General features: G+C 45.9%; 1 protein-coding gene across 1 annotated transcript; it reads right to left on the reverse strand.

The window, feature by feature from the left end:
• Window positions 1–12,693: 12,693 nt before the first annotated feature.
• On the reverse strand, window positions 12,694–38,619 carry LOC119459045 (uncharacterized). The gene is made up of 3 exons (XM_037720891.2): window positions 38,216–38,619; window positions 35,747–35,858; window positions 12,694–13,804 (listed from the first exon to the last, which is right to left on the reverse strand). The coding sequence occupies exons 1-3, from the start codon at window positions 38,322–38,324 to the stop codon at window positions 13,705–13,707; spliced, it is 321 nt and encodes a 106-aa protein (XP_037576819.1). The 5' UTR covers window positions 38,325–38,619; the 3' UTR covers window positions 12,694–13,704.
• Window positions 38,620–72,089: the final 33,470 nt, after the last annotated feature.

Genomic DNA, 72,089 nt, shown 5'->3' on the forward strand with positions numbered 1-72,089 from the left:
GGCAGCACGTAGGTGACGCGTGGGCGCGATTCGCAGCAGCCGTCGCAGACACACCTCTGCTCATGCAGCGCTTTGTTTCCATATATGGTATCGTGGACGCGCTCGCCGCATGCCATCGGTGAACAGACGACGACGCACTACTCTGGCGCCATCTCGTAGCGGTCGTCGCCCGTTATGCGGGGCACTACGCTTTGCTTCTCACGCTTTCGCCATACCCTCCTTCCTCCTCTTCTTCCTTCGTCGCGCTCTCTTCGCTATCGCTGTCTTTCATCGCTCGTTGCGCTCCGCGTGCGCTCTTTTATTCTTCGCTGGCTCTTTCGCTCAGTTACGCCGACGCTCAACGCAGGAACGGGCGCCGAAGAGCTGCGCTCTAAAAACTGTAATCGATGAATTACAAAACTACTAAGAAATGTAATTGATTACAAGTAAATAATTACATGCAATTTGTTACGTACAAGACTGAAGTATCTTTCGCTTTAGCAGGATTTGTTTGGCTCCGTCCCTTATCCGTTGGATACATCCGCCCGATGCGGCTGTGGACACTTAGGGCTAAGGTTTTACAATTTCGCAAAGAATTAGTGCAGGTAAAAAATAGAATTGCTGAACTGAACAGCAGGCAAGACTAAGCGTGGAATTTTGTCTCGGTTGACAGTTTTGAAACAAACGAACCAGGGGTCCAATGAAAGCATTTTCGGCCATTCCATCTCAGACATGAGATGTATGTTGTAAGTCATCTCCAATTCTATTCGAACATGTGTTAAATAACTTTAAAAGCGTTCGCGCTAAATTTTATCTTTGATAAAGCAATGGAAGTATTTGTGATTTTACGACTGTTGTTGAAGTTTTGAACTTCTTAGAGGCACTAAGCAGGATACAAAAATTTCTAACAATATATATTATTCACGCAGTCTTCGGAACATTTTTCCTTTGCAATGTAGAGACTGTTTTCATAAATGTTGTGCTGATCTAAAGTTTGTTAATTCGTGATATGTTTTTATAGAGTTATAAAGTGGTATGTTGGTGTTCTTCGATAAGCTCCTTTTTGTACTCGCAGTATAACAAGCTTTAGTGCAGCATTGGAGCACAGTATAAACTTGAAAAACATATGGACGCGACCTAAACTAAATTGTGTTAATAAAAACCTTAAAGTTTCAAAATATGCTTTTCCCATGCGTATTAAAACACGAACTCATAATCTTCCGGTAAATCGTCTGAAACATAATATGGCTGATAGAGCATTTCAAATACTGCTTTCTTGAAATGCAGTTGAATGAATTCCATTGATATAATTTCTCTGTGGTTAGAAGCATCATGTTTGTCATTTTATGTGTAATAACGTAGCACATTACATGAGCTTACATACCAAGAAGAGGTGCCGTAGTTAAAACACTTTAATGAGACCTCTCGATATACGTATAAGAAGGGTTTGTTGTTGGCATATATATATATATATATATATATATATATATATATATATAACAACAAATGAATGAGAAGGAGGAAATCAGAAAAACTAAGCTGAAAAAAAGTAGGGAACACCGTTCTTTTTCTTTCTTTTTTTCGTTTTTCTATATCGTGATGACAGCGTTGTTTGTTATTTCTATTTTAATTTTATTATATGGTGCTTAGGAGATGTTGGAGACTTTAACTGGCACCGCTGACTCCTTTTCGCCTAGAGATCCGCTAATAATGAAGGCTACAGAAATGAAACAGAAATCACATAAAACCACATTAAAACTGAAAGTCAACGCATATAAATAAGTCGAACATTCACCCTTAAAGTCCTGTCACATGAACTGAAAAACAAAAACAAAACAAAATAGCAAAGAAACACAAATACACAAAGTCCAATTGACCTGCACTTCGCTTTCCACGCACAGCGCGCCGGTTTCCATGCGAGTTGATCCCCATTTTATTGGTCGTTTCGTTCCAATAGTGTCGCTTTATTTCGAGTCTAACCTTATAGGCTCGTTTTTCCTACTCTTAGGGCGTATCTCACAAATGTTTTCGTTCCTCGCTGTTCGGCGCTGGTACCGAGAAGCCGCGCGGGGCCCTGTGGGAATTCGTGGATGTGATGCGCGCAGTAACATATCGACCCGCGTGAGCGTTTGTCGTTTCCGCTTGAAGAGTATATGTGAACAGCGCATGCCCTCGCATTTCGCACAAGTGAATCGTTGTGCTCTCAGGAAAGGCAAAAGAAGAATAGACTGGCACGGATCTTGAAGGTTACACAAGAGAAGCGGGTTCTAAGAAGACATGGACGCCGGCATCGGAAGCACTTCCCGGACACCGTGGGGCCGCGTCGTGTGCTCTGTGTGGTGCGCTTTTGCGGCACATTATGGCTGAAAACGGATGTGCAGCGAGTTGCAAAACCTGGAATACATAGGGCGTCGAAAACCCTTGATACATGTCTTTGTAACGTGCGTCTATGCAAATTCAAAAGTATTAACGATATTAAAGTCGTACGATACCCGTGTTGTATGACTCGTATTTGCATCGCATCACGTATCGTGCATCAGTTGCCACTAACCTGTGAGAAGTCCTAATAGTAAAGATTGGTGGATGCATCTATGTGTGATTAGAGGAACACGATGAGTCTTTGAAAATTTCACTACGTCCCATCTTGCGCAGTACTGCCGCGATTGCGGTCATGCACCCTTGCGTGATGACATCGATGCAGTGTCTAGGCATCAGGAATAAACAACCTGCGACATTCAAATCAAAGTGTGTGGTTTAACGTCCTGAAACTGCGCCGTGGTTTATGAGAGACGTCGTAGGTGGGCGGTTACGGATTCATTTTGACCAACGGGGGGGGGGTCTTTGACATGCACCTAAAGCATAGTATAGGAGTGTTTTTGCATTCCATACCCATATGTATGCTACCGACCGGGCCGGCCGGGAATCGAACTGTCGACCAGTTGCTGAGCAGCGCAACGCTATAGCAGCTCAGCTATCGCGGCTGGCAACCTGTGAGATTATAGAAGTCTTCCACACGAAAAGAATAGGAGACTCATTTCTTAGTCAAGCATCTATCGTGATATGGGCGTTAAGGGCCCTGTGTCGCAGAAAATCCGTTGTAGGCGTCGGCGCCGTAGCCGTGGTTGGCGTCCCGTGAGCGAAATTTGCCGTATAAAATCTATAGGGCAATAAAGTTATTCTTATAACTATAGTTGCTTATTACTTTGTCCTACATTCTTTACAAAGTTATTTATCAGAATTTTCCGAATGACAGCCCACAAACAAATGCCGCGAAACGAAACACCGACAGCGCATGTCTTTTCGGTTAAATCTTCTCAGACTGAAACATTAAAAGTGCGAAAAATTAACAGAAGATCGGCCCGCGCAAGAGGCCGCGTTTCTACCAGAAAGCTCGCCTTCGTGCATAGCGCTCGCTGCCAGCGTTTCCCGGTGGTTACATAAGCTGCAGTTGCCGGGAAGCGTGAGAAGTAGTCAGGGATCTTTGAATGTTATCGCGTTCCGCTCTTAAAGGCGAAGCTTAAGCGTCCTACCGTTTTTAACAGCGGAGCGGTTTGAGCTCTTGGTTAGGCCGCGTAGTGCTAACAAAAAACTGCGCCTGGCGATGACGTCACCAGGCGTTGCCTAGCAACCACCTCGCGGAGCGGCGTGCGCTTCCCTTCCTCTCTGTGCTCTGCACATGTTGCCTTGACATGTGACGTTAAGGATAGGGAAGGAGAGTATGCGCGCGGCGCGCGCTATGCTCAGGAGAGAGAAAGAGAAAATAAAAGTGTGAGAGAGAGAGAGAGAGAGAAAGAAATTGTAGCAGCACCAACGAGGCAACGCGCAGAGCTGCTGCCGACGCCGACCGCGTTTCCCCGCATTCGCGCTGAACGCGCGCTGTGTCCGTGACAACAGCCGCTGCCGCTGGCGGCGGCTCGGCAGGTTTCGACCAGCCACGCCCCGGAAGTGTAAAGGCGAAGCTTGGCCGTGACGTCACCGGGGAAATAAAGCTCGGAGCCGCTGCGATGGCGGCAGAACTCTTGTTGACTCTGTGGCGAGTGCATGTAGCCTTGACATGGGACGACCAAAGAAGATCCGGACACCCGTAGAAAAAGCCGCTCATCTTGAAGCGCGTCGCGCGCCCAAGCGAGAATCTACGCGTCGGGGGCCAGCCGATTCGGAATACCATGCCTAGCAGCATCTAGCATTTCCTAGCAAAACTTAGCCAAGCCTAGTAAAACCTGGAAGAAGCTAGGTCGATCACCAGCTACACTGTTTACTCCAGACTTGCACCACTAGTGCAAGCTGCCCACATTTTTTTTTTTTTTTCATTTGTTAAGGACATGCACTCATCCTGCATGAAGTGTTCATTTTTCAAATGTCCGTTCTGGCCTTTCCCGACCATGACCACCTGTTAATTTTTTGTGTTGTTCTTGTAACAATGAGCTATATATGTAAAACAAATAAAACCTTCATTCGACACTCAGCGCTGCGTTTGTCTACGTACTCGGCTCATATTTGCTGCTGCAAAATATCGCACCGTAACAATGTGCCAAACTTTGAATTTTGCTTCTTGGCAGACTGTACAGAACAGTGGATCAAAGACCAGCGGAGCTCTTAAGCGATTTAAGCGTTCAGGAATCCCGCTAATTCTTGCGACTTCCCCTAAATTAATGCCAGCATTGGTTCGCCGGAAGATTCAACTATACCCTGTGAAAAGTTCAACTTAAAATCGTTCTTCCCCCGCGCATAGCAAAATGTTCTAAATAAACGTCACCCCTTTGGATTACATTTTAGCGAGCCCCGCAGTAATTGGCCCCGCAGTGGTCCACACACTAGAACATTTCTGTATAGATGCTGTGCATTGCCTCCCTATATTCTTACAAAGTTTAATTCCGATACGCGACGTTTAGTTCTTATACGGCTATTGCTTTAGCCTCGCGCGACCTGTGCGGTGTTGTATATCTAATGTAATGCTAGTATATTAATACTCTAACGTGTAATTCTGAGCCCACTTGCCCAGCACATCGTGACCTAGCCTATGGCGACAGCAAAGGGTACATGGCCGCTTCTTGGTTTACAGGTGGTCTCATGAGCGATGGGTCTTTGGTTTGGCCTTAGCTACCAGAGCGTCCCTTTTTGAAACCTATGGACGTGTGCATGTTCAGGTTGGTACATAAACATGTTTTAGGGCGTGTGTTGTGTGCGGGAATATGCGTGTGAACGCACGTGGAGTGCATGCAGATGATTATATGATTATATATCATTATCGTTAAGCAGCGTAGTGTCACTTTCTTTCTTCTTTACCATTGTGATGTGAGGCTGTATTTTGTTCCACCAGAATTGTTGCCCGTTCCCCTGTCAGGTACAGAGGAGGCGCAGTGTTCACAAACCGCCATGTCTTTGAACTTAAGGGCTTTATGTGTAAGCTTTACTAGCACACATACATATATACATTGCGGATGGCATGCAAATTTCTGCTCTACATGTAAATTTCTGAAAAGACTTTGTCAGGTTTTCAGAGATACGCTTTTCGCACACGTGTCGGGGTTAAGCGGGCACGTTGCACAGTGGAATATTACACGCTGCAGGCATGGCTGTGATGCCGTTCCTGCGGGGATGACACTTCCGTGTATGAAACGTGAGCCATATACTCGAAGCGTTGGCATTTCTCTTGTTCTCTCTGATAAGGCACGTGCTGAGGACGTGTTGGGTGTCGCGCTTTATCCAAGTGGCTCGACTCGTTTCCGGAAGCCCGACAATTCTGCCGCCTTGCGCGTTGATAGCGCACCTCGTTAATCGCCTTTATCTGCGAAGGTCGGAGGCCAACGCTCCTTCGTAAGATGAGTCCCTGCTGTCGAGAAGAACGTGAGATGTGGACGGCGATTGCGTGGCGCTTGGCAATGGAATTGCACCACGAGAATGTGCTGCTTGCTTTGATTGGGCGGGGTGAATAAAATACTAAGAAGCTATGAAAAAATTAAGAGAGAGAAAGAAACAGATATGGCGTTACCTTGGTGGCTTGACTGCATACTGGCTTGTTCAAACTCCGGGGGTTTTCACTTGCCTGCTGCTCGAACACGCAGTGTAGAAGTTATCTTCATTAATTTTGATAATATGCGACGACGTCAAAATATCTGCCTTCATATAGCGTTTTGATTATCTTTGTGCTTTTGATTTAAAATTGAAACGAGCGTGTAATTTAAAGCTTCATATAGTTCGCGCATCACACATATGAATTTTTTCACAATGTGCATGGTTAGAATAAGTGAAAAAAAAGGTAATTGTGATTATGAACAGATAAAGTTTTTCTTGTAACGCGTTGAAGAGTGAGTGGGTAGTTGCTGGTGATGAAAACTGTCGAAGACGCTACTAAAAGACTGGGAGGACATGGACGCCACAAGATATGCCGTTATCCCTAAACACAAAAGCGCGAGCAATATTTTCTGAAAATTTCAATGGAAAACCATTCCATTTTCTTAGTAGTATTTAAAGCTGTGACATCCTGCCATGACTTCATTATTTATGCCACGATGAAGGGGTAGCAAGGCCTTCAGGCGAACGCGAAACACTCCCGAAGGCGTTTTGCAGAAGCGTTTCACGCTTCACAGTAATTTACGGACTAAGCTTAATCCATGGTGCGTTCTGTGTTGCGCAGGAAGGTATTTTAGCCAAATAATCCAGCAATGCTGGCAAGAGTTTTGTATTGCTCGGCTGAAATAACATTGTTTTCTTTGCATCGACAGGTACACAGCAGCACAAACGCTACACTCTAAAAAAAAAGTTTACACCCTTTGGGTCGTATCTTGTCCCCAAACAATAATCTGCCTTGCTTGCGTTTCCTTTCTTGAAAACTCAGCGCTCGGTATACTTTCCTGCCGAGAATGCTGTGTCACGCTGATAACGGGCAAGCCTTTCGTGACTATAGGAAGTACGGGGCTCGCAGCGTTAAAGAAAGGAAATGCGGACAAGACAGAGGACGGTTATTGTTTGGGAACAAGACACGCCCTTAAGGGTGTAAACATTTTTTTAGAGTTTATGTAAATGAAAGCCCGTGTGCCTAAGATATATGCCACAGAAAAAACATAGACATCCTGTGCAGGGAACAACCTTAATGCCGCCTAAAAGCGACATTTAACTGGCACAGCCGTGCGCAATTTACTGTATAAGCTGCAACCTAACAGTCGTAAAATTTCATTTATTGAACACGTCCTTTATTCACATCACCTCAGTAAGACTTACTGGTTTCTACGGAATCCACTCGTGAATAAAAAGTCAGATTCACTGGGCACCATGCTGGCTCAGCCTCGCATGTAATCTGGTGGACTCAAAACCACATGCAATCACATGTGATTCAGACTTACTTGAACTAACCCACCGGCATGAGACCTCTGATTCACAGGGACTGACTCAGATTCAGGCAAACGCCGGCTCACTCAGATTCTCGGGTGGCGTTGAGTCGTAGTGCCGACCTATGGTCGTTTCAGAAATATCGGGGTTATCAAAGTGAAGCTCAGTAGGAATAACATATGTCTTGGGAGAAACACGTGTGGGGAACACACCTGTGCCGAAATTTTGTTTTCCCGTTCACTAACTTAGACTTAAAATCTCCCACCATGACTTTGACTTGTTCAAGGAATGTGAAATACAGTAAAACACAAGTATTCAGTTGGTTTAGCCTTAGCACAGAGTGTTTGGGTTTAAATTCGGCGCTTTGCATATATTTGTGATCAGTAAAGTGGCAATGCAGTTCTCTTTTTTGATTATTTGAATTCACTTGTAATATCAGACGCCGTTTTGACATTACACTTCGTACGCTAAAGTAGTTCGATAGAACAGGCACCTCCCAATGAAAAGAAGTTTTCACATAAGTAAAGTTTTGTGTATTCGGCCCGAGTACTCTTGACTTCCTTCTTGCCGCACATATTAGCAACGCGAAAATGAAGAACAACTTAAAACAGGAATGCGTCTTTCGCGTGGCGCAGACGTATTTCCTCTTCTAGACTGGCTTCCCTCCGCGTTAAAAAAAAAAAAAAAATCAAATTGCGAAACTTGAACAAAGCTGAGTTCTCTACGCGACGTTGGGAGAATTACACAAACCCGCTATTGTGTGTCTCTCACGCTTATTCTTCCTTTCTTCAAAGCTACGCTACAGCGCCTTTTTTTTTATATTTCACCGCCTGCTTCAGGCACTTTCTCGTAAAGCGGCAGCGCAGCTAAGGTTTCGCCAAAACTCGTTCCAGTTTTCTTCTAGGCCAGCTTTTGCTCAGAGTCGGAGGCAAATCCCGGCCTAGTCAGGCCCGTTCTACGATGCTAAAGAATGCGTCTCGGCGCGAAACTTATGTTCGCGGCAAAGAAAGCGCGGCAAACCACGCCAGCTAGTCTTTATGGAGCGCGAGGAACGGAGGGGCGAGGTGGCACCGCTGGGCGGCTCTCGATGAGCGGGGCGCATTATGCCGACCCGAGAAGAAGAAGCCGACGCCCGGCGTCTCTCTGACGTGTGGGCGGAGTGCACCAAAGTTTGCTTGCGCCACAGTCGAAAAAAAAAAAAAAAAAAAAAAAACCGGACGGCGTCGCGAGAGCGCCAAAAACAGAACACGTCCCGGAGATGAGCGCTGCGCCGAGAACGCTGTAGACAAGAAGACAAATGACGCCGCAAACGGCAGTCACAACGGCGTTTCCTTGCGCTTACGCATCTGCACGCGGATCTGCGTGAAACGACTTGTACACGCGAGCAGCATTCAAAACGCTCCGCGCGTTCCGCTGAAGGATGCCACATTACATAGTTGATCGAAGCGAGGTTATTGCGAGAGCAATTTGCTTTCTTCTTTAAGACAAAGAACAACCGCACGCTAGCGCGAAAAGAGCTGCTGCGAAGAAAGCGGCCGTTGGTTGTACAAGTCAACCTGCATGTGTCTTCCGAGAAACATAAAGTCATCCTAGAGGGAGCGCGCATGAATGCGGGAAATAACACTGTGAGATTTTCAGGGTATTTTTTGTTTCTTCCCTAATCCTGTCTTGCTTGGTAACTACACTTCCGAAAAACGTATAACTTATTTTTTTCTTCGTTTTACAACAAAATGACTCTTGCCAGACCTTGGGAAGCTGCTGTGAGCGTTTGTCTCTTCCTTATCGTCATTCACGAAGGTAAAGAAGTGTCTACATGATTTATCAATTTTCGCTCTATATCATCCTTCAAAAAAATCAAACAAAATCAAACACAGATTGCAACCGGACCCGTCGTGGTGGCTCAGTGGCTATGACTTCGCGCTGCTCAACACGATGTTGAAGTAGCGGACTCGATCGCCGGCTGTGGCTGCGCGCTTGAGAACCTCAGGTAATCTAGTTCAATCAGGAGCCCACTCACCACGGACTTCTATAGCCCCTGTGCTGCTTTGGGACGTTACGCTTTTTGCAATGCCTGTCTTTGCGAGGAGACGCTAGAACATATTCTATGCGACTGTCCTGAATATAATGTTCCGAGACACTCCCTGGCGTCCGTTCTAGCACACCTGGACAATCGACCACTGTCAATTGAAACCATTCTCACGTGTCGTCGACAGAAGACATCGCAGCTGAAAGCGACGAAGGGACTGCTTAGGTTTTTAAAGGAAACGGGCTTGGACAAGCGGCTATGACAGTGATGTCACGTACCACGCAAGAGTGACGGACTGTGACTGGCGATGTGTGTGCTGTGTACGTTATGTGCTCTCTCTCTCTCCTCCCCATCTTTCATTCCCCCTCATCCCGCTCCCATGTGTAGGGTAGCAAACCGGTTGTGCTGAACTGGTTAACCTCCCTGCCTTTCCTTCTCCACTCTTTCCTTCCTTCCTTCCTTGGGACGTTAAACCCTATAAATCAATTATGCTACAGCAGGTAGGTGTTCGTGACTGTCTCAGTGTAACCGAGGCCCCCTCAGTACGCGTAATAGCGTTCTTTACACTGGATCGCTACTGCGTGCAAGTTCATTGGCCGTACTTGAAAGAGAGAGAGATAAAACTTTATTGTGTCCATGATGGGGTCTGGGGGCGGCGGGGGTTGGGAGACTAACCCCCAGTCCTCCCCTTCCTCAGACGTTGGCCAGTCCTTGCTTTCTGGCGGCGTCTTCGGCCATCCGGACGCCCCAGAGCTGCTCTTATGGGTCCAAGCTGAGCAGCAAAGTCTCCCATTGTTCGGTCGTAGTTATGATGCGTGTAGTGTTAGTGCGGTGGGTGTTGGTGGGTGAAGCATGCGGGCATGCCCAGATGATGTGATCGAGGTCAGCGCGGGCCTCGCAGGCTTTGCAGAATGGGGAGTATACATAGGAGTAAATGCGGTGGTATAGCACGGGGTTTGCGAAAGTTCGCGTCTGAAGTAGTCGCCAAGGTGGGCCGAGCCCTATCATAGAGCAAGTGGGTTCAGCGTCCCCCAGTCAACCTCGAGTCCTCTGGTCATCGCTGAAGCTCGTCATTCGCCTTTCTAGTTTTAAGAACTGTTGAAACTTGTCGACACGCTAAAGGGCATGTTAATGAGCAACATGAGCAGCATTCACTAAACCATGCCCTTAGGGAAAGGGACAAAAGCAGAATTGACAAAACTGTTCAAAAACACAAAGCATTATTACCGAGCTTGGAGTTATGAGAAGTGAATATTAGCTACCCTCCTTAGATGTTCACAACACGCAAAGTAGAGCTATCAGTCGAGGAAATAGTAGCTAAGAGAGACATGTTCATGATAGTTGCGCAGATTTACAGCTAATATACATAGTATATTCATGAGTGTAGAGACAAACAATACCATAATAAGTCCTCTGCTTCAGCATTCGTCATACCACATTTGGCGTTAGAGCAAACATTTGAATTATCTCGAGTTACATCTTATCGCTAAAAATAACCCATTTTTGTTCATTCTCTACTGATGCTATGAAGCGCATCGCAGATAGAATAGCAAAAGGTTTAGCGATGGTAGCTTCATCGCGTCAGTAGAGAATGAACAAAAATGGGTTATTTTTAGCGATTCGCAAGCCGCTCACACATCACTAAAAATCATAGACAAAACATTCTTCGAGTACGTTTTTTTTTCTTTTTTTGTATGAAATGCTCGACGAGCACACAAAAGCAAACGCGATGAATCACGTTATAGCGTTTCCATGAATATCAGGACACTGCAATATTCCTGGAAACGCTGTAGCGAATGCGCCTGCGAATCGGAAACAAAATAATAAAGAAACATAAAACCTTCCTATGTCACGTAGTGAAGTTTGCCTACTCCTGAGACAGATGTCCTGTCGTCTCAGCCAAAAATACCTGGTTTGTTCAGCAGTCTAAGAGTTATGAGTTATTCTTTATAGACCCATGCGTAAAATTGTAAATTCCGTAAAGTCTGAGCGATAAAATAAAATTGATACATTACTGCACCGCCTGCGGCTTGGTACAGCATATACGCGGCACTTTTTGTACAGCATAAAAAGTGCGCCCAGTCTTCACAGTGTTCTTGTGGCCAGCAAGAAAAAGATGCACACCACCTCCTTCTAGAGTGCTCGAGATACTATTCTGCGAGGCAAACATTGAAAAGAGATTTATTAGATCAACGGCAACTCATCCTGAAAAAAAAATATTTGGACCATGGCCAACAGCAGGTATTCCGAGAAAAGCGCTCGCCGCTTTAAAAGTTTTAAAAAATTGTTTAGAGAATACCAATATCTTAGGTTTATATTAAATTTATTGCACTCTGTTATGCACGTGTGATGTAAGTCTCAGCTTGTTATGCTGTCAAGTAGTTATGCCTTACGTTATGTATGTGTACTTACGTTTCGTGCATCCGTCTGCAAAACTGTGCTTTTGTGTGTGTTCTCAGACAATTATATATACTTGTATTTCCCTATGCAACTATATATGCTCATTTTCTGTGGTTTCCTCGACTCATGTGCAGAACTTTATGTTCGTGCTGTATGACTTTATTTCGTGTTTTTCGCCGCATTTCGTGACTTCATTTTGTTTGTCAAGCGCCGAGGAGTACTGTCGGGGCGACCTAAAGGCGCCAACCTCTCCTATTATATTATGTCAACGATAATAATAATAAAAAAAAGAAAGAGACGAAGGAAAAGGTAAAAGCTCGTGATGTTTTTTTTTTTTTTTTTGCATTGCATCGTCTACCTCCTCTCAACGCGTTGCAGTTTTCAAGCATGACTGCATGTCATTACTCCAGGTATTAACTCCGTGAACCGTTTGCTAAGAGATGCAAGTGCTCCACATGTACCTTTCAGCTTCAAGCACCGATTTCTGCCAGTCCCTGCATGCACTCGATTGGGCTGTCCGTGACAATAAGTATTTCGCCCCGCCTTTATAAGATGTAGCGTGAAGTCCTTGTTCTAGGATCTTATAGGTGCACCATATAACTGTGTGCAAGAGCTTCCCTGTTGTGTTTTGTGTGCGCTCCCTAAGGTAGCTATTGTTCAGTTTACTCGAGACAATATATGTAACACACAGAGTGTACAGAAACGCAAGCGTTGGGAAACTCAACGTTAGAATGCCCCGTACGCGCGTCTTATCGGGATCCTATGTTTTTCCTTGCGCTGTGTTCTGGGAGTCAGTCTGGAAAAAAAAATAATGTGCAGGCAGTTTTGGTCGTTGCTGGAGGCTGCTGCGTCGATGGATGCTCGCCCTTGGGACACACTTCACGGGCACGCGTGGCGTGCCACAGAGGCACTAGCGTTCTACATTGAACATTGCGTGTGGGCGGTGCGGGACCTTCAGCACTCGGCATGTACACGAACCTTGTTTATTGCGAGCGTTGGTTTTGCGGACGAACAGGAAAGCACAAAAAGATGCCGCGGTGAGACTGATCGATACAAAAAAAAAAAAAAAGGCTATACCGATCGCGCGGAAGAAAGAAAATATATAAATGACCAGAGCGTCCGTAAAAGCATGAGCCAGGTCGATGCGAACGCAGCGTTTTGTGGAGCCGAATTTTTCGCGAAAGTCAGGGACGTAAAAACAAAGCTAAATTCTTTTGTGTACTCGCACTGCTTAGCTCGGCATCGATCGCGTCGATGGCGCTGCGGCGAGAAAAAGGGTTCTGCGTTCTCACGAGGCTCTGACAGTGTGCAGCCCGCTGTGCGCGATTATATAAGTGCTTTTACGGTGGCGACCATAGTGAAGTGTGGAAGATAAGGCACGTTATTTGAGAGCTGCTAGATAATAATTAATTCGCGTTGTTAAAAGCAGTTTTTCGAATAAGGAGCGGTCCCTGCTGCGTGAGAAGTTCAGCTTACAGCAGAAAAAGAAAAAAAAGAAAAAGAACGTTCGTCTTTATAAGATAGCTTTTCATTTATTTTCTATCAACGTTGAACATAGACTGGAGTACTAATAATATTTAGAAAATGAAGTTTTTAATAGGCCACAAATGAATATTTGGAACAAGCACCGTCATCATTTGATTTCAGACGGGTTTAACTAGAAACATCAAATCAGGAAAGGAAAAGAAAAACCCGAAAAAAAAGCAACATGACATCAGATCTGTGCCCCTTTTGCTGGTGATACGCTTAACCCGTTTTTATGTGAAACTGAACGTTGGCGTAGGGCACTAACAGATACTGTATGCATTAACTGAGAAAAAAAAATGATGAAAGCGACATCGGGAAGATCAATGGCAACTGCCGTTTGCGATTACTGTCACGAGAGATGAATAACGTGCTGCTCCTGTAGCTGCATTGCTGTATTGTGACGCCAATGTCGATGACTTTCGCACCAGTACTGAAGTAGGCACTCAGTTTTCGACATAAACAGGCATTGGGCAGCAGGTGGGATAGAGCCCCTCCTTGGACTCCATGCGGCAGTTCGCTGACGGGCAGTAATACGTTGTGCACCTGGGGGAGAGAGAGCGTTAACATTAAATGGAGCAAACTTGAATATTGTCGTATACTGTCTTCATTTAACCATATCAGGATGAACACTACAAACTTATAACGCGGGCTCATAGAACAAACGCTTATATTTTACGCTAACCGCTTATAAAGAGAAGTTTAATGCGATTTAGTTGTCTAACGTGACGCATATCATAGAAATATCGTCTTAGAACACGAGTGCAACTATGAGGAATGTACCAACAAAACCTTGCAAAGAATGATTTTTTAATGAACGGAAAAAAAAAAGGGGGGGGGGGGTGAATTCAACCATTCGCCGATTTGCCACAAGCACAGATTCGTTCACTCGAAGACGCTACACATCCCCTTTCTGGTTAAAACAGCGCAAAGCAAGAACACGGTAAGACAGCTAAGGATGTTTATTATGATTTTCCTTTGGCAATACTCAAGTGGCCGCTTCCTTTTCATTTGTGCTCGCTCTCATTTTAACGCGATAGCCACGATGTCGCACGATGTCGTGTCGGCATCGGCGCCGTAGCCGGTGTTGGCGTCCCGTGAGCGAAAATTGTCGTATATATATATATATATATATATATATATATATATATATATATATATATTCTATATGGCACTAAGGGTCTTCTATCACTAAAGTTGATCATACCTTTTCTTGCATTCTTTACAAAGTTATTGCTTGGAATTTTGATAATGACAGCCCACAAACAAATGTCATCAAACAAAACACCGACAGCGCATAATACCGTTTATGTTAAACCTCCTCAGAGCCACCGTGGGTGCTCTGTGGCTATGGATTTGGGCTGCTGAGCACGAGGTCGCGGGATCGAATCCCAGCCCCGGCGGCCACACTTCGATGGGGGCGAAATGCGAAAACACCCGTGTAATTAGATTTAGGTGCACGTTAAAGAACCCCAGGTGGCCGAAATTTCCGGAGTCCCCCACGCCGTAGTGCCAACTCCGGAAAGGGTTATACACATTTTCATGTATATAACCCTCGTTTCTTCAAATAAAATTTTAGTTGGAAGTTAGCGCCTGTCTGTTGTACCTGTCTTCTTTTCGTCCTCGTCTCTATTGCGCTGTTTTTTTCTTCAAGTATCTCCGCCGTGCCTTCGCTCTCCGTGAAAGCCTGCGTCCCTCGTGGGCTTTCACTCGCACATACAGCCTAGGGCGCGCGGCGACGATTTTATCGCCCTTGGACTTTATATGGAACCTCACGGTGACGGCGATGACCGCGGCGACGCCGACGGCAGAAATCCGCTTTGAGTGTCCATATAATTGATATCGCAGTAAAAAAAAATGATGTTTGATAGGACTGCAATGAAAAAATGATACGACTGCACTTGTCGCATTTTTTTTTTCAGTTTTGGTGAAGCAGTCTTCAAATGACTCGAAGTTGGCTCGGTATCGAGGTCATGTCCATAGCACCAGCTTTCGCAATCCATTTGATCTCCGAAAAAAGGTCTGGGTCAATTTGGATGTGATTTTTTAAATCCTGGCACAAAATAAAACAAATTATCTTTGTTCGTTTCTGGTTCTTTGTGAGCAGGCGGGGAACAAACATCGCGGCAACCTGTCTGAAGCCTAATTTCCACATTACAAATCCCCTCACAAGAGCTTCAACGCATGACAGCGGTTTCTGAAATCTTGTTGGCTGTTTAGTGATGACTGTCGCTTTCTTTTTTGTTGTATGTTTTGTTGAACCTTTTAGTCAATCTCGTAGGTACGACCGGTTCAAGATCCTCCGAAATGAGTATGTTCTTAGAGCTCATTTCTGCTCTTGGAACAGCTGAAACCACTCAAAATCTCGTGTACGACTCAGTGCCTCCTCCACAAATGTCGTTTGAAACATTTCAAGTGTTTATTTGCTTGTTTTTCCAAGAAGGAACCAAAAGAACGGGGAGTTTCACTGTCTGGTACCAACAAACGTCACGATTTCACAAGAGTAGCGCGATAACAGTGGGGGAAACTGTCACCACAAACCCGCAAGACACCTTACGGTGAGGTCGGCTTGGGTGCTGACTTGTGAAGGGCCCACCTACACGGTGTTCTCCCACTTAGCGGGAGAACACCGCAATACAATTACGAAAAGCCCCATGAAGCCAGTCCGTTTTTTTTTTCGGCTCCCCCGTATAGTAGTAACAGGGCGACAGCACTGGTATCACTGATTTTTTGTTCTCCGGTGATAAACGTTACTACCTGTTCCATTACAACCTGGGTCAATCGAAGGCGGTACATAGGGTCGCAAAGCGCTGTCTGCCCCAGCGAGACAGAAAGAAAGAAAGAAAGAAAGAAAGAAAGAAAGAAAGAAAGAAAGAAAGAAAGAAGAAAGAAAGAAAGAAAGAAAGAAAGAAAGAGCTGTGTTCTTGTCATTTGTTTAGAGCATGGCGCCCCTGGTCTAGGGATAATGATGACCGTGGCGATGTCACAGGTCGCCTGCTGAACCTGCGAAGCATGTGTGACACTGGCACATTGCCGTTTTTATAATCTACAGGTTGCTATGCGACGTGATGCACGCCAAGGACAGTTGTAAGGTTGACAGTTATTCGCGTGTTCCATTCCTGCGTATGTGGCTTAATGGAAACTGGCGCGTAAGCACTTGATTTCCCTTTTTAAGCAAATCGTGGATATGCGACGTGACGCATGCACCAATCGTTTCAAGGCGTTATTAGGCGTTGGCACAAGGAAAGTATGCGTGCGTCTGTGGTCTAATGGATGGAGCGGGGCCGTCCAGATTGCAACGGGCGGTTGTGCTGGGAGACCCTGGTTCGAAGACCAAACGATTTTCTTTTTTATTGAAGAACGCTCGAAACAAGACGAGACGACAACGTACTATCTCTAGGGTACGGCAATACCGCTAGATGGCAGCACAGCATCCACAGCTATATAAGGGCTCAATAAATAGTGTTGGGCACTTGCCCGCCCGGGAGAGTTCGCTGCTGCGTCATTCGCTCGCTCGACACGGTGTCAGAAGTCGACCAAAAAAGTTTACAGACCACGGGATCTCAGAAAACGCTAAATATCCGAGCAGCCTTTAAAAGTATCGAGTAAGACCGTACATCACAATGCTGTTCGCATATACCAGTAGAGGATAGAAATGGGAACACCAGGCTGCGTTTTGGGGCTGCGTAGATATTCAGGTTTCTGTCAGATCCCTTGGTCCGTAAACTTTTTGCTCGGTAGTACATACCGCAAAGGGCCTGGTATGAGGCGAGGAATGCCTCGCATTAGGAGAAAGTAAACTTGTAAAAGCGCGTTACAGACTGGGCCCTTATATAGGGGACGAAATAGGTAAAACGAACACCGCTCTACTTCCAACAGGCGTTTCTTGAAAGGTTAACAAGGATATATACCGGGAAGAAAACAAGATTGTATGCAGGCACAATTGATCGTTTTGTAGTGAACATGGTCAGTGCGCTTGCGCAAGGGATCAGAGTTGTTCGTTCTTTGTGGTGCCGCAGTCTTCTACCTCGGAATAGCGCCGTGTTTGTTTTACCCGTTTCCTCGCTTATGTCCTTTCTGTAACTTCGTTTTGCAAGTTTACTTTGAATTACCAACTCACCCACGTTCCCACCTTATATACATATATGGGAATGGGGAAATAGTTTTTCTCAGCAACCACTGCACTGATCTTGATAAGGTTTGGTTGCATTTAAAAGCCAGCGCTAGAAACTAGAAACTCTAGGATGCAGGTTATTTATTTAGAATGTCAACTGTTTAGGACAGTCTCGCCAGGGCCTCTCAGCTAAAGAATCTTAATGACATACAGATACTCGAAAATTTATGTTCGTGTTTATTTCATAACTATGTTCACACCCGCACTTCATTTTTGCCTCTGGAATCACCTCCTCGATCTTCACGGCGCTTACATAATCATCTGTGATTCAACCGCATATACGGCAAAACTCAGTCATTCAATTCATCTGCATTACCTAAAGCCCTTAAACTCGGGTATGATCTTCCTAACAACTTAACCTCTTTTTCTCGCCCTGGAGAGTTCAAAGAACACCTCTGCCAGCATTTATCGCTTTAGTTTTGCCCTATATAATTGCTGTTTTCAGTTGTTCTAAATGTTGTATTCTGTACTATTGTTTCACTTGTACTTGGTTATCACTTTTTGCGATTTTCGCGTTTGTTTTGTTTTTTATTCTCCGTGTTAATATGTTGTTTTTCTCAACTTTGTATTCCTTTTGTGTATTTGCTTTGTACCGCGTCTGTTGTACTGTTACTCTAGCTTATTATTTCTGTACTGTATTTCTATAGATATGCACCCTCACCCAATGCTCTTCGGGGCCTGTGAGGTATAAATGAACGAATAAATAAATAAATAAATAAATAAATAAATAAATAAATAAATAAATAAATAAATAAATAAATAAATAAATAAATAAATAAATAAATACCTTCTGGAATAATGCGGAATTTCTGACCGCTCTGAATTATACCTCTAATTTGTTATTAAGACTGTCCCAAACCTTTCTTAAACATTCCAACAATGTCGAGTAATGTGTAGATTAATTTATTGCATCAGTTCATATGAAATGCTCTAACAGATTGAGTTTACAGAACTGCGATATCTTTTTTGGCGCACTGTTACGGGTTGGTAAACTTCGTGCTTCTTTCTCTCTCTCTCTCTCTCTCTCTCTCTCTCTATATATATATATATATATATATATATATATATGTGTGTGTGTGTGTGTGTGTGTTTGTTTGTTTGTTTGTGTGTGTGTGTGTGTGTGTGTGTGTGTGTGTTTGTTTGTTTGTGTGTGTGTGTGTGTGTGTGTGTTTGTTTGTTTGTTTGTTTGTTTGCTTGTGTGTGTGTGTGTGTGTGTGTGTGTGTGTGTGTGTGTGTGTGTGTGTGTGTGTGTGTGTGTGTGTGTGTGTGTATAAACTGCGCTTTTTGAGACCCACCGGCCTGTGTGAACTCCTCTGTTCTTTCTTTTCCCTATTTCCAACTCCTATTTCTTCCACCCAATTACAGAGTAGCAAACCGGAATCTCGCATCTGGTTAACCTCTGTGCCTTTCCCCTTTCTCTCTCTCTCTCTGATGGTTGTAATTTTTTGGTAATTTTTTCAAAACATGTTGAGGTCTTAAATCAAGATTCTGTATCATAAGGTTGCTGGAGTTTACGTTTCGCACTAGAATGCAACAGATTTCATTTAAATCACATCAGCGGTTGTTTTATAAATGCATTTCGCAATTTTACGTATACTTGAATAAAGAAATCGGAGTTTAGCTTGAGATAAAGCTTCCTGTTAATTTTCATCACAGATGGCGCCTAAAAGTCCCTGCGGCATAATCAGTACGTTGTTTCGACAAGACCAAGGAGGTTTAAAAATATTTAACAAATTAGCAATTAGTAGTATAAATTTTAAATTTATAAATTTTAAGCAATAAATATTTTATAAATGGTTGCCCTCCCATGCCCCTAAATTGCAATCACCAGGGCTTTCAAATCGCTACTCCTTTGCAGTGGGACGACACGCTGCTCAGCTCGGATCCTGACGTGCAAGTCTGAATCACGCAGCGGGCAGAGACCGCCGCCAGGATCCCAGGACTTCTGGCCGCCGGACCACCAGTGGCCCCCCACCAAGGGACGCTTTCGTTCCATCTTCATATGCTTCTAAATAAAAGCTTTTCTTACTCCTTGGGCAAGACCAACGTAAAAGTAGTGTTTTTATAGAGTGCAAAGGCACACCAGGCAGAGGAACGGCCGTCGCCCTAGCCATTATAAGCACGGAAGCGGACACGATGTTTAGTGACTTTAGACAGCCGTTCGAAACTTTGCAAAAGGAAGAGTTCACAAACACGCTAAACAAATCCTAAAACGACAAAATTTGAACGCCAGACCCATTCAAATCATATGGGTTCCAGCCCACACGTCGCATCCTGTGAACGAGGCGGCCCACAACTTAGCCTGAGGTTTCGTCCACCGGAGTATATGCGAGCCGGTGCTGAGGTCGGCCAGAGAGACCTTGACCAGCTACCACGAAATTGCATTATATTATAGAAACAACAGAAGGACGCTCCCACCGCCGGACAAGAGCCTTAATAAACTTGAAGAAGTAGCCTGGCGGAAGCTACAAACTAACACGTTCCCAAACCCTATATATAATCCACGGCCGACCCAGGGGTTTACACCCCCGAATGTAAGCTCTGCGGGGCCGCAAAGGCAGACCTAAAGCACATTTTATTCGAATGCAACGGTCTAAAACCGAAGAGAGAATGGCAACTCTCCAACGAGGAAGAGTGGGAGGATGCGGTGTCCAGCTCGTGTACCCGGTGGTTCAACTGCAGGCCGTCAGCTGGGCATTGGAAATCGCCGAAAAACAGGACCTCACGACCATAACATACGGCACCGGAGCGCCTGATCAGACGGCCACCTCAGGCACCCTGGAACCGCACTAGAGAGATAATTTATTTGAAGGAAGGCAGAGAGGTTGGCCTGAGCGAGCGTGCTCTATAGCCTAAATAAATTGATGAAATCCTTTCTCTTGACGAAATAAAGTTGTTACCACCACCACCAGAGGAAGCACCTTAACGGCTGTAAGCGCGCGTGTCAAGCACGTGCCTCGCTCGATGATCGGCGGCCTCACTGCACGTGCTCTCGCGAGAAAAAGTTAACTTCGTCGCAACTTCTTCACTACGTTGCAGCACAGAAAAGACACCATCAAAACATGCGTCTGTACATCTGCATAAAGCAGAGCTTGGGCCCCTCTCTCTGCATGCATTCTATGGGGATGCTCACTGAGCTCGCTATGCAGCGATCAAATCTCACTGAGCTCGCTATGCAGCGATCAAATCTCACTGAGCTCACTATGCAGCAGCCAATCGAGCATCCTCTGCAGCTGGCTGTTACGGAATGGGTCTTTTCCTTACCCTTTCTGACGTGCGGCGGAGTGCTTGAAGCTTCTTGCTTCACCTCCGCCGCGGATTCGTCCGGAGTACCACTTGCTCCTGGATAAACCCAGTCCTTTTCTGCACCGCCCCCCCCCCCCCCCCCCTTGAAAAATAAAAAATCAGGCCAGCATAGCAGACCAAGGGACAGGAAGTGGAGTCACAGCGTCAGGCCGAATAACGCGGCGAAGAAGACTTCCTTCCGTCCTCGGACGCGTGGTGGTGCTAGTGGGACACATTGTTGCTAGTACCGCAGTGGACTAGCAAGAAGCACGTGAACGGCCAAGAAGACTCAATGCCGTACGCCGGTTAAGCTCTTTACTTCTCTTCTGAAATAACCTCCTATACATGTGCAAGCTTGTGTATTGGAACCTTTTGCGAAGCGTCGAATGACGGAAGTGTCGAGGTTCAGTGTTATTATATAGCATCCAGAAAGAAAACGAAACTGGCACATTGCCGTTTTTATAATCTACAGGTTGCTATGCGACATGATGCACGCCAAGGACAGTTGTAAGGTTGACAGTTATTCGCGTGTTCCATTCCTGCGTATGTGGCTTAATGGAAACTGGCGCGTAAGCACTTGCTTTCCCTTTTTTAAGCAAATCGTGGATATGCGACGTGACGCATGCACCAATCGTTTCAAGGCGTTAGTTGGCGTTGGCACAAGGAAAGTATGCGTGCGTCTGTGGTCTAATGGATGGAGCGGGGCCGTCCAGATTGCAACGGGCGGTTGTGCTGGGAGACCCTGGTTCGAAGACCAAACGATTTTCTTTTTTATTGAAGAACGCTCGAAACAAGACGAGACGACAACGTACTATCTCTAGGGTACGGCAATACCGCTAGATGGCAGCACAGCATCCACAGCTATATAAGGGCTCAATAAATAGTGTTGGGCACTTGCCCGCCCGGGAGAGTTCGCTGCTGCGTCATTCGCTCGCTCGACACGGTGTCAGAAGTCGACCAAAAAAGTTTACAGACCACGGGATCTCAGAAAACGCTAAATATCCGAGCAGCCTTTAAAAGTATCGAGTAAGACCGTACATCACAATGCTGTTCGCATATACCAGTAGAGGATAGAAATGGGAACACCAGGCTGCGTTTTGGGGCTGCGTAGATATTCAGGTTTCTGTCAGATCCCTTGGTCCGTAAACTTTTTGCTCGGTAGTACATACCGCAAAGGGCCTGGCATGAGGTGAGGAATGCCTCGCATTAGGAGAAAGTAAACTTGTAAAAGCGCGTTACAGACTGGGCCCTTATATAGGGGACGAAATAGGTAAAACGAACACCGCTCTACTTCCAACAGGCGTTTCTTGAAAGGTTAACAAGGATATATACCGGGAAGAAAACAAGATTGTATGCAGGCACAATTGATCGTTTTGTAGTGAACATGGTCAGTGCGCTTGCGCAAGGGATCAGAGTTGTTCGTTCTTTGTGGTGCCGCAGTCTTCTACCTCGGAATAGCGCCGTGTTTGTTTTACCCGTTTCCTCGCTTATGTCCTTTCTGTAACTTCGTTTTGCAAGTTTACTTTGAATTACCAACTCACCCACGTTCCCACCTTATATACATATATGGGAATGGGGAAATAGTTTTTCTCAGCAACCACTGCACTGATCTTGATAAGGTTTGGTTGCATTTAAAAGCCAGCGCTAGAAACTAGAAACTCTAGGATGCAGGTTATTTATTTAGAATGTCAACTGTTTAGGACAGTCTCGCAAGGGCCTCTCAGCTAAAGAATCTTAATGACATACAGATACTCGAAAATTTATTTTCGTGGTTATTTCATAACTATGTTCACACCCGCACTTCATTTTTGCCTCTGGAATCTCCTCCTCGATCTTCACGGCGCTTACATAATCATCTGTGATTTAACCGCATATACCGCAAAACTCAGTCATTCAATTCATCTGCATTACCTAAAGCCCTTAAACTCGGGTATGATCTTCCTAACAACTTAACCTCTTTTTCTCGCCCTGGAGAGCTCAAAGAACACCTCTGCCAGCATTTATCGCTTTAGTTTTGACCTAATTGCTGTTTTCAGTTGTTCTAAATGTTGTATTCTGTACTATTGTTTCACTTGTACTTGGTTATCACTTTTTGCGATTTTCGCGTTTGTTTTGTTTTTTATTCTCCGTGTTAATATGTTGTTTTTCTCAACTTTGTATTCCTTTTGTGTATTTGCTTTTTACCGCGTCTGTTGTACTGTTACTCTAGCTTATTATTTCTGTACTGTATTTCTATAGATACGCACCCTCACGAAATGCTCTTCGGGGCCTGTGAGGTATAAATGAACGAATAAATAAATAAATAAATAAATAAATAAATAAATAAATAAATAAATAAATAAATAAATAAATAAATAAATAAATAAATAAATAAATAAATACCTTCTGGAATAATGCGGAATTTCTCACCGCTCTGAATTATACCTCTAATTTGTTAATAAGACTGTCCCAAACCTTTCTTAAACATTCTAACAATGTCACGTAATGTGTAGATTAATTTATTACATCAGTCCATATGACATGCTCTAACAGATTGAGTGTACAGAACTGCGATATCTGTTTTTGGCGCACTGTTATGGGTTGGTAAACTTCGTGCTTCTTTCTCTCTCTCTCTCTCTCTCTCTCTCTATATATATATATATATATATATATATATATATATATATGTGTGAGTGTGTGTGTATGTGTGTAAGCGCGCGTGTGTGTGTGCGCGCGCACTGCGCTTTTTGAGACCCACCGGCCTGTGTGAACGCCTCTGTTCTTTTTTTTCCTCTCTTTCTTTTCCCTATTTCCAACTCCTATTTCTTCCACCCAATTACAGAGTAGCAAACCGGAATCTCGCATCTGGTTAACCTCTGTGCCTTTCCCCTTTCTCTCTCTCTGATAGTTGTAATTTTTTGGAAATTTTTTCAAAACATGTTGAGGTCTTAAATCAAGATTCTGTATCATAAGGTTGCTGGAGTTTACGTTTCGCACTAGAATGCAACAGATTTCATTTAAATCGCATCAGCGGTAGTTTCATCAAAGCATTTCGCAATTTTGCGCATACTTGAATAAAGAAATCGGAGTTTAGCCTGAGATAAAGCTTCCTGTTAATTTTCATCACAGATGGCGCCTAAAAGTCCCTGCGGCATAATCAGTACGTTGTTTCGACAAGACCAAGGAGGTTTAAAAATATTTAACAAATTAGCAATTAGTAGTATAAATTTTAAATTTATAAATTTTAAGCAATAAATATTTTATAAATGGTTGCCCTCCCATGCCCCTAAATTGCAATCACCAGGGCTTTCAAATCGCTACTCCTTTGCAGTGGGACGACACGCTGCTCAGCTCGGATCCTGACGTGCAAGTCTGAATCACGCAGGGGGCACAGACCGCAGCCAGGATCCCAGGACTTCTGGCCGCCGGACCACCAGTGGCCCCCACCAAGGGACGCTTTCGTTCCATCTTCATATGCTTCTAAATAAAAGCTTTTCTTACTCCTTGGGCAAGACCAACGTAAAAGTAGGGTTTTTATAGAGTGCAAAGGCACACCAGGCAGAGGAACGGCCGTCGCCCTAGCCATTATAAGCACGGAAGCGGACACGATGTTTAGTGACTTTAGACAGCCGTTCGAAACTTTGCAAAAGGAAGAGTTCACAAACACGCTAAACAAAATCCTAAAACGACAAAATTTGAACGCCAGACCCATTCAAATCATATGGGTTCCAGCCCACACGTCGCATCCTGTGAACGAGGCGGCCCACAACTTAGCCTGAGGTTTCGTCCACCGGAGTATATGCGAGCCGGTGCTGAGGTCGGCCAGAGAGACCTTGACCAGCTACCACGAAATTGCATTATATTATAGAAACAACAGAAGGACGCTCCCACCGCCGGACAAGAGCCTTAATAAACTTGAAGAAGTAGCCTGGCGGAAGCTACAAACTAACACGTTCCCAAACCCTATATATAATCCACGGCCGACCCAGGGGTTTACACCCCCGAATGTAAGCTCTGCGGGGCCGCAAAGGCAGACCTAAAGCACATTTTATTCGAATGCAACGGTCTAAAACCGAAGAGAGAATGGCAACTCTCCAACGAGGAAGAGTGGGAGGATGCGGTGTCCAGCTCGTGTACCCGGTGGTTCAACTGCAGGCCGTCAGCTGGGCATTGGAAATCGCCGAAAAACAGGACCTCACGACCATAACATACGGCACCGGAGCGCCTGATCAGACGGCCACCTCAGGCACCCTGGAACCGCACTAGAGAGATAATTTATTTGAAGGAAGGCAGAGAGGTTGGCCTGAGCGAGCGTGCTCTATAGCCTAAATAAATTGATGAAATCCTTTCTCTTGACGAAATAAAGTTGTTACCACCACCACCAGAGGAAGCACCTTAACGGCCGTAAGCGCGCGTGTCAAGCACGTGCCTCGCTCGATGATCGGCGGCCTCACTGCACGTGCTCTCGCGAGAAAAAGTTAACTTCGTCGCAACTTCTTCACTACGTTGCAGCACAGAAAAGACACCATCAAAACATGCGTCTGTACATCTGCATAAAGCAGAGCTTGGGCCCCTCTCTCTGCATGCATTCTATGGGGATGCTCACTGAGCTCGCTATGCAGCGATCAAATCTCACTGAGCTTACTATGCAGCAGCCAATCGAGCATCCTCTGCAGCTGGCTGTTACGGAATGGGTCTTTTCCTTACCCTTTCTGACGTGCGGCGGAGTGCTTGAAGCTTCTTGCTTCACCTCCGCCGCGGATTCGTCCGGAGTACCACTTGCTCCTGGATAAACCCAGTCCTTTTCTGCACCGCACCCCCCCCCCCCCCCCCCCCTTGACAAATAAAAAATCAGGCCAGCACAGCAGACCAAGGGACAGGAAGTGGAGTCACAGCGTCAGGCCGAATAACGCGGCCAAGACTTCCTTCCGTCCTCGGACGCGTGGTGGTGCTAGTGGGACACATTGTTGCTAGTACCGCAGTGGACTAGCAAGAAGCACGTGAACGGCCAAGAAGACTCAATGCCGTACGCCGGTTAAGCTCTTTACTTCTCTTCTGAAATAACCTCCTATACATGTGCAAGCTTGTGTATTGGAACCTTTTGCGAAGCGTCGAATGACGGCAGTGTCGTGGTTCAGTGTTATTATATAGCATCCAGAAAGTTGTTTCAGGGCATAACTTAGTAATGGCCTTTCTCTTCAAGCGTTAAGGGAGCGGATTTTTTTTTTTTTTTTTTTTGTGAATGTTACTGCAATCGTTTTTCTCACCGGGAAAAAGCCTGCACGCAAAACACGTGCGCTGAAGAAAGCGTTTGCACCGATATTATGAGACCTAGAAGTCTGAAAACATTGCTGCACAAATTCAGGAGACGTTGTGTGTCATCAAGTAGGCAAATTATATATACGCGCGTTAATTGAGGGATTCACAAAATATGTTGATCTCGCCAATTGCTAAAAGCCCTCACCGAGATGTTTGAGACGACTGGTAGCTCTACCAGTTTCAAGATATTAATTTTCAATGTGTCCGACGAAATGCACTGGCGTTCCAGTTACTTTTTGCTTCCTGCCTGAAATCGCGTTTTCTGTAAGAAGTGGAACAACAGTGCATTTTTACCGCAACTTTGACGGCGCATATCTCGAACTCAGTGCCATCCTCAGAATTCGTTCCAAGTCGATATGCCTTGCAAACTTACCAGCTACAATTCGTAGATTGAAATATATGTCGCAGTTAATTTAATTAAAATATTAATTAGCATAGCTGTGTTAATTATTCATTTAAGAAATTTGATTTCTCATTGAAGTTTTGGCCGCATCAACGATTAATTTAGATGAAGAGTTAGAATTGTGCTATTTGCTGCAGGCAATTTTGAAAATGTTGGTGCAGTTAAAGAAGACAACCTATACGTGCTACCGTTCTACACTATGTGGACCACAACACCAACTATAGTGCTCTAATTAAGAGAGCAATATCATTAACTTGCGGAGAAAGGACACAACGTCATTTGCTAGTGGCTTCAAGACCATTGTGGCCTCGCGGGCAACGAACATGCCAATGACGCTGTTGAGAGTTCTCACGAAGATGGCATGCATGGAGCCGATTCCGCTGTCAAGAACAGGTGCAAAAACAAAGCTTTGCATGCTGCCGGATCTTGTCACACGATCCATGAGGAATACGCCAGGTTTCATCCCATCTGTCTGCATCACCTGAACCCTTCTTTCAGATTCATGTTTCAAGTTTATTTGAGTTTATCAAAATATTATTACATGACTACAATATGCAGAAAAGGGTCCCAAGGTCGGGCGAGCGTGCCGTGACCCTGTATACATAACTGATAGAAGAAAATTAAGAAGGAGCCGAAAAAAAAGCAAGAAAATGGACAACTAATCGAACGTAGAAATAGGTAAAAAATATAAGGACAGGCAAAACAATCAATTCAAGCAAAATACAAAGTGAGCCGAAGTAACAGTGCAAGTATAGAAAAATGTCTTATCTACAAAGTCAGAAATATAATCAAGAAATGGAAACTCCGATTAACAGTCAAAGTATGCAAGTCAAGTTACATAAACAACAATTAAACCGTATGTATTGTACGCACAGTACCCGGTATCTAGGCTGCCTCGACACGAGACAACTGTTCATTGCCGACTCCTGTTTGCTGCATCAGGTCATGTACGGATATTTTTGCTTGCGCATCGGAATGGCTGACAGTGCTGCCTGTGGCGATTGCGGCAGCCAGGAAACCATGGAACACGTACTCTGTCATTGTCCTCGCTACCGCATCCAGAGAGTCGCTCGCCTCGACGACCTGTCGCTTTCTGAGCAGGCGGCGATCTTGAAATGCCCGCTTATGCGGTCCTCACACCAGAAGGCGACGAAAGCGGTACCGAAGTTCCTCCGGTAAAGCGACCAAATTTAAATATTTTGACACCGTCGCGTTCTTTATTATGTATCTATGCGTGCGTGCGTGCGTGTGTTTTTCTTTTCTCGGCTTTTCTTTTAAATCATTCTGCTTCGACATTGCAAGGTAGCAAACTAGATGTTCCGGTGAACCTCGATGCCTTTCGCATCTCATTCACCCTTTCTCTTTTCACAATGTTTATGTTTTTTGTATATTTGTATAACAATAGATTTGACAGTAAAGCTCGTTATGCTCCCCTGCTCGTCCTACTTCAGTGGTTCTCGCTGTAATGCCGCGATTATGGCGATAAGAACGCGTGCAAGAGCGTGCCTTGTGCCAACCATCTAGAGGATTTTTGTCGACAAATATAGGCCCTTTTTTGATATCTTGCATGGGAAGCCATGCCGCAATACCACAATCCACAATTTATTTTTTAAAACTAACAAATACACGCATTCTCTTATTTTGTGCTAAAAATAAACATCGCTTTATTGGAAGCCTATGCAAAACACAGAGAAATGGTGTATCCGACATAATCACGGATAAGCGGGATAGAAAGGACTGACGGTTGGAGCACAGCGGGAGGCCCTGAATTCGGTACCAAAATTAGTAGCGTTAGTTTTGGTACCGATCCTAAATCGTCGCCCAGTGACAAACCGAAATCGACGTGTGTTAGTGCATATAGTATAATCTAGCCACTGGATAGAGAGTCACCATGGAAAAAATGAAGCCGAGCTAATAATAACCACAAAACTTCACACCTTAAATTACAGAATGCCATGTTCCCTACTCGCTACAGGGTCGACTGTCCGTGGTGCGGCGGCATACCAACACTACAACACATTACATGGGATTGTGAATCACACCCGTTTGATAAAACACACCACACAATGGAGCAATGGGAGGCACAGCTAACCAGCTCAGACCTGATGGGACAACAGTCCTTCATAGAACAGGTCAAGCGGGCGGCCGAGGCCAGTGGGGCCCTGGACTAAAGGGGCTCCGATCATTCCACCAAAATGCTTTTGATCAATAAACGTTTACTTGTTCTTCTTCTTCACATCTCTATGTGGATTTTGCAATAGCGATCTATATATGTATAGTCTTTTTTCATAGAGTGTGTGCTGTTGCTATGATCAACCCCTAAATTGTAAGGTGCCTCGGTGGCCTCATTAAGATTTAGAGGCTTAAGTGTTGTATGTTCTTTTTATTAATAAATGCTCATGGTACTCACTTTTGCTAACTTTATTCAAGACTTCGTGGTGTAAATGTGATGCGTGTTGTCGAAGAATATCGCGTAGGCTATCGGCAGTTGGAACCATTCCATTCCTCCTTAAACTCCCGTAGATCAGCGAAAGATTGTTGCCACAGGCTGGAAAAGAATATGAGGAAATATGATGTTCCGCTAATTGTAAACAAGCAGTATTAATGCCTTCATAAAATCGCTCACGAGCGTATACCTTTATATTAATGTTCCTTAATATCCTCGTAGGTTTCGTCTGCCACGCGCACATCAAAGCGCTTTCTTGGAATGAAGCCTGAACCTGCCTTGACCTTAACGATGTTATTTTCATGGAGGCGCGGTCGCCTTGCGATTACTTCAGCTTCGTCTTGCTCATTTGGCCGGGTCTCACCACTGCGACGCGCGAAACCCGGCGGCGACCAGCTCAAACTGCTAACGATTTTCTCGGGCGTGGGACGACTGCGTGTGCGAGCAGCTTTCTGTGACCGAGACGCTATGATAGCCCCATAGTTAATAAGTCTACCGAAACTTTTCCTCCGTGCGGAAGGTCCGGGGCTTCGCTTCGCGAATGTCGGGGCTTCGCGCGAAGCCACCCTTTCGCACCGTAATGACTTCCGTCGCGCGCAGTTTGCGTTATGCTCGTTGCGACAGCGGGAACCGCCCGCATTTTTTATCAGGCTGTGCCAGGGAACATGAGTGGTTTTCGAAATGGATTCAAGAGTAACAGAGCAAAACGATGGAGACTTTATAGCGCAAGATAAAAGAACGCTTGCCCATTTAGCAGAACACGATAAAAGTGGGGTAGAATAAAGCATTTAATTTCAGTGGCTGTTTCACGCTGTCAATATGTTTTGCACGATGCCAGTCATGTCTCGTAAAGGTAACTTAATTATTTATTTCGTCGATCAATCTCCGTTGCTCTAACTGCACTTACTTTATTCTTTACGTGCCCGGGAACTCTTTAATTGTTACTTCAAAGCTGAACTAGAATATGTGAAAATGGCGTCATTAAAGAGCCCTGTTTGGCATCCTGCCTAGCGAAAACGTTGGATCACTACCACGACTGCAAATTTCACGCCCCGATTCAGTGTCACTAAAAATAAAGAGAAAAACCTCCTGGCTAATTTCACACCAAGCCATCTATGGCATGTTTTAACACAAAAGTGTTGGGCTTGGCGCTGCGGATGACCTTTCTGTCGATGACCTTGTACAGGCAAAAAACGTGGATACGAAACTCGAGCCATCACTGCCGTCTGCCGAGCAAGAAAAGTAGGAGATTCGGTTGCACCGCGTGCTTGAGCTTGAAATGCGAGCTCGAGGACCGCGACTATGGATTGCGCAGTCTGCTCCATCTCTTCTAGAGAAAGGTTTCGAAACAGAAGCTTCACTCGTGAGAGTTAAGAGATTCAGTGAGAAAAAAAAATTATGCCACGAATTTAGAATAACCGGAGCATAGAGCAGCTCGATCCATGCGAAATAAGCAAGTAAGATTGTATTACATCACACCAGAAAAAAAAAAGAGATTTATTTCACTAAACAGGAGGAGCATTTACATGTCCCATATAATCACGGTGCGGTGCGGTGACAAAAAAAAAAAAAAAAAAAAAGAAGAAAAAGGAAAAAGAAACGGTGAAAAAAAAAAAGAATGAAAAAAAAAAAAAAAAAAAAAAACGTTGTGGCGCTTTAACCTTACAAATGCCCCACACAATTATGCTATACGATGTCGTACTCATATTTGAAGACTGCATCAATCCCACATAACTTCTTTCGTGTTTTCTGCTTTCCAATTTCTTGTACTTGCGAACAAATGCTAATTGATAGCACTGAATTCCCAGCCGTCAATTCGGTGTAGGAACTTTGCCCGCAACTCTACATTAAGCGATTACATATACAATCATGACACTATAAATGTCGATGGAAAAATGAACAACTTCATTTTTTTTCATTAAACGCGTGGACGCAGATATCCATGACCTCGCTCCCTGGTCCGGCAGATTTCCAGCATTTCTCTTTCATGCACGCTTTTTTCGTTGCCTACGACGGCCGATTTATTAAAGATCGGGCGAGTGGCATCCAAGTTACATGCGGTGCAGTGCGTCTCAAGGAAGTCGAGTGCTCATGAGCCTATCTGTGAGACAATGGCCCGTTTGCACATTGTACACATGACCACAGTTTAAGCGGAATCTTGTGTACTCCTTGGGTGGTATTTGTCTGGATATCGATTTCCACACACCAAATGTTTCTTTTCTAACGAACAACTGTAAATGCCCTTTCTCGTTAGGCATAAAAAATGTTCACCAACAGGCTGTCATGACGTCTCTCGAAGAAGGTCGTCATTTACGAACAGCTATTAATGCCGCACTCACCGCTAATGTTGCCCAGCTGTCTCCCATCCGAATTATTATTCATGTCGTCACGATGATTATAAAAGGAAATGTAAAAAGCAGAAGAAAAGAAGGCACTCCAACTGGTATCGAGTCTCGAGACCATCTCCTGCGAAGAAAGTTGCGCAGAACTCCCTTAATATTTTGTGGCTGCTCACTTACGGCTAACGATCTCGAAATCTTGGAAGCAGCTGCTAAAATGATCTTTACACGACGTCGTGTCTACGACAGATCCATATGAGGTTGTGGGTAGTCACATGAATATAGCGCATTAAAACTTCTTCGTCTGGCGTCTACTTCCATGTCCGTCGTGTTTTTACCTACTTGATCTTCAGTATATTCCGTCCGACCTTCCACGACGTGACTGCACCCCTCTAGTCCGTCAATGGCTTTTAGTAACATTTTCAAATGTGTACGCAGAATGGCTAATTGCCCACTTTGTGACTTCTGCGGGTGCAATGAAACAATCGCGCACCTTCTTTGTGAGTGCTCTCGTTTCAACCCACAAAGAGCAGCCCTCCCAGCCAGCGCTAGACGAACTGGACGAGCGCCCAATAACGGAGAACAACATCCTTGGAAACTGACCTACAGGAACGTCAGCGCGAGCCGCTATGAAGGCACTGCTGCGTTTTTTAAAAGATACCGGACTTTGTGACAAATTGTGACCGTACACTGTATAACATAGGATTAGGACGTTGACACTGTGTAAAACTAGGAACGCCTTCGCAGACTGCGTGACAGTGCCCACATTGACAGCGCCCACAATTTGTTACATTGTTTACAAGGGGTTTGCAAAAGTCCTACTCACATGTGAGTGGTATACTTGAGAGCCATAGTCTAATACATAAATTTTGTCCGCCTTAGACGTACTATTAGATGTAATTAACAGAATTGTGATTCCATTTTTCATTGCTGAGTTACACTGACGAGATAGCTTCGTTTTATGAATTTGTGATTTTCAACAATATTTATTAAAATATTGACGGCCTAAATCGAAAATTCGCTACCAGAGTTCACTAGATTTTAACTTTTTCTGTTAAATGCAATAAACCTAATCAAATTTGGTGCAGTGGTTGCCGAGAAAAACGATTTCTCCTTTCCCTTGTATTGAGATAGGAACCACCGAGCTAAAGCTTCCTTTTTAACCCAACCCTATACCGACCTACTTCGCCAGGATGCACACTGCCACTTGAGCAGAAAACAAATGACGCGTGTCAAAAGGCGGCAGATCCTTTCGGAGCGCTGCTGCCGGTCGAACTCGGAACTGGAATTGCTTCAGTGCCGACGCAAATCGACAGCCGGTGCTGCACGCACGCTGCACCGTGCAAGAAACCGCAGGTTTGTCTGGCCGCGCACATACTGCAGGATGTTATTACCCCGGCTCCCTTTCGTGCCCGATCGCGTTTGCGTATTCGCGAGAAACAATGTCATGCGCGAGTAGACGCCGTCGTGAGCCCCTTACTTTATCTATATTTTCTTTTTTATTTTTACGCTTAGAAAAGATTACGATTGCGCAAAGCCCGTGTTTGACGGGAAATCGAATAATACAATGAAACGTCTGGGCGCGTCACGCACAAAAAAACGATGACGAAACAGGAATCTCCCTAAATATCGGCTCTGTCGTTCCGTGTTTGTAGGTGATAGAAACGATTAGGTGGAGAAAGCGAGGGAGTTGTTGGAAGCAGTAAACCTCCACCCTAAATGATAGTACAAAGAAAGAAAGAAGGAAGGAAAGAGGAAAATTCGGGGAGACCTAAGCAACGTTAAACAGCTATACATCATTGACAAATAAAAGCTCTTTATAGAATTTGTTGATACGTCATGATTTTATATATATATATATATATATATATATATATGAAATGATAAAGTATTCAATAGATTGGATATGCCTCTATGAAACTTCACTCAAAAAATTTCTATCGCCGACGGACCCAATGTGGTTGGGTGAAGTAATTACTCCGGCCCTTACAGGGTGCGTTTACGGTGACATGTCCTCCTCTACGATAACGAGACATTCAGCCGCCGGCCTGTCTGAATAGGGGCTACGCAGCTGTTATTTTGTCGCGTTTCTTCTTTCACCGCGTAGCTTTTTAAAATCTGTTCAGCGCACTGAACAATCCACTGCACCAGTGCACTGCAGCCTCTATTGCATTTAGTGCATCTTTGGTTCATGTATTGTGGTCGTAAAATGGATACATTAGATTGCGTTCGTTTGCGTCACGTGGTCTATAATCAGATTTTGTTCTTCGCCTAGATGCCATGAGAGGGAGCTCACGGCATCTTGGTGGGAGCCACCCATCTGCTGGTTGTAAAGTGGTTGTTGCAAAAACAGACAGACCAGGCACGTCCTTAACCGAACTCACTACTCGCTAAGAAAAAAAAAAAAAAAATAGGGCATACAAAAGCGGGGGGGGGGGGGGGGATACCTAAACTGCGGTGTCAAAACCCCGAAATGCTTCGAAAGCGGCATCTGTACATTATAAAATTAAGCACAAGCAGTGCAAACTTGGTATTCTATAGCCATACTTATTGCGCCGTGCGGGGCTTATGCGCGGTGGCACCACCGCATTAGCTCCGGGCTACTATATAAAAAGCAAAAAAAAAAAAAAAAAACATTACAAGTGGTTTCTAAAGCCCATTCGCAGGCCACCCGCGAATTCACGGCTTACGATGTCGAAAGTCGTGGTATTTTGGTATGGTCTACGAACAGCCCGCGGACAATGCGCAGAACATCTGCAGATTGGCAGTAAACCGATCGCAAACTATCTTCAGATGCACCGCCAATGAAGTTCGGTAGCAATTCTCCGTAAACGTCTTGACAAGGGCTCACTGTGCTCGTATCCAGTACGTGCCCTCAACAGTGTACGTTCATTCAACGGTCATTGGATCCAGCCAGGTCAAGATTTGTCGAGCTGACATCTTCGTAAATCTTAGACACAAAGGTCACAGACAGATGCATGGAGGTATAGGCAATGGAACGTGTCAGAGACAACTCCTGTGGTCGAAGAGTTGGCTCCGTGCTGAGGTTTCCCTTATTCGCCAACATTTAAGAAATAAAAGCCTGCTTGCACTCAATAGCCAGCACTTTCTGCCACAGTCCGCTATCTGCTGTAATGCGATGACTATAGTTTTAGTGATGACGGTTTAGATATACTACCCCTGTGCTTTGGGCACAACGACTGTCTCTCTCGAGGCCGACACTTGAACTCGAGCGAAATAGTTATAGCGTCTGCCATAACTGTCTTCCGGCGTTCATCCAAGCTTTTAATTTCTTCATGTTGATATTTCATACCCGTCAGAAATGACAACATTGCGTCGGCACCAGTCAACAGCCCTCGCAATGCTATGTTCTCATTAGACATTTTGATTTTCCAGTACATTCCTCTGGTAAGACAGAGGGACTCCAGCCCGTAAGGCTAAGCTGTTATTGCCAAATATTTTTGTCAAGGTGACTGGATGCGCCATCATTAGTTACTTGAACTAGATTGTTTATTATTGGCTGATCAGCTGTGAGACCCGCTATGGATGTAGGCAGACTGGCACGCTAATTACACTCCCTCTCTCGGGCTGTCAAGACCCTCAGAGGCGCGCCGAACAATATTGTAAATAAGTACGGTATAGGGACCTCACGCGAGAGTAGCACTGCTTTACAAAGTCACTGTCCCTATCTTGGGCTGAGCCCATGCCAAGGATTCTCCTTACAGGGGAAAAAATTAAAAGTTCTTGCCAGGGATCCCATCAGCGTCCGAAAGCTGAATTGCACTGCTTCCGCCCCCCACCAATCTTAACTATTCACGCGACTTATATGAAAATGATTCATATGGGTTTCGGAGTGTCACCAAGGCGAAGACGGCGATACGTTCCGTAGCACCACGTGGAAAATATAATTCCATCTCGTTAGCCTCTCCCTGATGGTCATAAAACGAGTGCGATTTCTAGGTAGATAGGTTTAAAACTGGCGCTGTTATGTGAAACCATTGGAAGCAACACGCTTCTGCTACACCATTCCACTTTTATTAAAAAGTGAAGTCTCACATCGGCACTATAACACCATGAAAAACTACAAGTTCCTTAACAAACAAACAATATTCACTAATCATTTGAACCCAGGATTATCCGAGATCACCAAAAGGTTGCCCATGGCAATAAACGCCTTCTATTCAAGCCCTGAAAAGAAACAGCGATCCAAATGCGAACGGACAACGGGTGCATGCCAGATATTCTCAATATGTCCCGTAGCTTATTCCTTTGTTGGACATACAGTGAATAGTCCGACAGCACCGTGTATTACGTTTTCATCCTCTCCGCCACATGCGTAAGACGGCGAACTTTCATTGAGTCGTTTAAAAGTATAAAATGCTTTGCGTAAGCGACATCGCGGCGAAGACGATGCAACAAAGGGATTTCTCCGTGCCATTGGATGAGACATGGTGAGTGAGAAGGAGCGAGGGGGCAGGTGGGAGAGCAGAGGACGAGAACACGGGCCTCGCACGCTCCACCGGCTCCCATCGTGGACGCTTACTCTTGAATGAAGACTGCCTTGTGGTGCTCGATACAGGTGACCCTCCGGCAGGGAGATTCCTGGCGTAGGCTCTCGCCGGCTGGAATGGTGATGTTCTCGAAAAGGCACGAACCTGTTCGCGTCGCGGGCGTGGGAAGACGCAATCAATGCGGAGCCGGAGAGAAACGCCCCAGCTTGAAACCTGAGCGCCGTCTATTCGACGTGATGTACGAGCGAGATCCGGATAAGTGCTTGTGTGTAGGCGTGGAAAATGGTGCGATTCGGTGTTTGCACAACCGCAGCCTTTGGAATTTAATGGGTGCTCCCAAGACGTGCTCGGCACGCACTGAAAGAGTCTCGCACAACTCCAGGCAACATTGAAAAGAACGTAGAAAAGCTTTCTTGCGCTATGAATTCTAAAGTCGCGTGTCTATACTACCAACGCGTAATATTTAGAGGTAGTGTGCGAAAAGAAAAGGAAACGTATTAGCGTGTTCGGAGTTCCTGAACGGCATTAAAATAGCACGTATAGCTGGGCACAAAGTACCGTAAATGGTTCTATTACCATTTCAGCGTCTCAAATGTGGCAGTGCCTGTGCAGCGTAAATAAAAAGGTTCACAAAGAAGGCCCTTTTGTTGATGTTTTATTCTCTGTACACACATGGAGCAGACGACATGACGTTGCTGCTCAGAAATGCACATTAACATCAAACTCTTTTAAACAACTGAATATATGAAAGCTTCTGTCTGCTTAGTTTCAAAGATTAAGAAATGCTCGGTAACATACTCAACGTTTATGTTAGCGGGACCCGCTACGAATAACTTCAAGTGGTCCTTTCTTAAGCATACTGAAATTGCGGATAAACATATATAGCTTAAGGCGCACTACGAGTAAGAAGCAACAGTATTATATAAATGGCAGCCACAATGCGGAAACTTCATTGAGGTTCTGTTGGGACTGGCCGCTTGAACTGGCGTGCTAAATTCAGAATTTTCTTAATAGCATAGGAACACAGCGCATACTTTAGCTTTGCGTTCGCAAAATTGAATTAATTTCAACATTGTCAAAAAAGCCCCTTCAGTTTCACCAAGGCGAGGAATTAAACAGCGCGGAATACAGGTGTCATCTGCTCTGTCTGCTTCATACTAGCTTTTGAACCGCTCTCAACAATCCCTCAACACTACCATGGCTTGTTCTTTGTAAAGCAGCGTCCTCACTTTTGCGTTTGTTTTTTCACCACACATCGAATTAAAGCTCAGCGTAACACCAGGAGCAAGTTTGCGGTTAAAACTCTTGTACCAACTATTTAATAACAAAACTGGAATTGAAAGCAAAAGTAACTTAAAATAGCCAAATTATATATCTGGACGGACTGACCACAGATACAAAATTAGGGAATACAGGGCCAGGACGAACCGGTACGCAAATTCGTTTTTTTTTTTTGTAAAATCTATCGCTCAGTGTAATCGACTGACGTCTGAGCAAGTGTGCAGTGAGAATAAAGATGTATTTTTTGCAAGCTTGTAACCTCCCTGCTGTAACGCCTTCGGGCTAAGCGGAGAAATGTATGAATAAAGAACACTACTTGCTGCCGCAATACTCCGCAACGCTCCGTGCTTATAACTATACACAAGAAAATAAAGGAGTTGTTTAAACGGCTGTTCTTCACCTTGACTCTATGATGTCCAATGATACTCAACAGCAAAAACTCAATGATATTTTTTTTTTCGCGCCCCTATACATACCACAAAATATACGCTGTCATTTGATGGCTAAGAGAAATAGTAACGCATTTCAAATACTTAGCATGGGTGACGGCATAATCTGTGTTTTACGGACTGTTTGCGATCACGTCTAAAACTCGGGACCCACGTATACGAGCGTGCGTGCCTGTCTCGAGACTTGGTAGGCAAGGAGCACGTTGCCACCGATGTAGAGGAAAGGATAGTAATGAATTTTAAGGAAAGAGTTGATTGCATTGGGGAACGCTAAAAAGACAGACAAACTCCTTTCTGAGAATTTCACTCGCGCAAAATAAAGTATGGCTGCTCGAAAGAAAGAACTGTATGACCTCTCTAAAAGGAAGGAAAATTTTGTTTGTCTGATAGAATTGTGATATTTTACGGCAGATCAAGATGTAAAACAAAAAGGATTTGGGCCTAAAGGATTAATTACCACGACGACGCAGCACTTAGGAGAAAAAGGTAGGCTGCAAGGAAAGTAAGAAGTAAAGTATAAACAATGCACATTTTCTTGAGTAAAACTCAAGAAAAAGTACAAACAAAGGCCGCGCGCGCATAAATCAAACGCGTCTCGTTTCCTGTCTCGTTATCAATTCGGTCAGAGGGCCAACAATATCGCCGGCGCCGTGGCGAAAAGCGCGCGACTACTCCGATTCAAGGACGCCAGACGGCGTGGTGTGGCGCGTATATTGGGAAAAGTCTCGGTCGCGCACGCCGGCCGGACGGCGTGCTCGGCCGATCTCTTACCGTTGACAAGCTGCATCCCCATATCGGCGCGATAGCCCGTCCCGACGCTCCAGCAGTGGCCCACGGCCAACATTGCGGCCAGGGCGAGGGCTGGCACCGACTTTGGCATCGCGCGTGGACACCGGCTCACTGTGCACGCCGCCAGCAACCGCGACGGATCACGACTCCGAAGGTGCTCACAAGCGGAGCGCAGAGCGAGGGCGCGGCCTTATCACGAGGGATGCCGAGCTCTCCAAAGTGGCGTCAAGGGGCTGCCTTCCGCTCTCCTCAAGGCCGCCTGTGTCACCCGGCTGAGGACGCGCTTCGGGTGGCTCCGTTCCAGCGGCCGAGACACGCGCTCGGCTACTTTATGGGTATCGCGCGGCGGCACGCTCGACGTCGCATGCGACAGCTCATCGCGCGACCGTCGGCTCATTGCCATGCATCTGGTGCGCCGCGCCGGACGTTTCTTCGTTAGCGTATATAGGCGCCGCAATGGCCGACCAATTAACGTGTTCCGCATGGCACTGTTTTCCACGTCAGGCTGAGGGTGCACTTTCCATTGTGCCTGCATTGGAAAGGAGACGGAAAAGGCGGTACGAAAGGGAAATCGTGCGGATGCTTGACTGGATGCGTGGCGCAAACTTGACTCGAATGTGTGAGGGCGCGAGACGCGGCGGGAGGAATACCAATGCCCGTCGCCTGGCCGCGTGCGCGTGTCTGTGCATCATTCCGGTCTATTTACAAGCGTGAACGGAGCGAAATGACTCACGTCTCTCTCTCTCTCTCTCTCTCTCTCTCTCTTTAAATGCTAGGCTAGAACAGAACATTTTTGCTGAGTATGTTCTGGTTCTTATAACTCTCTAACCTTGGTGCCAGTCGTTGGCTTTAGTTGTGTTCGGAGGCAAACGTATTATGATGAGGTTGGAAAGGGATTTTTTCATGTACAGTGGGTGATAAAAGAACTTTGACAGAAGGAGTATTAGTGACAGGACGAAGATAAAAACAACAGGCTGTAGGTTTCATCGAGTAAGCAATGCAAGTCTATATTGTGCAACTTCTCATCGACATATCACTTTCGGGCAGCAATCTGGATAGTAAGATCTTCCCTGCTTGAGCTCGCATCCTGGCCGAAGTTCAGGCAGTGGCCCGCACCTGGGAGAAGACAACAACATTGTATAAATATATTTTCGTTCAGGAAGATATGGTAACTCTTTACTGATTTATACTGCGGCACACAGCTTTATCTAATAAATTGTGAGCTCTTGAGCCGTTATAATAAAAATAGCTCCAAAAGCAAGGCACTGGTTAGCAGCGGTAAAAGTAAGTTCAAAGGGTACATTTCAGACATGGGCTTTAACTTTGTTTAAAATTTATGCAACAGGGGAACGTTTTGCTGCAGCCGTATTCGTGGCACATTTCGTTATAAATAAATGGAAGCCTTGCAGTAATTGGTTAAAGGCATTTTTTCGTTTGATTAGCGGCGTATAGTGGTCGCAGTGCGACTTTAATGTTTACGGTATTGTATACCCGCCGTGGTGGCTCAGTGGCTGGGGCGCTGTGCTTCTGAAGAGGTGGTCGCGGGTTCGACTTTTGGCTGCGGCAGCCGCGTTCTGATGGGGGTGGAATGCCAAACCGCTTGTGTGCCAAGCTATGGATGCCGGTTAAAGAAGCTCAGGTATTAAAAATTAGTCCGGAACTCTCCACTACGGCATCTCTGATAACCAACAGTGCATTTTCTGCGTCGTTAGACCTAATTTTCTGATTAAGGTATTTCCACGTCAAAGACAAATAAATAGAGATTATGGGGCCTTTGCCACCGGCCGGAAACTGGTAAAGTTCAATCTCTAAAAGCACCACTGCTTCGCAGGACAGCCATTGCGCTGATTGACGGTGCCCAAGCGAGACTTCATCCAGGACTGAAATCTGAAAAATTAAACAGCACCGATGGCGCAATGTGGACACGCAGGAAAGAAAAAAGAATCTAAAGCGGGCATTTGCGATACGTATACAAAACAGGAAGGTCACGTGGACGTGTTACAGTTTGTAAAGAAATGGAGCGAAGGGAAGCGCTACAGATAAGTATGACGTGGCATCTTGTAGTTTTCATTTCCCGGCATTTTTTTTTTTTTTTCGGGCAAGCAGACGAAGTCCGCTGGCAGCGTCCGTCCTCGCCAAAGTCACAAGCTCTCTGGGGTTTTTCAAGTGCCTTCAATTGCCGATTGCATAAGCTGGGCCCCTTGCTGCGCCTACAACTGCCATCTAGCCTTTCTCGCGGCGAAACAACCTTGCTGTGCCGCTTGTGGCTGGGAGTGGCGTTCACCAACGCTTACTCCTATAGTATGGGAATGGCCGATAGTCCGATGGGCGACTCGTGTAGGTGCGAGGAAACCATTGTGTACCTGTCCTCGCTACGACGTACAACGCCTCTCTCTCCGGACAACTTTAAACCAACTCCACTCGAGACCGTTCTCTGAGTCAAATATACTCGGACCGTGGACACATCCGTCACTGGCACAAAAAGCGATTCGTGCACTTGTACACTACTTGAAGTGCACCGGTTCTAGAGAGCGCTTATGGTATCCCTGTGCATCATCCCACGTGCGTTCAGTACTCACTCGCTTCCTCGTTTCCTCTTCTATTCCCCAGTTTCCTTACCCCCAGTGTAGGGTAGCAGACCGAGCGTCGGGTTGACCTCCCTGCCATTCCTCTCTTTGCTTTCTCTCTCTCTCGCCCTGCATTTCACACGTCCACACTGGCTTGATATGACCCGGAAATGCGTATTGAGTGGGGACTGTTGAGCAGATGGCGAATCACTGCGAATACTTAGACTGCAAGTAGTAGTGCGTGCAACCGTGCGAGTTTTACAATGCATAATATTCTGGCTATATAGCTATCAGCGTCGACTTTACACTTTTGCTTATGTAATTTTGCTTATTATTTTTTTTATGTCTAATGCAATACACTTTAATTAAGCAGCAACCACGTGTTGACGATTATTGAAGGCGCTAGACATATGCTGCCTTTCTCGCATTGTAAATATAGAAACGATGTACTACTGCAAATTAAGGGAAACCAAGAGCGAGCAGTTGCCGGACTTGCGCTGAAAGCTTCCTAGAAAATGAGCAAATGAACACTGAAAGTATGCGTCAACAAAGAATAAGAACGGTGCCAAATTGCCTTTTCCTCCGAAAACTTCCAGGCACTGTTCAATACTAGACACAAAAGAATGTGAACCAGACATAAGCCAACTAAGATTTACAATCTCAAAGAAAAAAAGCAACAAGCTTTATTCAAACTGAGCAAAAAAGAATACAATAATATAAACCTGCGCTATTCTTTCTAAATAATGAAAAGGTTGCATCTGCAACTTCCATACTCGAACGCTGCCGAGTGTGCGCATGCAACTGCGTTGAAATCGTGCGCTCACCCTTCAATGGTGATTTCCCGCTTCCGGATGTCGCAGGAGATCTGCTGACAGGGTGTTCGTCTTCTCACGCGTCCATGGAAGATCTCCCGTCCGGCGTACACACACCGTCCTGCACAGAATAGAGGAGCCGGGGGAGAAGGTTAGGCCTTGCTTGCTTAGGTAGGGCTCTTCAAGTTCTGCAGAAATGTTATCTCGCAGAAATGATGCAGAGTATCTTGGTAAAATGTGCTTGAAGTCTATTAAGCCTCATGATAATAGAGGAGGAAGTCCCAGACTTCGAAACTGTCAGGGGGACCACCTATGAGGAACGCGCAAGCACGCACGCACATAACGCACACACATACAAAGAGAGAGAGAGAGAGAGAAAGGAAATAGTAACGTTCTGCATACTATGTATCTAGATGGCAGCACAATGTACAGCTCACACAGCCTGATAATTTAACATAAAATGCAAGAAGAAATTTAAGAAATACACATATCTGGGGGGAAGATGCATACAAGCGGCTCGAAAACAACATACATACAAATGAAGGAACTACAGTTTGTGTAGCGTACACGTTTGTGCCAACACAATGGTACAAATAATTAATAATAGCAATACAGTAATTATAAAATTGTAAGTAATAGTAATGCACACTCTTGAGAAAACAAAATTTCTACGAAGAAGTGGGAGACAGAAAAATCATAATTATGAAATTTTAGAATCACGGGTATGTGGCCCCCAATATGTGACTAAGATGCATTTGTAGAGTATTCTTTAGTGGAGGCAACGCAAGGCACTTTTGTATTAATTATTTCTCACTTTAGTTAAAGGAAAAATGTCGCTCTGCGAAAATCTTCTGTGCATAGAGAGACCATTAACCAGTGTTACACCGAAGAATATACGCCCCTAAAAGGGTTTAAAATTGAAACAGAAGTCAGAAGCCCTTCTTCTCGAAGCAGCTGCTTGTCCCGCCAGCGAGATGACGTCATACACACGTGGCGCTTCCGCGTCGTACGCACGGCGCCTGCAGAACACAAATAGCCAGCAGCAGCGAGAACACTTCGCAATTTCCTGTTGCCGACTTCTTCACTTTTTGCCGCTTGTTCTGCGTGTATATCCGGGCACATACCGAGCGGCACATCCCAAATGCGAGGAGGTTTCTTTTTTTTTTTTTTTTTGCCATGAATGTTCACGTACTCGGTACAATTGCACCTACCCAGGGACCCGGGTTGTCTGTTTGGGCACATACCCTGTGCCACATGCCCAATTGTATAATCATCAGAACAGCAGTAGCCAGCACCCCCAGAGGGGAGGGGGGGGGGGGTGATGGCAAAGAAAGCTCCACTTTAATAATAATAATAAAACAGAAGGAGCTGGTTGTGGATGACAAAAGAGAGAGTAGGCCCTTGGCTCCGATGTCGAGAAAGCAGGAGATGAACGTCGCTCGCGGTTGCTGGTCGAGGAACCGACGGAGAGCCTCTGTTGCAAATTATAGGCCCGTACTACACGTGATGTCAATACAATTCGCTCCCAAAAGAGTTACAAGTGGTTGAAAGAGGAGTACCGGGCATTCTGTGTTTCTAGTCTGACGTCGGCTGCTGTGCACTTAGTAAATAGTAATAAAAGCTTCTGGGCAACAAGACGAAGCTATCGTGCAGAATCCTGATGGAGGGGAAAGGGGGTTAAGCAACGAAAATAATGAAATAAATGAGGGTGTCTCTTCTTGCGGAGGTGCACGTGGAGTCTACGATCCGCTCACTGAGACCTGTCGACTTCAGGAACTGCAGTAGTGCACGTATCGCTTTCTGGTCTTGTTGAGACATGTGGCGTGACATGTTGCGTTGAGACATGTGGCGGTGCTTTTGTCACCGTGAATAACTTGATATAGAAGATAACTCACAGCACACGAATTTATTATGACGTGGTTTCTCTATGTCAGCGCAGCGATATTCAGTTACTGTCACTTGCCTAATGTGTCCGAAAAATAGTACTCGCACCTTGGTCCCGTGGCTGCAGTGGCGTTTTGTTGTTAGGTGCTAGGTCATGGGGTCTCGGCCGCACGTTAGCATTGAGATGAGAGCGAGCAGTGGGTACTCCGGGTGGTCAACATTAATAAGGACTCCTCCACTACGGCCCCTCTGATAGCCCCTGTAAGGCTTTGGGCTGTTAAACACAGTCAGTCAATCAATCAATCAGGAACAGTCTACCATGATTTACTGCCACCATCTTAAAGAAAATATGAATTCATGACGCTGGAAGCAGATGCCCTAATCGCCACATAGAGAATGCGTGATTACACTCAGTTAAACACAGTTTCATAGAAAACGCACCGCAGGTTCGTAGGCATATCACATAATCAAAAACTAGTCGCGCAGAGAGGGATAGTAAGCAGTCAGCGTGGGGGTGCCAGTGCTGCGTATAACTGGAAATATATGACGTCTCGGCACTGTAGCCTCAACGTTATTCTGCCGAGTTCCCGGGTTCAATGCCCCGCCACCACGTTTCGAAGGGCTCCGATATGCAAACACAGTCGTCTTTCTTCATGCATTTTGGCGATGCGTGTAACGTGCCAAACACCTCGGTGGCGTCTCTCATAACCGGTTTGCTGGTTTAGAGCCAAAGTTACATGCGATACTCGGCGGGCAGATGTGAGAGTGTATGTGGGAGAGAGCAAACTTGTGAGGAAGATATTCGAGCTCTATATTCGATCAAAAAAAAAAAAAAGATGGCTTGAGCAGGATGTTCGGTAAGCAGGGCTTATATAATGAGTCAAGAACTGTACTAAAGAAACGAATACCGAGGGACGGGAGCAGAAGTATTGAGCAAAGCAGAAATCTAGATTGAGGGAGGAAATAAGCGCGTCTGCTCACAGGTAATGTATGAGGTGGACAATGATGAGGAATGGACAGATAACGTACGGAGAGGTCCTTGTTCTGGATTCTAAATAAGTAGGGTGCAACCGATGACTTTGCCTGGCAGGAACAAAAATTTAAATATCCCTGATCATGTTTTTGAAATCAGGGCGAGTATATGTGGGCACATATTAAAATATTTTAAAAACCGCGCAGAAAAACAACACGCTTAAAGGAATACATGTGACCCGTGTGTGCCTCACGATTATATGAATTATAACCGTGACTTGAAAATGCTTACCACACCGCATAATAAACAAAATTATATATAAGCCGGCAGGCGCCTTTTGTGCAAATACTGCAGGACGAAGAGACTTGAAGTGAAGAGAAGGTAATGTTTATTTCCCACATCGTGTCGGGTGTCCTAAGCGAAAAGATGTCAGACATGTATAGAGTGTCAATATATACATATATATATATATATATATACAGGGTGTTTCAGCGAACACTTTCCAAAATTCGTAAAGGTTGCCTGTGGCAGACAGCACAATTCTAGTTCATGAGCTGGTCTACTCGAAGAGGCGGACATTACTTGCACAAGAAATTAAAATGCAAAATCGAATAATTAACAAAAGTTCGCCAAGTAAGTTTTTAACTAATTACCTGATGGTTTATATTGCAATTTACAAATTGTAGCCGTGGAGTTCGCAAGGCGGATCCACTTGGAACGAATTCTCGGGATGACACCAGTTTCGAGATATTAATTCCCGAACTTTGCAGAGAAATGCATTGGCGTTCCAGTTAGTTCCTTACCAAAACGTCGCTTTATGCAATGAAGCACAAAATTAACTGGAACGCCAATGCATTTCTCCGCAAAGTTCGGGAATTAATATTTCGAAACTGGTGTCATCCTTAGAATTATTTACAAGTGGATCCGCCTTGCGAACTCCACGGCTACAATTCTTAAATTGCAATATGAGCCATCAGGTAACTAGTTAAAAACTTAATTAGCGCATTTTTGTTAATTTGTCGATTATGCATTTCAATTGTTTGTGCAAGTAATGTCCGCCTCTTCGAGTAGACCAGCTCGTTAACTAGAATTGGGCTATCTGCCACAGACAACCTTAAATAAATTCTGAAAGTGTTCGCTGAAACACCCTGTATATATATTGACCAGTACAGGCAGGATTAGCTCTTAGATTGAATTTAGGAAAGATAAAAACGGATACGAGCTAATAGAATCCGATATAGTTGAAGATAATTGAAAGATGAATGAAATACAAGATCAAGGAAACAACAACAAAAAAAAAAAAAAAACCACGTCCGATATGCACATAGCGAATGAGCGCATGCACGCGGGAAACACAAAGTGCTCACAGTCACAATTGAATTAAAAAAAAAAACTAATATGCAATGTACGTAGTTCATACTGAACAAAGAGAAAACCTTATCCTTCATACGACCATGTGCATGGCTTTCGCATCTGTCAGCAATCAGATGAGAAACCTCAGGCCAGGCCCAAAAGAGGTTGTGTTCGCGGCTTAAACTGATACGCATGGCAAGCTTGTTGCCGTATTCTCGAGTGATTACATTTAGAATTACTTTGACATTGTAGTGATGAGAGTTCCAGCGCCATGCCTCACTGGGGCAACGGGCATCCCCTCCAATAGCTCAGGAGATACTCCAGCGTGCTCTGAAAGTTTTAGTCATGATTAAGATCGATCGAGAATGCTGACCCTGCATATCTACATGCATGCTCGCCGTGAACGCGAGGCTGGAGAACCGGAAATATGTTTATCTCCATCCATCGCCGCTGCTCTTGAGCTTCTCCCGACTCACCATTCTTGAGGTGCGCTCTCTTTCGCGACACTTCCACGGCCGCGGTCAGTGTAAGCAGCAGCGCGAGCACAAAGATACCAAAGGTTCCGGGCCGCATGTTCTCCGCTGCCGAGGCGTCGCGCTGTGGCAGTGCCGGATGCTGGGCGGTTCTTTATCGAGAACCTGCCCGGGCCCTTCCTTCGGGACCACGTGAGAGCTGCTTGCACCTGTCATTGGACGTCGGCGGCGGGCCCAACAGGCTGTCAATGACCCTCCCTGGCATGACGGGGACGCTGGGTGGCGGGTGCGAGGACTCATCTCAGCGCTCGACTTTTCAAGGCCACGGGGAAAGTGGACAACCGACAGCGCAATGGTTTCTCGTTCACCACGCGCCTCGATACTGCGTAGGCAGTGAACTCGCCCGACGGGCAAGCCCGCTGGTAACCCGCCGCGATGAGCGAGCGGTCTCACTGGTCCTACCGGGTTCCAACGACTCAGTCTCCTGGTCACTATTTCTTTTCTTTTTTTTTCGCAGGTTCTCATAGTAAGCTTGACCCCCGGCAGTCGCAGTGTTCCTGCCTCGCACTGCGAGCACTGGGCCCGGCGTTTCGGGTGGGATGCTGCTGCCGCGCGGCTGTTGTGGCTCCAGGCTCGATAAATGGCGGCGGTCGGGCCGAGTGAAATATTATGGGCTATAGAAGACAAGGCTCGGACTTCCCGGACAGTGCTCCTGGCGCGGGCAGCCTACTTATTACCCGGCGTTATTTCTCCAAGTGGAGTCTTGCGTTTCCTGGAAGGAGAATGATTGGTTCTTCGGGAAGCTACAGTGGTCTGTGCGGGTGTAAGGAGCATCGGCCCCCTCCCTCGGCCGGACAACCCTCGACGTGTTTCCAAGTTCATGAGCTGACCTGAGACCTTTATTCTAGCTGAGGCGTTTATAGCTCGTAACAAGCTCACTGTGTTGAGTGAAATCATTTTTACTGCGCCACAAGATAGGAGGTGGTGATCGAAATAAAGTCACGTATAGTTTCCTTTATTAGGGCTGGATGATTGATCGATTAACCTATCGATTAAACAATTAATCCTTTAATAGCGTATAATTTTACTGATCTATGCGATCAACCGGTTGAAGTCACGTGAGCAAAATCAGGCAAGCCTCAGTACCGACGTCCCCGCTTCACTTGCTCAAATGCGACGAAGGAAACCACAGGGTGAGGTATACAACCTTCAAACTAGGACCGTGTCTGTGGGTACGTCTTTGAGGCAAATGTGGGCAAATGACCTTACAAGTCCTAACCTCACCCCAGCCTTTAATAAGATTTTTTAATCTCGCTCACCTCACCGTGTGAGGTTGAGATTCTTTCAGGAGACCTTGCCTCAAACTTCAGCGGTTGCCATGACCTTCTCATTATTCAAGCTTGAGTACATTTGTCAACTTGACCTCATTTAATTCGTTTCCGGACTAGTGATGCAGGATGTAGTGCCTTTGTCGCGAGGAAACCATGATACAGTGAATTAAGCATAATGCTTCATGAAAAAAAAAAAAAAAAACAACAGCGACAACAACACCAACCACAACAAAAAAGTAGGTCCAACGCAATTTTATAACATATGTGACGCGAAGTATGTTTGATTTAGCAAGGCAGCAACGGTTACTGATGACGTGCGCACGGTCTCCTCGCTTGCAGCTGTTAACTCTTTATGTAGCGCGGATGAAGGCTTGTCGCGTAGTATGCGTAGGACACTTGTCGAGGGAAGAATGGTGATAAGTGCATGGGGTCAAAGAGAAGTATGACAGATATCGAAATACATTTAAGGATTCTATAGACTGTGTGAGAGTCACATACACATTCGAGGGGATTGGTCATGAATGGGCACATAACCAGTGGCACATAGACCGTGATCCAAGAATGGGTGTTACCTGAGGCTGTTATATTTAAATACAATTTCTGTTAGTCTTTGGAAAAACATCGATGGACAACTGATAGATTCAACTTAGTGAGGAAGACCGCTCAAGTCTGATGCCGCCCGGAAGAAAAATTAAGCTGAAAAAGTGGCAAGCGCCCGGGCCATTTAGACCGATCAAGGGGGGGGGGGGGGGGGGGGGCAATGGCTGATTTGGAATAAAAACATGTTGGAATACTTTTACCTTACCCTGCCCACGGGCCGTCGTCATTGCAGTTGTCGTCATACCTTTGTGAATCCATCTTCGTCATTCGTTCGTTGTCATGCGTGGGATCCGCATGTTCAAGGGCCACAACTTTGCGTTGAGCTAGGCGTTTCTCGGTAACAATATTTCCAACATGGTTGCGTGCTCTATACTTGGTATTTAAACAAGAACAAGATTCATCACAAACACCAATGAAAGCTTCGCTTAGACCTATTTACAGCACGTGAGATATCCAACTTTTTGTAGGACAAGTTGACATCAGCCCTGCACAAACGTATTTAGCCTGATTGGGTTTCATTACGCTGCACGCGATCCTGTGCTGTGATAGTGCGCGGTGATAGTGACTGGCTGTAAGTGCGTTCCCCCTGTGTGTAAGTGTATAAGTGCTCTCGGTATCTATGTCTCCACTTTATCTTTTTGCGTTCCCCCTTACCCAGTGTAGGGTAGCAAGCCTGATTTTCCGTTCCGGTTAACGTGCTGCCTTTCTTCTTTTATTGCGATAGCAATTATATGGACACTCCAAGCGGATTTCTGCCGTCGGCGTTGTCGTCACCGTCACCGTGAGGTTCCGTATAAATTCCAACGGCGATGAAATCGTTGCCGCGCACCGCATGCTGTATGTGCGAGTAAAAGCGCGCGAGGGACGCGTGCTTTCACGGAGAGCGAACGCACGGCGGAGAGCAAACGCGACTTCTTCCGTCGCGCGAGAGGCCATGGGGGGACGGCAGGGAGGGAGGGGAGGCGACGTTTAACTGCGGCACCAAATGCGTATTTATATAAAAACGTTGCGAGGCGAGAAGGTGGTAAAGACTTCCGACGCTGTTCGACGAGTGTCCCGTTCTGATCTCTTCGAAAACCTCCGAGCCGCCGACAGAGGCACCGGCAACAGTCACCAACGCCGCGGGCGTTCGGTACGAACGCGGGCAAAACTCCGACGGCGTCGACAACAGTTCTGCGCGTTGCTGGTGCTGCTGCATGTCCCAGTTTATACAGCTGATAAATCTACTATCCTTACTCCGTATTAGATCTGTACTAATTTGCTATCGCATTTGATGCTTCGCCTTTCGGGTGAAACTGTGACATTTTTTTTTGTCTCTGTATACCTACATGTTGACGTATTTCTATAGGTGTAAAAATTTACATAAGAAAACCTACTAAATACCGTCAGCTCCTTAGTTCAGGAGCAGCCGATATACACATAAGCTGCCGCAAAAAAGTGATCTCAAAGTTCGGCCTCACCGAGCATTCGATCTTACTCAACCTCAAACACACACACGTAGTTGAGACTTCACTCACACAATCTCTAGCATCTGCCAACCTCAACTTCACCTCATATTTTGAGGTTGAGGCCGACCTCATGATGTGAGGAGCTCGTGAGCTTGCCCCCGCTTTCTTTTCAAAGGTCAGGACAAAATCCATCGCAGCGCATTATTAAAGCCAACGGGACTAGTGGTGAACTTAACGGCAGCCGCGCTTATGGTACAGCCTGGGTGAGTTAAAGATATGCTTAATATATGTGCATTAAAGCAAGGTTTCGCTGACGTGATATTAAATAAAACTGTCCATTTAATTAGCATGGTTTGTTTTCGCCTCAAATTTCATGTGCAAATTTATTTTTGATTATTTTACCTGACATAGGTAAATCCCCAAATTCGTTGATCCACGTAAAAATCCACAAATCCGCTGGACTAGAATCACTAGAGAGAACAAGAGAGCGAACGCTTGACGTCACTTTCAAACGCCTGCTTAAACCTAGTTTTTCAGGCCTGTAGGCTGCGATTGAGGAAACGCGTCTAACTCTACTTGGAGTACAAAGCACAGTGCATTAGTGTAGAGAGAATGAGGAAATACTAGCACGCTACTGCGCACGAGAGAGGGTGAGGCAGAGAACGCTTCATGTTACACTCCCGACAGCCTTTGCGAGTGCGCGGAGGGCGCGACAGAGGCTGCATGAACGCCGAATGACGAGGAAAGCCCGAGGAGCGAACCAAATGACATTAGTACAGCGCTGAGCGTGGGTTGTTTGATTCTCACAATTTGCGGTAGAAGCTTGCTGTTCTAAGAAAGTTTGTTGGTGCAGGAAGCGAGGCATGACAGCTTGTCAAAAAACTGCTGGTTCTCCCGTAATCGAGAGTAGATGTAATCATGAAATGGCTACCATAAGGCGTCTTTTGCTGCCTGTGGTGCCGCCGCCTTCAACCGCTTTTCTACTTCCAAAAGTGCAGTGCGTTCAGCGTCTGTCGCTACTTCTTCTTGTTGCGTCAAAGTGGTCGGCTGCAAATGTGCGGCCAATTCACGGACCACTGGCGTTGAAAAGAGCACAGGCAACCCTGTCTCAGCTCCAAGAGATGACAATAGCGCGTACGGTACCCTGTATCTGCCTTTTGAACGTCGTTATTAGAAACGACAAATAAAATTTTAACGTACTAGAAGTTACAGCTTGAGTGATACTGTGAACAAATATAAGGAAGAAATCGGAAGCAATATTTTTTGTAACTTGTTTGGCCAGTAACTTGCATATGTAATGCGGTCCTGTACAAAGGGGTGAGGGCCAGAGACCGCGTTTTCTTCACTTTTGACTGGTTTACCGGATGCTCTCGCTTTGTTCTCGTAACGATGCCCGGATGTTCTCGTTTGAGTCCGTTTGAGTGCCCGGATAACGGCTCTGGCTTTTGGCTCAAGGCCACTTGAAGGTCGCTAACTTGAAAACAGCAAAGATGGTGACACGTTTGACGTTTTCCACAAAAATCACAACTCTTCAGGAGGAGGAGGAAAGAGAAAAAGGCAGAAGGCAGAAAGGTTAACCAGAATAACTTCCTGTTGGCTACCCTACACAGGGGGAATGGAAAAGGAGAACACACAGATGACAGGGAGAGAGAGGAGGGAAGGAAAGAAGGAAATTAACGGTGAGTTCGCTGACGCGTGTGTTATTCCACTAATAGTCACAGACGTTGACACAAGCCCGTCTTCCTCAAGAAGCACAAAAGTTCCTTCACCGCTTTATGGGCCGACGAGCGATGGGGGCGGTGTTCCAGCAGCACCTGCACGGGAAGCGTCCGATTGTCCAGTTTTTTTTTAGCGCGTTAGCAAGTTCTTGTCTTTCTGGGGCATATCGTGGACAGTGGCACAGCAGGCGGTCGATAGTTTCGTCGGTGCCGCAGACCTCGCATGCTGCACTGTCGGTAACTCCAATCAATGTAGCGTATGCCTTTGTGACACAACTCTTCAGTGAATATGCTTTTGTACGTAACCTGCGTCTATGCGACCGTTTTTTTTATACCTTGGATGCGTACACAATATGGCAAACGCATTAGAGTTTTCACTTGACACTAGTTACGAATAGACTGCTGAGTTATGTTTTTGTGATAGTCGTAAGAAATTGGGAGAGCACTTACGGCCCGAGAAGGTATCTGAACTTTGTTTCATTTCGTTTTCAACAGCGGGCTGTTTAAGGTCGAGGTTGATTCCTACGGAGTGATGTTGCCCGCAGTTTCGAGCGAACTGGAGCGAGAGTGAAATGAGTAGAGGGAGGTGCAGAGAGAGAGAGAGAGAGAGAGACAGAGAGCGATAGAAATAAAGAAAACAAATTAAACTTTCTCGGCGTGACGGGATTCATACCCGGGTACAAGGCGAGGGTCATATCATAACCACTAGGCTATACATCCACGCTTCCAGAACATGCATTTATGGGACCCGTATGATTGCGTTGTACCGACGATTGCAACACAAGCTGCTATGTGCGAGAGAAAGAGGAAATGAGAGCGACAGAGAGAGAGAGACAAACTGAAAGAGAAAAAAGAAAGAGGCAGGTGCTCACGGTCCGAAGGCGAGCGTCATGCCCACTATGATATACACCCACGCTTGCATAGCTCTGCTGTTTCATCAGATTTCACAAGCTTGGAACTGGCTTAATTTTTAATTATGGTGTTTCATGAGCCTAAACCACGATCTGGTTATAAGGCACGCCGTAGTGGTGGGGACTCCGGAATAATTTAGACCACCTGAGGTCCCTTACCGTGTTCCTAAACCTAAGTGAACGGATGTGTTAGCATTTCGCCCCGACCGAAATGCGGCCGCCGTGGCCTGTATTTGATCCCGCGACCTCGTGCTTAGCAGCCTAACACCATAGCCACTAAGCAACCATGGCGGGTTTGATTTTTCTTTTCGTTAAGTTTGTAAGTACATTGCTCAATTACATGTCTGATTTTCTGTGCATCTGTATCCGATGTTTCAAACTGTGCGGCTCTGCCCTTCATGCTCTTGTTTGGCTTTGGGAGGACAGTAATATGTCATGTATGTTGTGGCGATGATAAAGCTTCATTATTATCATTATTTATTGTTACCTTCTCTGTGTGCTGTAGCAATTATTCCTTAGGAACATGTTTGAAAAAATTATATGGAGGTTTAGTGATACAGGACAAAAACTTGTGCAGGACACCATCCGCCGGGCATACGAAAACGAACGGGAGGAGAGGGTGAGAGGGTGTCCAGACACCCGGAGTGCGTTTGACTGCAAAAACGATGAAGCTAAGTAGACGCACCGCAAACACTACGCTCGATCGCGTCGTTGGCTGAGCAAGGTCAGCGTTCTGTGTTCTATGCTGGCACAAGCGTTGTGCGCACGCGCACTATATATGTACACCGGGTGTTCAAAATTAAGCTTTACAGAATTTTTTTTAAATCGACTGTGGCAGGTAGCATAATTATTATCATTGAGCTGGGTTATTCGAAGAGGCGGACATCAGTAGCACGAGTAATCGAAACACATATTCAACTAATTAACAAAAAATTATCACTGAGCTTCTTAGTTAATTATTTTACGACACATATTGTAATTTACGAATTGTAGCCGGAGAGTTTGCAAGACGCATCCACTTGAGACGAATTTCCAGAATGACACCAGTTTCGATATATTATTTCCCAAAATGTGGGACGAAATACATGGGCGTTCTAGTTACTTTGCGCTTCAATGTACAAAACAGCATTTTTAGTGAAAAATTAAATGGAATAACAGTGCATTTTTACGGCGAGTTTGAAGGCGCATATCTCCAAACTGGTGTTATTCTGGAAATTCGTTCCAAGGGCATACGCCTGACAAGCTCACCGGCTACAATTCGTGAATTGCAATATGTGTCGTAAACTAATTAACTAAGAAGTTAATTAGTGATTTTCTGTCAATTAGATGAATATGTGTTTCGGTTTGTCGGTCTACTAATGGCCGCCTCATCGAATAACCCAGCTCAATGATAAGAAATGTGCTACCTGCCACAGGCGATTTCTAAACATTCCGTAAAAATGAACACCCTGCATATATAGCACACTACTGCTTCCAAGCTGAGCTGCTGTGTGTATGCTCTGGTCTGAGTAGTAAACGTCAAGTTAACGTTATCTAGTATTTCACCGGGCCCTAACAGCACCATCGTGCACTATCGAGGTGCGACGCCACTGGCGGCGCTCATCTCGCCAGCGTTGTGAGACGCCTGGTAGCTGCCAATGCGCCGTTCCTTCTTCCCAGCACCAGTTTCCTTGTGTGCTTTGTCGCGCCAAGATGTCGCACCCGCATGTTGATCCTTTTCGCGGCGATACCGTGGGCGCTGCCATGTTTGATGACGTAGTGATGCGTCCATGGCCTGCCTCAACTGCCTCTGTGTTTACAATGGATGTGTATGACACCGGTGCAGCTTAGCAAACCTCGGTTTCGGGAGACATCGTACACGGTGACTGCGTGGATGACACGAAGCTTTGTCCATAGCTTTAGAGAACATGCAAAAGCGCTTTCGGAGCTGATTAAGCTATGTCCAAACGGCGCGAGCAGCGTATATGGTGCTTGTTATAAAAGCCGGGCTAAATATGTATTCTAAGTTAACCAAACTTTCTGCTCATCAATTGAATCAGGATTAGTGTGTTTTGCTCTTCGTTCTTTATTTGGCAAATATTCTGAAGCAGCGGTTTGACACGTTTCTGACTCAGTAAAGTTCCTCGGTGCGGTCACTGTCAAATTATTTTCTTCTGGATAGTCGCTCGCGGTTGTGCTCAGTTCCGACAGATGTGTTCTTGCTGCGCACAAGGCTTGAAACGTAGCTATTTTGTACATTGTAATACCTTGTTGCAAAGATGTACTATCGCACTCGCTTGCTCTTGTAGACCGTCACGTAAAATTCAGCTTCTGAGACTCAGGCTTCTTCACCACAACGCAGGGGAATGAAGCCTTCGCGAGGACATACTCAACACCAGCGCAAGTGTATCCTAGTGCTCAAACAATTAATGCGATCGCTGAACTCAACAGGGCCTCAATCTGAAAGTTGAGGCACCTTACGAGAGCTCGAAATTGCAATAAACAAAATCTAAGTGCCTCATTTCTTTCCCATTGTATATAACTTCTCGGCGCATACGATGATTGCAGGCCCCGACCACCTCGAGATTCATGATGCCGCGTTACCTTGACCTTCCCATTTCTAATGTCATACCCTTCCTCTCTCTCTCCGCATTCCGCGTTTCTTCCATCTTATTCGCCATTGAAAACTGTACTGATGATGACATGTACATTGGTACTAATGTTCTTTAAGATTTACTTCAAATCGGTCGTCAAATAATAAATTTTTGTTTAGGCTCTCTTTAGAGGTGGAGTTATTGTGCACTTGGGTTTACGTTTGTGAGCTTCTGTGCGCGTGTACGTGTGTGCGTGTAGGCGTTTGTGTGTTCTTATATACGCTGGTGTGAGTGTGTGTGTGTGCGCAACAGCACTGATCATGCCATTTGTGTAAGCCACATGCAGCAAAAACGTTTGCAGTGCTACATAGCGGTAACCGTGGAAGGCAGAGGTGATAGTGCGAAGAGAAACTCAGTATCACCTTGTGCGTTTATCGACGTGAATGCCCTTTGAAGAAAAACAGGTGTAAGGGAGACAACATTCAAGATGAAAAAGAAAAGAAACCTTCAAGAATTGTCATAGGAAGGCAACAAACAAAGCTAAAAGGGGAAAACCGCCGACAGTTGGGGAAAACCCAACTGTCGGTTATTGTTTCTCGCTCACTAGTCGACCCCAGGATGAAAAAAAGGCTTTCCATCGCCGAGGTATGACATTCGCATAAGCCTCCAGGGAATGCAGTGGGTTGAGATGAGATTATCTGACAGAACGATAGAGGGAAGCGACCTGCGAGGCACCAGAGTGGGGGGGGGGGGGGGGGGGGGGGGAAACAACTAACAGACAAGGCATCAAAAGGAACGTCGCCCTTAGAGCGGAAGATGCAATCCGCCGGGGCTGTGCCTGAATGCGGGCGTTTATTTCCTGCCCGAGGCGCGTGCATACATAGCGAGCAGTCAAGCATCCAGTGATGGATGTTGTCGGGAGCGGCTTGGAAGCTGCGCAGACGAAGCAGCGAGATCTGCGTGCTTCTCCGCTGGTTTTGCGCGCCACCGCTCGGTGCATGGCGAGTAAACGTCTACCGCCGTTCTGAATACACGCGACACGGTGCGTAATTACATTGCGCATGCCGAGCTGCGACAGTGAGAAACTACGAGCGCAGTGCAGCGAGCCATTCTCTTTTCTTTTTTTCATGTTACCCCCCCCCCCCCCCGTCAGCCCCCGCCTCTAATTTCTTGATTAGATGCTCAGAAGTGAATACAGAAGACAGATTTGCATTGTAGTGCAATGTTACGTAGGTATAGAGGTAAAAGGAGCTTGAATATTAGAAAATGAAGCATTATTCAGAATATGCATAGAGTAGACATAATTTTCAGTTACTATCTACATTGCCTACATCATGCGGCGAGATCAGGCGCTTGTTATACGATGTTCTCGCAAATGAAAATGCACAGCCGGGTGACGGCATGAAGTTATTTTGCGAGCCCTCTTTCTCTTCCTTCTCCATACCCCTTCCGTCCCATCACAGCGGAGCTGCTTACATGTCATTAAAATGAAATAAAAAACAAAAGAAAACAAAGCCGTAATAGGTCAGGGAAGAGAGATAAGAAGGGTTTACACTCTAATTAGAGGAATGGTGTCTGCGAGTGCTGGCCAGCATAAGAAAAGTGATAAACGGAGTTTTGTTCCATGGGCTCTAATGACAGTAGTTAGTATGCTTAACCCTTAGTCGAACAACATGTTCTGAAACTTTGCGGATGCGCCGGCTCTACAGCAAGCATGTTATTACTCGCGCATTCAGCTGTATACGTACGTTATTAGACAATACAGGGCTGGTAAAACGCAGTAAAGCGTAACGGCATCAAACGGCAGAAGCATACAAAGGCAACAAATAAAGTGAGTAAAAGATAGGGGGGTATTACCCATGTCCTTGGTAATGCAAAACGCCGATTGTTTATGACAGATTTTATAGACCACTGTCGATCGCAAGTGGAAGCGTGTTGCACCACCATTACAACTGGCCGTAAAACCTTTATTTCCCAGTTAGCAAGCCATAACAAAGATGAAACACTTTCTTTTTCTTTCTTTGTTTCCCGGATGAAGCGCGATGCGCGAAGTGTCGGGACTGCTGTGCCAGCTCAGAGGAGTGGGCGTTCAATCCCTTTTTTTTCCCCCATGTCGCCAGACCAGGGAACCGCATGACGCAAGCAGCGCTGGCGAGACGATAAGACTTGGACCCTACTTACGCGAAATAGGATTACGTTTCAGCACTCACGGTCATCGCGTATGGGCTTAGAGCGACTCAGCCGCAGGCTTCCTGGAGGGCACATTTATCCCTTCTTCCAAGGGCTGGCCCGCGTTCCCGAGGGAGCAGGTGAACCCATGTCGAGGGCAGCGTGATCGTCGCCACGCGTGCGAGACGCTATGGCGCAGATTTGATTCCCTCTCGTTGTGCCATTCCTGGCATGCGCCTTAATTCATATACGGGATGCCAATTGTTCTTCGGACGAATGCACGGACAGAAGTAGAAGAAGAGCATGCGTATAACACACGTGACTATAGCTGAGACAGAGCTAGGCCATTGGCAGTTCACGACAGAGTACATATAGGTCCCGGCACGCGCTCAAAGGATCCTTACTCCTTACAGGGGCATCAGAACTGCTAGGGGAACCAGAAGTTTTGTGATAAGCTCCGAAAAACAAAGCGAAATTAAGACTTAAGAGCGGCTTCATCTCATCTCAACATAGATGAGCACTTCATACGTGCTGCCAACGCGGTGCGCCATTCGATTCCAAGTTGCATACAGAGAAACTAAGCTTTCTTGTGGTACACAGCTTAGCACCGGCGTGGAGAAGCTGAAGCCCTGCGTTGTATATAAAGGCTTGCTAAGGGTGCCATAACGCCAGCATAACCGCGCCAACAGCCCCAATGGAATTGACCATCTATCCTGTACCCATATGCACTGGCGTCATTGGGCCTTTATATGAACGATTTTGAATAAGCGGGTGTCAATCAATGATGAATTCATCATAGAGCTCCATTGTGATGTTCAATTTTATCCCACTTCCTCTATAATCCTTGCGCATAAGTAAAAACAGCTCATAGAAACGCAAACGTATAGGTTTTCCTTTTTCAGATTTATTGGTTGCATTTCGCCTGCTGAAGGCTCGTTCCAGACACACCGTACGGACAAGCGAGGTTAAACTAAATAGGTAATTTTAGAATCAGTTTTAATCGTTAATAAATAAGGGCAAGCAATTAAATGTATCGGTGTTAAAATTTCTGATCTAACTATTTGTAATCAACGATTAAGAATGTAGTAAAATCCATTTCAACTGATGCCCACAAAACCACAATAGTCTATTTTGTAAATATTATTTGCATCTGGGCCAACCTCCAGAGCGACATTCACAAAGCTTTACATTGACATGGACATACCTGCTGTTACGACATGTAGACTTCAAGGACCTATGACAACCCTCTATCTGCTCTAATTCTAAGCCGGAGCGATCGGCTTCCAAGTATAATCGCATCGTGGAAGTTGAAGTGTCGGAACAGCTTTATGATCGTTGTATTGGATATGCAATTGGCAAATGCATCGTTTATTGCGGTTTGCTTCTGCATGGGACCGATGCACAAGTTTATACTTCTGAAGTGGATGATTATTATACGTTATAAGTGGTATGCCACTATGTTTATTGAATGATTGATTGATTTAATACTGCAAAGGTTACTAGTAAATATTACCTGTGGCACATATCGAAATTATACCTCTGAAGTCGGATTGCATGGATAGGTGGGCATAACTTATACGACAAATCGAAGTGATCAAACAGTTAAATAATAACTTTATGATTAACTTTATAATTACGATTACAGACTTTATGGCATGTATTTGTACCGGCGATTTAAAAGCCTTCATTCTCTAAGGCCATTTCACTTTGTGAAGCCTTACCGGTACGATTGAGCGTTAGGGTAAATGGTGTTAAAAGGGGCAGATCAATGGCCGTGTTTTGTAATATTTCTCAGTCTGCGATTTTATTCAATACTAACCATCGGTGCCACCATGTAGCCGATCCTTACGACAGTGCGGTTCCGGCGTTTTGCGAGTCAATGACGAAGGGAAAAAAATAATGTAATGTGTAAAGAATGTTACAGAACGCGGCATCGGGTCCCGAAAGGATCGTGAACAGCGCGCCTTGGTGGAAGCGTGACGCATGGCGGCGATATGTTCATGATAACTACGGCGCGCCATACTGTAACGCTGGGTGTCAAAGCCGACAGTGGCTTCCCGCATGATTGTAGGGTGAACCAAATGGAGGAGTCGCATAACGGCGTCGCTGGGCAATATCAACCGATATTTAACAGTTGATGTATACATGACCTTCGCGCAGGATTACCTTAAGCACGTGTATATCCGTGACCACTTCGGGACTCTCTTTACTCTTCAGAGCCCTCTTGGAATTTGTTTAACTGAACTTATGGTTCTTCTTATCTTATTATTTTTAATACTTCCATATGAAACGGAGTCGCCGTCACCTTTGTAAGGTGACTAATTTTCCTTCTTTGCTTTTATTTAGAGTAAAGAGAAAGAAACCCGAGAAAAATTTTGCTAAAGGTCATTATATGCCATAAGCTCAGTAGTCAAAGTTAACAGGCCGAATTTTGTTAATTGGTTAATTTATTTATTTTTGTCGTGCAAGTAATACTCACCTCTCCGTATACGCAGTAACCCAGCTGTGATAGAAGCACTGTATTATCTGTCACAGGCGATTTTTAAATATTTAAAGAAAGGACAGAAGATATTGTTCTATGTAGTAGCGTTATGAGTGAGTGACTTGAAAGCCTGAATATAAAATAGACAAAAGTGAAAAACAACAACAACGTAGTTACAATTAACGGTTCGTGACTTTCATACGCCCAGTCTATATAGCGGTACTTTCTGCCAGAAAGACAGTAATCATCTTGTACGCAAGCCAACATACCGTGTCACTGAAATATGATGGCAATATGTGTGTTATGACTAGTGCTAGTTAAGCTGTCTAACTCATAACACTCCTTACTACTATTTGCCACTTCATTGTACTTGCGTATTACTTCGCGAAATCGTCCAAAGCAAAACTGGCTCATGTCTGGCCAACTTTTTCGCCGGACATATGGGTGAGCGACACAGACATTTCTAGCGCGGTGTGTTCCCGAACAAAAATATTGCAACAAACTATAAAAAGTGAATCCAAACGCGTTGGTTTCACTCATTCTCCTGGCACCCTTTCTTCGTTTCGTCATCAACAACGTTCTACTCTGCAAGCGAGAAAAAAGGTCGAGTGCTTTGCTCAGAACGGAGACACTGACATGCTTTCGAAAATGCTCACGAGCGGTTGTTATGCGGCGGACAGATGCATTGTGCAATGTTTGGCAAATGCACAACAGGCCATTGTGCCGGCGAATATGTCCTGTCATATCTACATCTTATATCAAAGCTGTGGAAATATACCACGAAGTGTAGCCAGCTAAGCAACTTTTATTAAATATATGATTTTAAAGGAAAGCTTGGCGCCGTTATGTGGCACCGGCAACTCCTATAAATCGTTACATTGCAAGCAAAAAATGAAATCACAAAAAGCACCGAAAAAAAACTATTATGGAAGGAGAGTATGGACGCACGCAAAGTTCTGCAAACCACTCGAGGAAGGCGTAGAATATAGTAACGAACGAACATGCACGTACGTACATGTATAAACATGCACAGTTCCGCGAAGAAGGGAAATCACTGAAGAGAGTCCCAGAAAAAGCAGAGAAGTCCACAGTGCTACAGACGAGTGAGCGAACATAACACATAGGTATATATATATATATATATATATATATATATATATATATATATATATATATCCCATACCTAAACTAGCATGGTATATTAACAACATGCAGTATTTAGATTTTTGTATTAACTTCGTCGCTGGCTTTTATTGCGATAGCAATTATATGGACACTCCAAGCGGATTTCTGCTGTCGTCGTCGCCCCCGTGAGGTTCCGTATAAAGTCCAAGGGCAATAAAATCGTCGCCACGCGCCGTATGCTCTATGTGCGAGTGAAAGCGCGCGAGGGACCCGCGCTTTCACAGAGAGCGAGCGCACAGCGGAGAGCCAACGTGACCGCCGCGCGAAAGGCCGTGGGAGGATGGGAAGGAGGCGGGGGCGACGTTGTGCTGCGGCACCAACTGCGTATCTTGCAATCGGGCGCAAGGGGAACTGGCTACTCAATGTCGCACGCGAAAGGAGGAAAACGGGAAGGCAGCGTGGGAGGGAGGGGGGCACGGCTTCTACTGTGCCAGCAACTGCCTACTTTGCGCGGCTGCGGGTGGTCGCGCGCACTGTATCTTGAAAGCGATCTGCACACGGCTCCTAGCTACCTCTGTATGCGCTGTGCTTTCGCCGCTCAGTTTCCTCTGAAGCGATAGACCGCACGAACCTTCGCTCGCTGCTGGTGGCGCGCTTGCTCACGCCAGCGTTTTGACAGCGGTTGTCTGCGGTCGTCGAGTGTGATCTATTCATGTTTGCTTGTGCGCGCTGACACCATGCTTGTTAATTCAGTTAGTAAGCGAATTTGTCCAAGTTCATACAGCCGATAAAACTACTATCCTTACTCCGTATAGCTCTCCTAATTTGCTATCGCATTTGATGCTTCGCCTTTCGGGCGAAACTGCGACTTTGTTGACTCACCTCTGTTCAGTTTAAAAATAGAATTATCAGAGTTCTCTTTTCTAGCGCAGTATTTGGCAAGAACACTGCAAAGGCATCATCACTACAGATTTCAATCATAAATAAAAGCGGTGGGCCTTTGTCGTTTGTGTGAACCTTTTGAGTATGTGGTGCTGACATTCTTCCGTACATGTCGCCGCCTACCACACGTTACAACCAAGAATTAATATTTTTAACGAACTGCAAAACATACAAAAGGTTTGGTTGTTTTCTTTTGATAGGAAAGGGGAAGAGAAATAAGAGAAAGAAAGCGGTACACATGAATTCAGCCCGACGGTTTGGGTACGAATGACTAGAAACGGAAGCTTGCCTTATGTTTGCTAGTAGTAGGAGGAGGAAAACAAGGTGTGAAAGGCAGAGAGGTTAACCAGGTTAAGTTTCCGGTTGGTTACTCTACACAGGGGGATTGGGTAAGGGCAGAAAAGGTAAGAAAACAAAAGAAGTTAAAAAAAAAGAAAAGAACGCATCAGTTCGCGCATTCTAGAGTTTTTCGAGTCCTGTTTCCTTTAAACAGCATACTAGCGCTTTTGAAGCAGTTCGTGCCGACGTCGGCTGGGACCAGGGACCAAGAATTCTGGCTTTTGTAGGGGGACGGTTGTCAATTTTGTCGAGCGTGGTGCTGAGGACCTTTCTTTGTACACTAAAACGACGACATTCACACAGAAGAGGGACTATCGTCTCTTTGCACCCTCAAACTTCACAATCTGTACTTGTGGCCATTCCGATAAGGTAGGAGTACGCGTTGGTAAAAGCTACTCCAAGCCATGGGCGTCAAATGAGAGTTACTTCCCGTCGTGGTAAGCCATGTGGAAGGCGGAGCTTCAGCTCAGGATCGAGGGAAAAAAGACGCTGGCTTTTAGAGTCTGCCGAATTCCATTGAACTAACGTAAGCTCGCGAGCAAGCGCACGGAGCTTTCCCGCTACGTCTGTTATTGACATCGGGATATCGACGCAATCGGCACTGGTATGCGAAGGTTGAGCGGCTGCGTCTGCTTGCTCGTTTCCAAGGATACCACAATGACTTGGTAGCCAGTGAAATACGATGTCATGTCCTTTGTCAACTGTACCATGGTAAATTTCTCGTGTGTCCGCGAAAGGTCGTTCGTGGGGTCCACGGCGTAATGCAGAGAGCAAACTCTGGAGGGCTGCCTTGGAATCGCAGAAGATGGCCCATTTCTAGGGCGTTTCCTGTTCGATCAATTGAATTGCTGCACGCAGGCATTTACGGCTTTCGCCTTAAAAGGACAAGGGCAATGCTGAACCAACTACATGACCAACTTTCCAGGGTGCGTTTCTGGTGTTCTTTATGTCATTCCGTTCAGCTGCCGTAAAGAATACATCGGCCAAACTTGTCGATGCTCAGTGTTGATGTAGCCATCTAGCTACATGGCTGCACATGCCAAGAGCTGTAGTTCTTTATGTTTAAACATACTAGGTTTATTTATTTATGTTTATTTTCATTTAATACCAACTGCAGAATCAAGATCGAAGCAGGGTAGGCATAAAAATACAAAAATAACACAAGAACTATTTACTAATACGTTAGAAAACAACAAAGCGACATCATATAATGCGCAGTCTAAACAGTTCTGATCATTAATGGTGCGTGGAAGAAAAGTATGTTAAGGAGTCTGTTCTGGCAAAATACAGAGTTTGGGTATGCTGGCGGTGGCGTCGAGTATGCCTGGTAACAAGCGGCGTTACATGCGGTGAAGGGCCGAGGGCTAGCTTTTTCTTAATTAGTGAGTAAAAAAAAAAAGAGATGATAAATCTGAAAGGAAAGTGAATGAAGTTTTCCCACATGAGGCAACGGAGACTGACATGTGTCAGCAAACCCTCGTCGTCGTTCTTTGATAAAGAAATGTCGTTTTTGATGGGGCATTTGCCGAAGTTTTAACGCACGCTTTGCCGAGACGCATATATGGTAGTGCCGCATGTTGGTAGTACCGCATGTAGTAATGATAATGATTCTGGTAATTGTTATGAAGGAAGACGCAGATATCGAAAAGCTGTGTAATCCATCTGACGGCAGTACAACACATGACACAACGCAGCTTGGTCGCTGTGCTTTTAAAGGCAACAGCGCTAAAAGAAAAAAAAAAAAAGGGATGCGCGCGCATAGTCTGCGCCCTGAACGGAAAAGTGACAGATAATCAGCACAACCACGATTCATGCGATTACAACACTCCCTCCCAAACAAAATCACAGTCGGTCGAGTCGGTCGTACATCAGTCGATCAGGTGGACGCGTCACCCGAGTGCTGCGTCTAAGTACAGGAGGGGCTTGCGGCTGCTGCGGTGACGACACTGCTGGTTGCAATGGGTAATTTTCTCTTCCCAGGATATCACTGGCATGCTGCAAATGAATTGCATCACCACAATCTTACGAACGCTCCTCGTGCTTCAAAGAAGAACAACGTATAGGTGATCCGCATGCACAAAGCGCGTTTGTCCACGTACAACAAGTATGTTACAGGATATTTCACACTCACAATCGTTCCTGGCCGCCACTTCACAAGTTCCCCATGAACAGTGCGCACTAGTACACGATCGCCAACAGAAAAGGCTCTAGGTTTACCCCTACGCTTATTTGTGCTGCGCACTTCCCTCTCGGACTTGTCCATTATCGTAGCTTCCATGTTTGGTTTAAGAAGAGGCAACCTTGTGCGTAACTTTCTCTTCAAAAACAATTCTGCTGGTGTTCTACCAGTGAACGTATGCGGCGTAGTTCTGTACGCGAAAAGAAAGTTAACTCTGTGTTGCAAGGGCCTGGCACTTTTGTTCCGTTCATCCTCCAACAGCTGTTTCAGCAATGACTGTTTAACAGTGTGCACTGCACGTTCAGCTGCGCCGTTGGATTGGGGATGATACGGCGGAGTTAATGTATGCTTGACGCCATTTGCATGCAAGAAATCAGCGAACTCTTTTGCCCGAAATTGTGGCCCATTGTCTGTAACTATCTCCAGAGGCAGACCATAGCTTGCAAATAATGACCTTACTGTTTCAACAGTCCTTTGCGCGGTAGTAGAAGTCATTATTTTCACATCTACCCACTTGGAGTGGGAATCAACTGCTACCAGAAATATTTTGTCTTCCTTTTCTGCAAAGTCGAGATGCACTCGCTCCCAACTGTTCGTACACCACCTCTACGGAATCAGTGGCGCTGGCTGCTCTACGGGTCTCACACTGACAGATGTGACATTGCTTTACTGTTTGTTCGAGGCAGCTATCGATCCCGGGCCACCATACCATTGATCTTGCCAGGGCCTTCATTTTACTGATGCCAATGTGCTGTTCATGCAAAAGTAACATCACTTCCTCCTGAAGAGTGTGGGGTATAACCACTCGGTTCTGCCAAATTAAACATGCATCATCCACCGAAAGCTCAAACCGTCTTACAAATAATGGTCGATACTGCTCATCTATACAGACCGCGGCCAACCATGCCATGTCATTTCACGGACAGCCCTCAAGACAGCGTCTTTAGACGTTTCACGTGCGATGTCCTTTGCCGTTAAAGGCAATTCTCTGATGGGGGAAATGTAAAAAAAAAATTCATCTGCATCGTCAGCGGTTTCAGACAATCGTAGGCGCGACAAGCCGTCGGCGTTGCTAATCTTTGTCCTCGATCTGTGCACAATGCGGAAGCGGTAGTTCGACAGAAAAATGACCCAGTGGTGGACTCGCGCAGCTGCCGCAGCATTGCTGTGATGCCTTCCTTCAAATATTATCGTGAGTGATTGGTGATAATAGTGAAGCTGCGGCCGTAAAGATACTTGTGGAATTTCTTGATGCCAAAAATGATGGCGAGTGCTTCTTTCTCAATGTGCGCATAGTTTCTTTCCGCTTGTGTCATTGATCTGGAAGCGAAGGCAACTGGACGCTCAACACCATTCACTACGTGCGATAACACCGCGCCCAGCCCGTAAGCAGAAGCATCGCATGTGAGCTGGATTTCTTTGTTCACGTCATACAGCTCTAATACAGTTTCTTGACTTAGCAACTGCTTACACCAGGCCTCGGAAACTCCTCTGGTTTTTTTGTCCACGCGAATTGCAGAGCCATCCAGGAGATGGATGCGAAACCAAAATTGCTTTACCTTTTTTTTCTTGTCAACCCTCTCAACTCTCGTTTCGCTCTCGCCTTCAACTATCGGCGACACGGCCCGCGCTCGTCAGGCGTGCTTACAACGGCCAAAACGACAGCATTTTTTTTTCTGGCATTATGCGGTTAGTTTTGCGGTTTTCGCCTTCCGCGCTAGCAGTGTGGTCCGTGTGGTACCCTACCGTTGCACGTTTGTCGGCTTTTCTCCGCAATGTCTCGCAGCTGTCGCTGTTCGTGTGTGGTTTGATGGTGTACGAACACATCAAGACGAAGTGAGCCATGCGACGTGAAATTCTACCGCATCCCCAAAGACAACAGGGGAGCACTGTGCAGTTTACTTCCCGGTTTTTATTTGTTATAGTAATTGTGCGCAGTCGTACATGGCTGTCCGGTGGTGAGGCAGCAGCTAGCTGATTTGAAATCGCCACAACGATGCAGTAAATCGTTATGGCAACAAGCAGCGAACATAATGCTCCTTATAAATATAGTACCACCTGTGCGTATCGCAAGGAACACGTGTGCGCTTTGCACTTGTTTCTAGCTAATTGGTCGCCATCGTTTCAAAGTGCGTTTCTGAGATTTTAGGTTGACATATCACAACTAGTACTCTGCCGCGACGCGAAACGAGCTCAGTTTTGTATGTTCCAACTGCGATGTTATAATTTATGATCGTCACTGTTCTTCAAGATGGAAGCGTTTTTAACCTACGCTGGAAGGATGGACCTAATGGGTTTGCCCAGAGACAAGGTCAACAACCGCAGAATATGCTCGACTCACTTCACGGAGGTGGAATTTATGGACCGAGCGAGAAGCAGGCCTTGAGAATCTATTCTGCGGATTGGCCATTAGAACAATTACAATAAAAGTTTTTTGCATGTGCGTACATCAAATACCATGTCTGCTCAATTCTGGTTTTCGCAAACGAACACAATAACGTGATTCCAAAGAACTGTTGTGTTGTAAGTGGAATTATTTTTTTAATACAATGTGGGCACATGCTTGCTGGATTGTAATAATGAACGCGACTGCGTGCATGAAAACGCAAAAAGAATCCACTGCGCACAAGCATGAATGGCACGGCTGGACAGGAGGTGCGCGGAGCGCGCGCGCTTCGGTCCGGCGGTGCGTCTGATAACGCCCGCGACAAAAAAAAAAAAAAAAAAAAGGAACAAAGAAAAAGAGAGCGCGCCGCGGACAGCTAAAGGAAAAAAAAAAGCATTGCGCGAGGCATGAGGGGAAGATGAGGCGATGCATGGGAGAGGGATAGGAAAGTCAAAAGGGAAAGGGGAAACGAGCGGTACATCATAAAAAAGTAATAAAAATTACTCCATCTCCCGCTAAAGGGAACCATGTGTGGATGCGAAGCAGCGGGGAGATGGTTAGCTTGAGCAGGAGATGGTTTCGCGGCAGCGGCCTGAGCGCTCATCGCGGCGCTGCACAGGAGAGAGAATGAGGCGCACCCGCTCTGTCATTTTCATACCGCGGAACTACCGTGGCGCCCCCAGCGGAGTATGCAGCTGTCGCACCACCTGTCGAGCGCGCCGCTCCGGATTCCTAGAGGAGAGAAAGGGGGGGGAGATGGTAGGAGAGGAGAAAGAGGCAGAGGGGACGCGCATGCGCTGTGGGGGTGTGGGACGCGGGGCAACAGACAGAGCCGCGGGCAAGAAATGTTTCGCATTTAAAAAGTGCTATAGCGAAAGGGGGAGGGTAAAAAATCGTGCCGCTTTTCTTTTTTCGCCACCGTACCGTCATCCATCCGCTAGGGCCGAACTGAAGTGCGCCTTGGCGCTAGCGTCGATTGAGCGTCTGCTATAGGAGAACCAATGGGAGGTATAGGAAGATTCACCCCTCCCCCCCCCCCCCTGCTTACACTGCGTGAAGCATGTGACCATTCCCATATGCTTCCCTTGCGTAGAAGCTGGTGAAGCGGTTCTAGTTGCCCGGCCAAATTAGTTGCCCGGGCAAAAATTTTGCATAGAAATTTACTAGGCCCAAAAATGCCCTCAGCTGGGTCACATTACTGGGTTTTGGTGCTTCGAGGATTGCTTTCACTTTGTCCGCTGTGGGATGGAGACCATGTTGGTCTATCTCGTGCCCCAAGTATTGTACTCTTTCTTGAAAGAAAACGCATTTCGCCGCATTTACTCGGATGCCATGCTTACTCAGCGCCTTTAGCACTTGCTCCGTTCGGCCGTAGCACTCGGCGAGGTTTTTGCCAGCAATCAGCACGTCGTCCAAGTAACAGGCGGTGCCAGACATCCCTTGTAAAACCTGGTTCATCACTGCCTGAAACATGGCTGGTGCACTCGCAACGCCGTACGGCAACCGCCGGTACCTAAAGAGGCCCATGTGCGTGTTAACCAAGTTCTTCGGCACGCTCATCCAACTCCAACTGTAAGTAGGCTTTAGTCAAGTCTAAAACGGTGAACATGGTTCCTCCAACCAGAAACGCAAAAGTGTCTTCTGGAAGTGGCAAGGGATAGTGATCCACCTCGATGGATTCGTTCACAGTGACTCTGTAGTCACCACATATCCTTATTTCTTGTCCATTTTTCTTTGGCACGATAACTAGCGGCGTTGCCCAAGAGCTGTACCTCACCCGGTAAACGACACCAGCCTTTTCTAGTTCCACCAATTCTTTTCTACTTGTTCTCGCAAGGCATATGGTACAGGCCTCGCCTTACAGAAAACTGGATTTGCGTTCTCTTTCGTGCGAATGCTACCCTTATATCCCTTGATAGCACCGTAGCCTGCTCGAAAAACATCAGGGTGCTGCTGTTTTAATAGGGAGTTTTAGAATAGGGGCCCCAAACGTTTTGGGGCCCCAAAGAAATAGCGTCGACACCACTGCGCATGCGCGAGACGCTAACTGCGTTTGGGTTTTGCGTTGGGCACGCTATTTCACCGATTTAGCGGGAGCCCCAAAAGCAGCCCCAAAAGCTTTGCGTCAACAAACATGGCGGCACCCATCGAAGCGACGGTTCTCCGAGTACCAAACTCGGCTTGATTCTTGGTAACGCATGAAGTTCGTAAGCTAGGAGAAGTGACTGCGGTTATCGCTTTCTCTCAACTAACGTGTGTAATGAAGATTGATTCATTAGACGCCGCTGATTCCGAATTCGATTGTCGATTTCATCGCTCGTAGGCCTAACATGGATTAGCTTGGCTGGTGAAGGCACGTCAAGTTGGTTAATCAAAATTAGGCGCAACAAATCGCTTGCTGCTAATAGAATAACCTCTCAATTGTAATTAAACGCAAAACCACGAAAGTCAAAATCACTCTTCCTATCATAAAATGGTATAGTTTATTTTAATATTTATAATAGTTTTTCTTTGACACCGTAGTGGCGCTGCAAGCGCAATACGCTATTCGCAAACGCAAAGCCCTATTCTAAAACTCTTCACTCTTGCATGCCCCAACGCTAACACCCGCAAAGCTCTTTGGGGCCCCAAACTTTTGGGGCCCCTATTCTAAAACTCTCTAGTAACTCTACAGCTTCTTGAGTTTTCATCGGCGCGACTGCTTGTACAGGGTCGTCCACTCTTAATTTGTACGAACACGGCGCCGCGTGGCCGCGCTCCGCGGAGCGCCAGCGCACATGGCGCGGCCGCGCATCGAAGCTAAGCGGCGCAGGCGCACAGGGGCTTGGAGGCGGTGCTTCGTGTCGTCTGCTAAAGTGCGCGAGCGCGCTGTGCTTTAGCAGACAACAGGCGGCACAAACACGGCTCGCTCGCGCGCTTTAGCAGACGACACGAAGCCCCGCCTCCGAGCACCTGTGCGCTTGCGCCGCATAGCTCCGATGCGCGGCCGCGCCATGTGCGCTGGCGCTCCGCGGAGCGCGGCCACGCGGCGCCGTGTTCGTACTAAGAGTGGACGACCCTGTACATTAAGCGCAACCTCGTGTAATTGCTGCAAGGCATCAGCCAAGTTCACTTTTATCTTTGCGAGCCAGTCACGACCGAGAAGCACCGGCATGTGCGCACCTTTTTCGTACTTGGCAGTGACAAGTGGTAGGAGGTGTTGTTGCTTCGCACACCTCACGTCGACTTGCGCAGCACCCTTTACGCTGATTACGGTGCCGTTGTACAGACCGAGCTTTACGTCCTCACTGTTGTAAGATAGGTTAGGAAAGTTCTCTGCAAAGTCCTTTTCAGACGCAATTGTTACTGCAGCACCCGTATCCAATTCCATTGGCACTTCGTGGCCATTAATGAGAAGAAGAGAGAAAAAAAGGTAAAGGAAAGACAGGGAGGTTAACCAGACATTATCTCCGCTTGGCTACCCTGTACCGGGGGAGGGGTAAAGGGATTCGACAGGACAGAGAGAGAAAAAAATACGTACAAAAAAGGGGAAAAAAGGAAAGAATAAAAAAATCACACAAACACACACACACACACACACACACACACACACACACACACAAACACACACACACACACACAGAGAGAGAGAGAGAGAGAGAGAGATTACGTTTACTACTATGGGAGGCGGACTACCTGCTTTGTTCGTTTGGCAAATAGTTAGCAAATCCTGCTCTGTTGCCGACTCTTCCACAGCGTGCACGAATCGAGTTTTGCACATACTTGCGACATGACCAAGTTTAGAACACTTAAAACAAGCACTTTTTTAAAAAATGACAGCAGATCCACGAGGTGAATGATGATGAGTGGGCGAAGTTCCGGAGGGAATCATCGGATCTCCCGCTTAAGGGGACGCTAGCACAAACGCGTTAGAAACGTGCAGTACTCTCTAGTAAGGGGGAGCGGCCACAGCGTCTTACGCAGCCATTTACACATGCCGGAACGTGCACCGCGTTTGCCGACGCCATCACATGACTGCTGAGAGAGTATACCCCCCGTATTCATAAACGCTCCTCGACTTCAACTTGACTTGCCACCGCTTTGGGCAGCGCGTTCGAAACGCGTTGAAGGTAAGGTGGAGAGGCCACAGCGTCTTACACCAGCTTCTTACACGGGCCGTAACGCGCTAGCACAAACGCGTTAGAAATGCGCTAGAAACGCGGCCTTTCGTTAATGTTGGGTATTTATAGCCATTGTGGTGCATTTGTCCATGTCCGCTTCGTGGCGTAGTGGGCTAACGCCGCGCGCTCGGAAGCGAGGGGTCCCTGGTTCGATTCCGCGCTACGGACACAACTTCGGAATTTTTTTCTCATTTTTCTCAGACTGGTTACACACTACTACTACGACGGGGACGGAACGGGTGCCGCTATAAGGAGCTTCGCCCCTAAAATCTACACCTTGTATAGAGTGTACTAGAAGCTTTTGAGTGGCGCGACCGGAGCGCTGTTCCCTTGCTTGCCCCTTGCCCAACTTGTGGCGAAAGTAGCGGCGGCGCTGCCATCGCCCAATCTACCCAGGTTTGCTCGGCGGCATGGTAGCCTCTGTAGTCGGCATCTCTGTTTTGGTCGCGTAATGGCAAAAAAAACAGCTTTTAAACCATTGTTACGCGCCAGGTTGCACAACTGGATATCCGCGTGTGCAACAAAGTCGAAAGTTATCCCTTTTTAAGGCCCCGAAAGACGAAGAACGACGACTTCTTTGGGAGCGGAACCTCCATCGGCTTGACAAACCGCTTGACGCCGATTGTGCCGTGTGCGACTTACACTTCGAACCGCATTTCATTGTGAGAGACTACGTGCATGTGATCGATGGTGTTGAAGTCCGTATTCCTAGGGGAACGCCGATGCTTGCCCCTGATGCAGTCCCGACGATCTTGCCCAACCTGCCTGCATATCTGACGCTGAAAACTCCGGCTCCACGGACCCAAACAAAGCGGCGGCATCAGGGTGTGCCGGCTGAGAACGACAACAGGAAGCGGCGCCGCATTAGCACTCCTGCGCAGGTGCTTGTGGACACTAACTGTGCAACTTCTGCAGGTAGCGACGAAGCTGACAAGGCAAGCTCAAGTCCCTCGTCTGAAGCGGTTGTCACTCTCGACGACCTTCGTGGGCTTGACCTACCGTCAAAATCATGGGCGTTGCACGAGTTTCCCGGGTTTGACGGCGTGTCATACGTAGCGTGCTCACTGAATTCTAGCACGCGTGAACTTTCCATTGAACGAGCCGTATTCTTCAGCAGTGCAAACAACGGAAGCGTGGAATGTGAAGCGTTCGTGCAAGACAAACTAATCAGCAAGTCTAGTTTAGTAATGGTTCAAGAGGCCTCAGATGCCCTGCAGCTTGTTGCAAGCGTCCCACTCTGTTGTGGAGCAGCAGAAACTGGGTCTGAACAAGTCGCGAGATGAAAAACGAAGAAGCGCACAGCAGCACCTGAAATTGAGTAGGCTGTAAATTGCTGCATTGGCATAAAAAGGATGTCAGTTTTTGAGCATATTTTATTACTATTAATTTTTTTAAGGGTCACCAAGAAGAGAGATGATTTTTCTGAGAAGA

The sequence above is a fragment of the Dermacentor silvarum genome, chromosome 1, assembly GCF_013339745.2.
Source record: "Dermacentor silvarum isolate Dsil-2018 chromosome 1, BIME_Dsil_1.4, whole genome shotgun sequence".
Taxonomy (NCBI): domain Eukaryota; kingdom Metazoa; phylum Arthropoda; class Arachnida; order Ixodida; family Ixodidae; genus Dermacentor; species Dermacentor silvarum.

Excerpts from the sequence above, each read along its gene's own strand:
- LOC119459045 (XM_037720891.2), bottom strand. The coding sequence starts at position 38,324 with ATGCCAAAGTCGGTGCCAGCCCTCGCCCTGGCCGCAATGTTGGCCGTG. Across the intron at positions 35,859-38,215 it reads GGGGATGCAGCTTGTCAACG|GTTCGTGCCTTTTCGAGAAC; the intron begins GTAAGAGATCGG and ends CGACGCGAACAG. Across the intron at positions 13,805-35,746 it reads AAGGCAGTCTTCATTCAAGA|GTGCACAACGTATTACTGCC; the intron begins GTAAGCGTCCAC and ends TCTCTCCCCCAG.